At 40.2% G+C, this 72,089-nt stretch overlaps 5 protein-coding genes, 1 long non-coding RNA gene and 1 pseudogene across 6 annotated transcripts; 6 read left to right on the top strand and 1 right to left on the bottom strand.

Moving 5' to 3' along the window:
* Positions 1-17,183: 17,183 nt before the first annotated feature.
* LOC102710335 (3-ketoacyl-CoA synthase 1-like) lies at positions 17,184-19,154 on the top strand. The gene has a single exon (XM_040528314.1). The coding sequence runs from the start codon at positions 17,223-17,225 to the stop codon at positions 18,906-18,908; it is 1,686 nt and encodes a 561-aa protein (XP_040384248.1). The 5' UTR covers positions 17,184-17,222; the 3' UTR covers positions 18,909-19,154.
* Positions 19,155-38,603: 19,449 nt separating this feature from the next.
* On the top strand, positions 38,604-39,863 carry LOC102710056 (annotated as a pseudogene).
* Positions 39,864-44,202: 4,339 nt separating this feature from the next.
* Positions 44,203-45,051, top strand: LOC121055565. Its single transcript, XR_005812638.1, has 2 exons — positions 44,203-44,389; positions 44,475-45,051. It is a non-coding gene; the product is annotated as an uncharacterized LOC121055565 (long non-coding RNA).
* A 9,353-nt stretch (positions 45,052-54,404) lies between these two features.
* On the top strand, positions 54,405-54,959 carry LOC121055538 (putative cyclin-dependent kinase F-2). Its single transcript, XM_040528225.1, has one exon. It carries the CDS (start codon positions 54,405-54,407, stop codon positions 54,957-54,959), a length of 555 nt encoding a protein of 184 aa, XP_040384159.1.
* Positions 54,960-56,576: 1,617 nt separating this feature from the next.
* LOC121055481 (putative cyclin-dependent kinase F-2) lies at positions 56,577-57,286 on the top strand. The gene has a single exon (XM_040527971.1). The coding sequence runs from the start codon at positions 56,577-56,579 to the stop codon at positions 57,129-57,131; it is 555 nt and encodes a 184-aa protein (XP_040383905.1). The 3' UTR covers positions 57,132-57,286.
* A 1,452-nt stretch (positions 57,287-58,738) lies between these two features.
* LOC121055537 (putative cyclin-dependent kinase F-2) lies at positions 58,739-60,503 on the top strand. The gene is made up of 3 exons (XM_040528224.1): positions 58,739-59,750; positions 60,065-60,120; positions 60,225-60,503. Exons 1-3 carry the CDS (start codon positions 58,739-58,741, stop codon positions 60,501-60,503), a joined length of 1,347 nt encoding a protein of 448 aa, XP_040384158.1.
* A 6,079-nt stretch (positions 60,504-66,582) lies between these two features.
* On the bottom strand, positions 66,583-71,056 carry LOC102709774 (leucine-rich repeat receptor-like protein kinase PEPR2). Its single transcript, XM_006662130.3, has 3 exons — positions 71,030-71,056; positions 67,399-70,414; positions 66,583-67,311 (listed from the first exon to the last, which is right to left on the bottom strand). The coding sequence occupies exons 1-3, from the start codon at positions 71,054-71,056 to the stop codon at positions 66,980-66,982; spliced, it is 3,375 nt and encodes a 1,124-aa protein (XP_006662193.2). The 3' UTR covers positions 66,583-66,979.
* Positions 71,057-72,089: the final 1,033 nt, after the last annotated feature.

The raw sequence follows: 72,089 nt of genomic DNA, 5'->3' as shown, positions 1-72,089 counted from the left end.
CAAAAAAATAGTACGCGTGAACAAATAGATACTACTATAGAACCTAGCAAAGGAGATGGGGACGTCCATGACCAGTCCCAGTAGCCCTTCCTACCAGAACGTACAAACCCTCAGCATAATTCATAATCGATGGCTGACAACTAAAACTCTGGCAAGATAAACTACAGAAAAACAATGAGGCTAGTCATTTGGAGAACTTCGGAATGTGTGAAACTCACTAGATCCAGATGATGATCAAGTCTCCACAATCAAGGCCATAGCCATCGCACAAGTTTGGTATATTACCTTCAAATTCCTAATATCTCCTAGTCCCATCTATGTACATAAGCGATGAGATTATTCTGTCAACTTCATATCCATATCCCATCTAGCTACTATGGATATAGAACACAATATACGGAATTAGTAAGACTATGTCCAGCTATATCACCCGTTCATACAAGTATATATTTATATCAATAACACTGATCTCTTGCATGCATTCATGAGTTGCAATATTTTGCTTCTGTTCAGTTTTCATTTTATTTATGGTGTTTGGACTGTATAACTATCATAGTAAGAAACTTTAGTGCTATTCCATTTTATGACATGCCAATAGTACTGCTAATATACACTTATCATAGTGTGTACCGTAAATATACAAGATTAATGTGTGTGGTTGCTTGTGCACTCAAAGTGATTATGGGGGCATCCTTTCTATGGATATCGAGTCAGATGTCATCCATCCATTTCGCTACGATGTGATTATGGTATGTCATTGAGCCAGCAATCTTCTGAGTTTATCTCTGGTCTCCACAATTGGTCAAGCCTTCTACTTGTAAATGAAACATTTGAAAGGAAATGGATAAATCGGCCGATATATAAAGATTGATCAACATATACATATAGAGAAAACTTCGAATTCCCAATGTTTCACATTCCTATATATATGAACACTAAGATTCCCGTGGTATTAATGATATTGCCAGCTGCAAATTTACTATCTTTCTCTACTAAATGGAGGGCATGGACCATATGAAGTGAAACTAGGTAGAAGTGCAGCTAATTTATATAAGTGGAAAAGTCATTATCTAGTGATAATTTATATGGAGGGATGGCTCGCCGTGGGATGGCACGGTAATCATGCGTGGTGGAGTGCATTGTCGAAATCAGGTAGCCACTGCATCTGTAATATCTCCTTTTAAGTATATGCAATGGACAAAGAGAAATGCCGTGAAGTTTGGCGGCACCAAAATCTGCTCTGTCCTTGCAAGTTCATCAAAGTGTTCGTGTGTGTTAGTTCAGGACCAGCGCTGACAGAAGTGCAGCTAATTTAGATATGGGGAAAAGTTATTTTGTACTTCTAGTGAGAGTAATCTCGAGGAAGTACCATTGGCTGGTTAATTCTATCAAAACTAAACATGCAAAGTGCTGACTACAGTGATTCTTCCTAGTTTACTTGGCTAGATGAGGTATATGCTATAGTAGTTATGCATATCTTGAAGCTAGGTAGAAATATAGGGATTTTTAACTATTTGTTACTATAAGATTTTGTAACTCTGGAAATACCACCTTTCGTTTTGGCTTTACAAATATGCCAATGATGAGAGGTCATATGTACTAATATTTTGTCACATTCACACACATGGAACACCAACTCAGCCTGCTAACATGGATCAACCTTGCAAAATTACCAAACTACACATGTATGCCAAGAAAAAACTAAACTCGTCATCTCTATCCAATTCCCCATCCAGCTACTCCCAATCTATTGCTTCTTCGTGGGAAAACCTAGCCTGATCCACGCCGCCGCAGAGTCCCTTCTCGTCCCCACCACCGGCTTAGCCTGGTCCATGGCCGCTCCAACCCAGCACCACCTCATGCATAGTGCTCATAAAGAATGATGAGTGTGTGCTGGTAGATAATTCAAAAATGCTATGTTTTTGAGAATATATTGGTTAAATATCCTTTGCAGGTGGTTGTTGGCCTAAAACCGGAAGATGCTGGTCCAATCGGGAGGAAGTTTTTCTGTACCCCAAAAGCTAGCCTAGGAAATGAGGGACTCCTCCCATTTTAAGTTGGTGCTATTCCCCTAAACTTCTAACGTGAAACTATTGTCAATAGTGGTTTACAAGCCAGTATGTCTGTGAATTCTCATAAAGAAGGAAAAGCGCATGGCGTTAGATAATCGGAAAAAGCTATCTTCTGACCCCTGAAGCAATTGAAGCCAGTATAAAACTTCCCTGCCTCTGCACACACAAAACGACCATCCTAGTGTGTCATTTGTTTCGGTTTTGATGTTTTTTTTTTTTGATAATTCACTACAAGGAAGAGGTTCCCCACCTGGACTCGATTGGAATTAGAATAAGAGTTTACAAAGTTCGAGCAACCAAGCAAAACCAGTACATGATAGAGGGGCCATACAAGTCTCGAGCTCTCAAGATCTGGTGCAAGCTATCCGGGGTGATGGAGTCAAAAAGCCTTTACGAAGTCTAGCTTTATGGGTGCGTTTAGATTAGGAAAACTTTTGGAACAAATGTCACGTCAGATATTTGATCAAATGTCGAAAAGGATTTTTGGACACAAATAAAAAAAATTACAGATTCCGCCAAGAAACTGCAAGATGAATCTTTTGAGCCTAATTAATCCATCATTAGCACATGTTGGTTACTGTAGCACTTATGGCTAATTATGGCCTAATTATGCTCAAAAGATTCGTCTCACGATTTCTCCCATAACTGTGCAATTAGTTTTTTGTTCCACCTATATTTAATGCTCTGTTTATATGTCCAAATATTCGATGTGATGTTTTTGGAAAAAAAAATTAGGAACTAAACAGGGCCTAAAAATCAAGATGGTGCATTTTCTCTTGAAACAAGTTTGGATAAGCTCCGTAGCATAGATGAAGTTTTCTGTGATGCTTTGAGGAACCCTGTTTGGTCCAAGTGAATTACACACTGCATATACCCCTGCAGCCGATCTTTTAAATATTTTTTACTGAGCAGGTTTGGAGAGAAATTGGCCTAAAACCATCCAAAGTTTGGGTTTTGATGTAACATGTCCTGCTTTTGTGATAACAGGGAGCTGGTGATCCCAGCATGCTTTGTCCTATGTCTGATGTCTTGTACACATCTCGATCTTGTGTTCCTGATGTCTGTGGTGACCCCTGGTTGCTGTGCATTTGCATGTTTCTTATGTTTTGGGTTCTGAAGTTCTGTAAATTTTTGGGCTTAGTTTACAAGCTGCGCGATATCTACCGTGCAACAAGCACCGATGCAAGTGTCCCATAACGAACTGATAATATCGAAGAATACTTGTCCATCTAATGCAATAACCTACCACATATATTTATTTCTTCCATACGTACAATGAATGCTTTGAAACCATGTCTGAATTTCAGTACTTTTTGCTTCTTGCATACATCACCAATTAATAAACAGTGGGACGTGTTTTCCATCAAAGTTGTTGCTACAATGTTTTCAAATAATTAACAATTACCGCGTTTCAACTGGGATTTTATTGGCTGACAGCAATCTAGTACTAAAATTAAGAAGGTTTTTGCTGTCAAAAAAAATTGTAGCGCAATTAAAAGGCACTGGCAGGTAATTTTGATGTCATATAAATGCTATACAATTGAGAAAAGAATTGTGGGGTATAGTTCAAATGATTGTGCTACAATTGAAAGCACAAAGTTTCAGAATTTTTCACATATAGGTTTGCAATACAATATTTAGTTGTTGGTTTGTATTTCAGTTGCTATGTATCGATGGAAGCCCTTCCAATAGTAATTTTACATAAGGTCCATCCAATCATATCCAAGGCCAAATTAACATCATGAAAAAGGTCCTTGGATGAAGAGAAAAACATATGTAAAATGTTATGCTTTCAATTAAAAAAAAAGTACCAAAGGCTCGATATATTCTTGGACAGTTGTAGACAGAGGAATATGGTTGGAGCACAGGTAGGAATATGGTTTCTTTACATTCAACAGGTACTGGAAATAAACAGTCTCGGGCAGATATTTGTTGAATATTTTCAGAATTAAGGTTTAGGGTTTTTTTTCTTATAAGCATAAACAAATACGGTAAGGCTAATATGTGGCACAAACCGGATTCGGTCGTCCACTATTCAGATATTTATCCACATGGTTATTTAGATACTTTCTGAAAAAAAAAAATCATTCCAAGTTAACTTATACTTTATGCCTCTAGCTCTACCCCAATTTATTTGATATTTTTTAACTACAAAACTCCATGTACTGCAGTAGCAGTTTCTTCTTATTTTGTTACAGAATTAAATTATAGAATAATTGTTTGGGAGTTTAAGATGCAGACAATTTCATATGTGTTAATTCTAAATTAAAGATTGTTCATTTTTGGAAAAAATAATCTACAGTCCCTGCTCGTAAAACCTAAAGAGTCATATGATTTGTGATGAACTATTTGCTTTCATATAAATTCTTAAATATGATAATATTTTACAACAATATACAATACTTATAGTAATTATATATCTTTTGTATGAAGTCAAGTAATTCTATTAGTTTTAACTTGTTCATATGTATAACCGGTTACTAAAACTTAAACAACTTAATATATTCTTTGATATACACAATGTTTATAACTCTTTGTCGTTTGAGTAGTCTGTTATATATGGGCTTTTATATTTTTTAAAAAACATATAGTCACCATATTCATACCAATTATTATTAACCCTATATTTGTATTTAACAATATTTGATTCCATTGTCATATGTGGGGTCTTTCCATTTCAGTTCTGGTTTTGAGAAAAAATATATATGAAAATGAATATGTTAGAGGCTAGTTTGAACAGTCCATTATAGTGGGATTTTATATTTCGATAAAAAGATCATCACCATATTTGTACCGATTATTATTCACTCTGTATGTGTATTTGATAATATTTGATTCCGTAGTCATATCCGGGGTTTCTGATTATGAAATGAATAGGGTTGAGACTAGTTGTTGTTCGGTTTCTATCCATTTTCATCCCTTGTGCTGGAGCAATTTCAATGTCTCTACAAAAAGCATTGTCTCTAGCTGGCATTTGGAGATTTCAGTTTTACATATCTATGGGCCAGCCCCACAATAATGACTGGCCTCTCACAGGCTTACATGTCCGGCAGAAATTCTTAGCACACCACAAAAGCAAACTAAAAGGTTATAGTCTTACTTATTTTTTAAGTTGGTGTAACTCTTCCTTAATTTTAAGTGTGAGACTATTGCAACCTGGATTAGCATTAGTCCCATCTAGAAGAACTGTATGTTGCCGAATGTGGACTACGTGTGGACCCATCCATCAATTTTTTCATGGAAAAGCTTAAATCTGACCTACAATATATATGCTACAGTAGACCTGTGGCAATTTTACTGCTTGAACAGCAAGTTTGAAGTCTGAACACTCATTTTCCTCTCGGACAACCAAAGCAGCCACAATTAGGACTGCCCTAGAGAAAGATCCATAGCCAACTTGATGGTACTCTACACGTCTCTTTCCCACTTAACTGAAACCAACAATTAGAAGCATTAAGTACATATGAAAGTATTAGTACTTGCTACTGTACATGTATGAGGTCGAAAAACATAGAAATATGTAGATAGAGACATACCATGTAGTTCCCATTGCTTCCCAAGCCTATCTGTACACATGGATCAAGATTAGATATATAGTACAGTAACTATTGTCATGCATTATGGCAGGCTTTGTGAGAAAAATTACTGTTTAATTGTGAACATACTGACTACCACATAGATAGAAATGGTGAGAACTATAGAATTTTATTTAAGCCATGGATTGAAAGAAGTAAAAAACATAGATCAAGTATACTATAGTATTAGTACAGTAAAGGTCTGAGGTTCTCCAATACCCAAGTAATGTATGACATACCCTTACCCATGTTGATATGTAGACATGCTGCACACTAAAGAAGGATATGTTTCATCCTGGACCATGGCATTCTGCAGGGGTCCTTACATAAGGAGGGTATACTACTTATACATGTGTATTTCAATAGGTGAGAATTGATATCTGCAGTGGGGTATACAATGTTGTATAAATTATAAAGTGTGCCCTGGAGGTTGGCATGTGTCAATAATAATTCCTGCTACATGGATGTGAATTATTTAGACTAGTATTAAGCCATGTGGTACAACCTCCAACCATAGTATCTTAAAAGTTAACTCTTTGTCTTTTACATGGCAGAAGGCGAAATTATAAGTAGGATGTGATGTGTACTGGGCCAGTTCCTCACAAGATCGAGGTTACGAAGTTCCAGTACAACCATGTATTATACCATGTTTATTTGTGTCATGCTATTTGTATTACATCGTATCTCCATCTTTGATTAACCATGTACTCACTCCATTCCAAAATAAATTTATTCTTCATTCATCACACACATAACAATACGAAGCTAAACATACTATATATAATACCCTTCGCTTTATCAAATCCCAATACAATTATCTCACTACAAATGTCATGGGGCTTTGCCGCGTGATAATTTTAGATGAACCAGTTGTTTTAGTGATTATAACCATAAATGCATATATACTAAATATTGATATGAATTATTTTAAATAAAGAAAAAAATGTGGTCTTGTTGCACGCTTGCACTCAAAAATTGGATCATGAATGCTAATGAAGCTGGAGCAAAGCTAGAGTATTTCGTCGAGGTTAGACGACCCTAATGATCTCCAACGAAATACTTGTTTAAATGATTTAAGCAATGAAGATTACACTATAAATTAAGTAAGATTAGTGTATTTTGACCTCGATGATATATGTTAGATATTTTCTAGCTCCGTCCCTAGATGAACCTCTCTCCTTTTATGTAGCACGTGGATATTACTTAGATAGTTTGATGAGTTTTTAGTTTTATATTGTAGAAGGAGATGACAACGTTTAAATATTAATATGCTATATACGTTTCACTACATGGATTAGGGGTGAGAATGGGCCGAGGCCCACGGGTTCTTTCATAACCCTATTTAATTTTTAAAAATTTTTTAGCTCAAAACTCTATACAATTTTTTTCAATCCGTTTTGAACCTGATCCTTAAATTAGACAAAATGATTGGACTTATTACCACCCCTACATAGATCAGGGCACTAGGCCGTCACTGACACATTTGATATATATATATATATATATATTGCAAAACTAATATATGCACCCCTTACAATAAGTTATTCTATGTCCCCCCTCCCCTCACAAGGCTCAAACCCTCTCCCACTCCTTTCTAAAGGCCCAAAACTCCTCTTCTAGCCTAGTCAAAGCTCTCTCCTGCCGGTCAAACTCGTCCTTTGACCTTTCTCCACACCCTAACTTTGTCAACTCCCGTCCATCTGAAAAGTGCAGTAGCACGAAGGCAAAAATACAGTAACCACGTCAAAATATAGTCATGACAGATCTAGTTTTTTAAATCATATTTTTTTAACCAATATGGTAAAAACGGTTTTGAACAGATATTGCTCTCTAAAGATTGGGAATACAATATTTTCGCTCTCTCACATGCATTAGTTGCACTGTAGCAACAATATACAGTCATGATATGTTATTTTACATCCATAACGTTACTGCAATTGTGCAACACACATGTTACTGCACGTATGTCGCGATGTTACTACACTTCTATCACAATGTTACTGTAATTGTACAGTAACAATACACATATTTTATAGCAATATAGCGTTATTACTAGATAGAAGATGAATCGTCACTGCACTTATAGATATTTTTTAAGATTTCAAACTTTAAACAAATTTATCTCTCAAATCATATATTATCTTTTAATAACTTTTGTACCATATTGTTTGAAAAAATATTTTAAAAAAGTAGATCGCTCGTGGGTATGTTTCGACGTTGTTGCTGTAAATTAGTCGTCGTATTTATGTATTTTTGTCGTCGTGTTACTGCACAATTTCTGTGAGGAGAGATGTGAGCTTAGATAGACATAAGGGCAAGCCCGTAAAGTGGTTGACCACGGAATTAGCCCTTTGAGCAGTCTTTAAATAAGGTAGGGTGGTTTTTGGTCCTTAGGAGGATGGTGGGATGTGGAATGGGCCTTGGGAGGCCTTGGAAAGTGAGGGGGTGTAGAATATATATATATATATATATAAATAAAGTCTCTATCCTATTATCAGGTGTAACTACTCTCTTTAAATCTAAGGTGTAAAAACAGCTCTATACATATTTCTTCTCTCTTTTAACAGAAAGTATAAATTCTATACATGTAGTTGTATCATTCACATGAGATTTAATAGTGTCTATACTTTCTGTTGGGTGGGAGCAGAAACAGTTATAAAAATATTTTTCATTATGGACGTATAGGGAGTAGCTATACCTGATACTAGGATCTAATTTTCATATATATATATATATATATATATATATATATATATATATATATATATATATATATATATAAGGGCACTATGCCGGCGTCGGGGGCCCCGCATGACCAGGAGGCAGAGACGGCCAGCAGTCCAGCACATTTGCGAGGATGGGACGGCAAAACAACTTGGTCATCAACCCCGGCAGCAAGGTGTGGACGGCATCGGCAGCGGGCTAGCCAGATTCCGTTCCCGAGCACTGGGCTGTGCAACGTGGCACGTCCCTGGCCAATGAATGTGGCCCAATTTTATGTTATAGAGATACTTTATTTACTTCTTGTTTTTATAAACTCCAATACAATGGTAACTCTTAAATTTGGGGACAAGCTAGAATGGGTAAAATTGATCGTATTTTCGAATAGTATTATATAACTTTCATTTGAAGGATTCAATGTCATGTTCATTTACAGCTATGAAATTGCACTAGTATATGTCCATATATTGACCAACACAAAGTAATAGTGACAGGTACCCGTATGTGGTAAGCTTTGTAAATAAACACATGGATTCAAATATATGTCTTCTAAATCATTTGTAATATGATGCTTCTATCCTTATGCTGGTAAAAAACTGTTTCAATCTATTTGTTCCACGGTGTTTCCTGCCAGTAGTTGTACGCTACCCACAGGATGGAATTAGGCATGGGGTAACTTAGGACCTAGCGCTACTCTTAAAAAAAATTAGTGAACCCGTAACTATATATTTTCTAAAAAAAAATGTAACTCTTATGATCCAGCCCCACCCGTTTGGGGCTGCCACATACAAGGCCTTCTGAACTCTAGGTTTCCATATAGTCCGAAATCCCAATGGGTGGCCCATGAGACCAATAACAGATAGCCCATCAATCCATCACAGATTTCCGATCCATAGATTACTAACAACAGCCATAGAAGATAGGATCAAATCGATACAGTTCAAGATTACGTTAGCAATGTCAGAATAGATACTAAATAGATCTAAATTGCGTCAAGCCGATGGGCTAATGACTGACAGCTTATCGGTTGGTACTCCGATAAAACAATAAGCAAAATACATTGATTTGATATAAACCATATGATAAACGCAGTCTACTAGGTTGGATCAAACCGAAACAGTATTAGATTGAATATGTCAAATAGTAAATATCAAACCAACGTAGATCACTCAAAGTGGTCGACCAGATCAACTCAAGATACCGAAGTAACTCAAGCAAAAACTGATACGATAACTATAGTCGCACCACCAGATTAGAATATCAGACTGAACTAAGACAGTTCTAATCTAGCCGATTTAATTACCTTGGCCGACGGAACGTAGGACCTACCCATCCGCTGGAGATCGAGATGATGCAGCCTCGCGTTAGGTGTCAAGTTTCACCGGTGTTGAAACCTCAGTGAAGAGGATAGCAATGCGCCAAGAGTAATTGATCTAATTATGATGTAGATGATTTACAATGACCACGGGCATATATATTTATACCGTCAGGTGGATGCTAGTCCAAGTCAGACACAACACACGACTCCTAGAAGATTAAAATAAATCACAAACAAATTATATTTGGACTAACTCTAATTCCTATTGGATACGACACGGTTTGTAACAGATAAAAGGAAACAAACAAGTCCAGATCGAACTCTAACTCTTTTAGAGATAAAACAAAAATCCTAACTAACTCTAATTAATAGATAAATTTATGTCGCCATATCTTGGTCTTCACGATTCTCCATTGAATTCAAACTCTTCCGAATAAAATTTGTATCGGTGATTGCACCTTTCCTTATCCGAATCTAATAAGCAAATTTACCAAATTTCGATATTAACCGATTGATTAATAAAGTAGTATAAAAGTATATGGGTGGGGAATAAAGTAGTACAAAAGTGTTGCATTTGGGATCATAATATACCTTATATTTTGGCACAAAGTTTAAAGCCAAAACACCTTATATTATGGAACAGAAAGAGCAGTGTTTCTTAGCTATTTTAAATATTCATTGTTTGTTTTTCATAATCTCTAGCTAGCTCCTTAAACAAGGCTTTAGAAAAATCTGAGTTCATATTTTTTAGACAAGTAGGAAAAGAACTGTGTGATATTTGGTTAATTCCTCTGAGATGTGATATAAGGATAATCTATTTTGCCCCTAAATTAGTCTGAAGGGCATTTTATGGGCTGCAGCTCATAAGTAGAACAAACTTAACTGAAGAAACAGAAATTAAATTTGAGTGTAGGACTGTTACACTTGTGCGGTTATCGATCAAAGTTGAGTGACGACGATGGGAAGAAAGAAAATTCCCTAAACTAATTCTTAAACTAAATTATAAAGGTTAAAACTGGCTATATATGACTTATAAACCAAGCTGAAACAAACAAATCCTCAATCTGAAATGGCTGGTTTGGACATGGTTGCAGAGCCCCAAGTATTCCGATCGTGCAAATCAAACTAAAACGTGTCAATCTGAATTTAGTTAATTGTATCTGTATATCTCAAAGTATGTGTATCTTTTGTGTTTGCAAATGGAAACACAATTAAAGTAGCATACATGCTTGGACTCATACTAACTTGAACTGATCGTTCAAGCCTTGAAAGTAACTGAATGATTAGGATCAGAAACTTGCAGACACACGAAAGAACTAACCTGATCTCTCATCATCTACCATAATTAATAATGCATAGTGCTCGCAATCGCCATTGCAAATGTGTGAACATTCGATGGGCTGCATACAAATTTGGTCAAGATCTGCCCAACGATTATGTGGACTGCAGTGACACAAGGATCGAACAGTTGACTACCAACTTAACGTGTGCGCTGTGAGCTGCTGGGACGAAACCCAGCAGCATTTTCTCAATAATTAATAGGACTTAGGTTCAGGAGGAGAGGTTTTGGCAGTGAAAACGAGTAAACTTAGTAGTGTATGATACATTAAGTATTAATTAGAAATTAAAAATTAATATGTTTTTTAAGTTTTTTTTCTATAGAAGATATGCATAGTTTAGTAATTTGTAAGGTGAGCACACCAAAACAAGGAAGTTGGGAAGATGGATTATTGAACACAGCCTTAATCAAGTGTCCATATTAAAACATGTGCACCCTGCCATTAGAAAAGCAGCATTAGATAACTAATTATCGCAATGTTCTTTTCATTTTGTTTGTCTCTTCTACTACTTTAAATATCTCTAATGGTGGCTGCAGTGAATCTGTCACCCCACTACTTTTTATACTTCTTTAGCAAAATAGCCCATAATATTTTATGATATTCTAAATAGTTAATATTTAGTTTAAACAAGTGATATTAGTATAGTTGATAAAAAATCCCTGTGACACTTTGTAATATAATTCCATACAAAACATGAGTATTTTGCTGGTATTATCATACAATTGCACCTCACCAATTTTGCATTTGTTATGTTTATAAGACAAAATTTGAATGTTGATTTTGGTGTTTTCATCGTTATTTATTTTTCAGCATCAGCTTTTAGATCACTAAAGACACGTATATAAAAATTTTATTCAAAATTTATTTTTTATTTATAGATGTGACATTTGGTCTTTTCACTAAAAAAGCCAAAATCACCCCCTGATTGCTTCATGGTTCAAGACAAAATTCTGAACTCCTTTTACTGTATTATGCAGACCACCAGTTTTAAGGTACTTATTTATTTCTTTTTTCAAAATATTTGACTTATATTTAAAATAAGTTGATAATTCAGGCTAATAATCCGGTCACTAATCAAAATCGACCAAAAGTGAAGATAATATTAGTATTTCGGATGTTTACACATTAATACACTTGAGATATCACGATCACGTCTGCACGGTTTGGCAGAAAGCCTAACGGATGACCACCATTAATTTTCAATAAAGTAACGCATGACCATAAGTGAAACTGAGGGAATAGTTTATTGTGAACTACTCTATCATGTATTTTTATATGATATCCTTGACTTTTATATTTAGGTTTAACCATTCATCTTATTTAAAAATTATATAATTATTAATTATTTTATTATAATTTGATTTATTATTATATGAATTATAATTTTGTATATTTAGATAAAAATTTTAAATAAGATGAATGGTTAAATATACCCATAAAAGTTAATTGCGTAATATAAAAAACATGTAGGGAGTACTGCAGAGCGAGCATAGTTATTTTAGGAGTAATTAAGGGAATAGTAGCGTGTAATTAAGGGATACATGACGATCGATGCATCATATTATATGACAGACAAGTCAACACGTTCGATCCAATCTATTCCTTTTTGTCTTTTTGATATGATTTTGATACATCATGCTTGACAAAAAGGGTCAAACCGTTATGAGATGTTAGGTTTGGGCAATTAACAACCAAGTCAACTTCATCGATCTTACTTAATTTAACCACATTAATTCTGTGCAACTTATCACAATCTTGTTTGTAGCTGTGCCTGTCTCGATTGAGATTTGCATGCATGTAAATTAACTTTGGATGTAATAGTACGTATGCGTACATGTCATCGCTGTCAAGTATGCTCTGTGCATCTAAGCAGAAATGTTGACACGATTAATTATAAGAAAATTTTGATTATTGAAACAAAAACACTATCAATGGGAGGCGAGAAGGGTAATTAATTATTTGGCCAGCAGCAGATCGCATTTCTTGACTCCAATAATTCAGTGATAGGTCTCTGTTATGAGTTTTTTTATCATGTTTAAAAAATACCTTAACATACCTTATTTTATTATTATAAAAATCTAGTATATTGAGGTACCAAAATTTTAACTCAAGATACTTTTCAAGGATTATCAGAAGGCCGTATGGTTGATTATTGATTATTCCAATTCGTAGAACGGTGAAGGGTGAAATTAACGACTTCGATCAGGATGAACAATTAATTACTTATATATACTTCTACATGTGGTTAATGGCGTATCCTTCAATTTAAATATTTTTTCAAAATATTGGAAACTTTACATGTCCATATTCAGTGCATGTATATTGTCTAGGATTAATTAAAAGTGTAATAAGTGAGTTATTTTTTCCTCTTTACATAAGTTTTTTTTCCTTTAAATGGGCCTTAGGCTATAGCAGCCTCATCTTTCCGCTTTTGCTTATGCTTATAAGCCAAAATTTAAAACAGTAGGTTTAGAGTTTTCTCATAATTTATTTTCTAATCTTTCCTTTTAAATCGCTAATATCACATATATAAAAATTTTATACATAAAATATTTTTTATTTACAAATATGTCGTTTGCTTTTTCTTAAAAAAAACCAAACAACACCTTTGGATTCGTTTGGTGCTCTCTAGAAGAACCGCATGCATGTGGGTAAATATAAATAAAGGTTGTTTTGGGTATGTGTAGGGGTCAAGATATTATTTGGGCTTGTTTGACTCGACTCGGCTCGAAAATTAGTTGTGCTAGCCCCAGCACGTCCTAGCTTGTTTATGAGATTAGCTGAGCCATGGCAGTTCACGAGCCCCTTATTTATTTGGCATCAGTGTATCATGTTAGTACTTATGTTTAAACATTCAGTATCTAGTGGAACTATCATTTGTTAATTAACCTGCAATTTACTATGTCAATTATATATTTTTAGACAAAACGCTTGTAATTGAGCCCCGCTTTTACTGAAAGCATAAAAGATTTTGCTAGAGTTAATTACCAACTTACAGTCATTGAATTTAACACTTGTGAAAGGTGTATAAACTTTAGAGGGCAACTCAAGCGTGGAGAACGTCATCGGTGAGACTATTGCGTGTTGATCAAAGGCCACAACCCGGGCAAACAATTACAGATAGGGGTGTAAGTGGATCTGTCCGCGAACTCGCTTATAAGTCAATTAAGTGGGTAAACTGGTGGACAACCTACTTAATTGGCCTATAAGTGGATTAGTGGGTCGGCCCACTTACACCCTTAATTACAGGGATATATATATTGCAAGTTCAGGTGTAGTTGGTTCCTACACTTTACAGGGATATAACAAACTATGATTCTATCTAGTCCAACAACCTGATATAGCAGTATATGTTACAATATATTTCACATTCTAACAAGGTGACTTAACACACAAAAGCCATCAACCATAGTTTCCTATTTTTCTTCATGCATACATTTATTATCTAAAATCGTGTATCTTGATGAAGGCTCACCACTTAACCAGCTCAAGCTGGCATGAGGTAAGAGAGACGAGCTTATTTATTAAGAAATTCGTCTTTTGTAATAATAAATAAACTAGGTGTAGTATCAAATTAAAAGAAAAATAAAAGGCATGGTTTGAATTAATTTCAGGCAGCTACGGGATGAATTGAACTTATATGCAACTACAATTGGACTAGTAGTTTAGTGGGCCTATGTCTGATTTGCTGTGTTTTGTTTCAGAATATCAGAAAAATGGGCACCCTTTCCTCGCTAAATTTTGGCCCAATACATATAATACGCATAGCAGCACTGGATGCCAATTCATACACGCATACAGGGCCCACACATCAAAAGTCTCATATGTATTAGTTATTATTACTTCCTCCGATTTTAAAATAGGGAATACATTTTGTATAAATGTTAAAACAAGAGTTTTAACAATACTTTAATCACTATATTAGAATATAATTTTACTATGAAACGATGTTTGTTGCTAAATAAGTTTTTCTTTGTGGAAACATTGCATTGAAGTTTATGAAAATAAGAAACAAATCTGTTGGAAATAAATAAAGTAGAAGATAATTGCCACTTAGATTAGATAGTTGAGTGTATTAGTCTTTTTTTGCTTTTGTATTAATGTGCGGGGTGAGTGAAAAATAAAATTATTTTAGAAGGCAGTCAGTACTTACGAGCTATGTGTATTACATAAATAATATAACAATAAAGTAATTGCTATTTAAAGACTTATCATTATGAAAGAAAATACGTCATATATTTTCAAAAAGGGGTACTTATTATTTTTCAGTTTTTAGATACAATGCTTTGACTCTTCGTCTTATTTAAATTTTTTTTACGATTAACATTATTATTGTTATTAGATGATAAAACATGAATAGTAATTTATATGTGACTAATTTTTTTAAGTTTTTATATAATTTTTTTAAATAAGACGAATGGTCAAACGTTGGACAAAGAAATTGAAAAATAAAGTTATTATGAGACGGATGTAGTATAATATAATTTACCATCCAAACACCAACCTAGGGTGGAAGATAAGTACTATCCCGAGAATGCCTATAAAACATCTATTAGTTTGTTTATGATTACACAACATTTAAATTTTAAAATATAAATTGGGAGTTGATTTTGGAATTTCTATCGTAGCTTTGTTTTACTATTTACTTCTGGATCTCTACAAATATGTATATAAAAAAAATGAACTTTACACGCATATGCTTAATTTCAGTGCAAAAGTGAGCTTTACGCAAGAATAAAAATATTAACGAGATAGGACACATTAATGTTGTCTTAAATTCCAAGTTAGTTGAGGAGGCGCTGAGCTACCTAGCTAGCTATCCAGCGTCAAGAAATCCCCTAGCTCGAGTCCATTCATGGTCACAAGCGGCATTAATTAATTAATTTGTCAAATAGTTTATGTGAAGTTTTTGGTTTGGGACGAAATTACTCGATCAGCAGCCAGCTTCATCGATTAGTTTGACTCAATATACGTGTCCCTCAATGCTACATTTGTCTACTTAATTCATTTCTGTTGTTGATGTTTATATTTGTGATAATTAAGATATCTTGATTTGCATGCCACACATGTGATATGTATGGTCATATGCAGGAACATTATGTGATGGTAGAACGAATTAACTGTTATGGATCACCAACCAACTTTATTATTATTCCTATATATACAGAGATTTTGATGGTTTACCATGTTTATATTGCAATTTGGCTGTTCATCCTGAATATAGAACTGTAGAAATTGAACAGACCTGTACTGTTAATTCCAACATTGTACATTCGCATATTCCTTATGCACCTTCTTTCTGCAGTTCTTACCATGTGTTTTGTCTCCTCAAATTCGGTGTTCACTAATCCTGCAAGGTCTGCTCTGACATGGACGGGAACTTCCATGAAAAAAACTCAAATGATATATTTAAAAAATTAATTTCCAAATAAATTTTTTATATGTATTCTTAGTGATCTAAAAGCTAAGGTTGAAAAATAAACTTCGATAAAAAAACCTTTAAATCAAATTTAAATTAAAGATTAAAAATTCAAATTTTGGTTTATAAATAAATAGAGGCGAAAAGATGGAGGTGTATTTCTTCAAAAAATCCAATGAGATTCTTGTATCCTAAAGCCCCCTTTGAAAATATACGGAGTGTAGCAACAAATGAACATGAAAAACAAAACAAAGAAGTTGATAGAAATGATGGTATAAAACGGGGAGGATTGTAAAACACTTAAACAAATGATAGTTTGATTGGCTCTCAGAAAAAATGTGCAAGTTAGATGAAAGATAATGACTCAAGAAAAGTTCGCAAGAGGTTGGACCACATGCCAAATTTCCTCCAAAATCTCTCCCTCTTGAACCATTTTATATGAATTTTATAGATTTCTCCGCTTATAAAAAATTTTAAACCTATTAAATAAATATATTTTTTATGTTTATAAGCTAACGATATTTCACGTTTTGCGTGCGGCTTGTAAACCCAATACCTCCTTGGATGGAATCCCATAGGGATATTCATCCCTAATTACCAAACAAGGGATATGTTCCTCTGAACTCGACTACACCGTGCAATCGACTGCAGAGATCTCGATGCCAAACCAGGCCTCGGCGGGCTCAACCGCCTATAAAAACGGCTCCAACCGATCGCAACCACAACCCAGAGCTCCGAGCTGAGTCGAGCCATCCAAGCAAGCAAGCGAGGCTACCAATGGAGGCTGCGGCGTCGGCGTCGGCGACGTCCACGGCGGCGGTCATGGAGCGCGAGCGCCTGACTGCAGAGATGGCCTTCCCGCCGCCCGTCGCGAAGCGGGGCCGCGCCAGCAAGCCCGGGGAGGAGCCGCCCAGCGTCGTGATCAAGATCCGCCGCCGGCTGCCGGACTTCGCCCGCTCGGTCAACCTCAAGTACGTCAAGCTCGGCCTCCTCTCCGGTGGCTTCCCGGCGCCGCCGGCGCTGTTGTTGTGGGGAGTGTTCGCGGTCGTCGTCGCGGCCGCGGCTTGCGGCAGGTGGGGACGCGTCGACGTCGCCGCGCTCTACGCCGTCGACCTCGTCAGCTCCGCCGCGTGGCTCTGCTCGGCGGCGCTGCTCCTCGTTGTCGTCGTCTGCCTCAACCGTCCCCGGCCGGTGTACCTCGTCGAGTTCGCGTGCTATAAGCCCGGCGACGAGCACCAGATCAGCAAGGATGGCTTCCTCGACATGACGGCGAGCACGGGGTTCTTCAATGACGAGGCGCTCGAGTTCCAGACCAAGATCACCGGACGCTCGGGACTCGGCGACCGGACCTACCTGCCTCCGGGGATCCAGGCGCGGCCGCCGCGGCTGTCCATGGCGGAGGCGCGCGCGGAGGCGGAGGCCGTCATGTTCGGCTGCCTCGACAAGCTGTTCGCCGCCACGGGCGTCGTGCCGAGCCGCGACGTGGGCATCCTCATCGTCAACTGCAGCCTCTTCAACCCGACGCCGTCGCTGGCGTCCATGGTGGTGAACCGGTACCGGATGCGCGAGGACATCAAGTCGTTCAACCTCGGCGGCATGGGGTGCAGCGCCGGGCTCATCGCCGTCGACCTCGCCCGCGACCTCCTCCAGGCCAACGCCGACAGCTACGCCGTCGTGGTGAGCACCGAGAACATCACGCTCAACTGGTACTTCGGCAACGACCGCTCGATGCTGCTGTCCAACTGCATCTTCCGCATGGGCGGCGCGGCGGCGCTGCTGTCCAACCGCCGCGCCGACGCCCGGCGGGCCAAGTACCGGCTGCTCCACACGGTGCGCACCCACAAGGGCGCCACCGACGGGTGCTTCGGCTGCGTGTACCAGCGCGAGGACGACGGCGGGAAGGTCGGCGTGTCGCTGGCGCGGGAGCTGATGGCCGTCGCCGGCGACGCGCTGAAGACGAACATCACCACCCTCGGCCCGCTCGTCCTCCCGCTCTCCGAGCAGCTCAAGTTCCTCCGGTCGCTGCTGCTCCGGCGCGTCCTCCGCGCCCGCGGCGCGCGGCCCTACATCCCGGACTTCCGGCGCGCGTTCGAGCACTTCTGCGTGCACGCCGGCGGCCGGGCCGTGCTGGAGGAGGTGCAGCGCAGCCTCAGCCTCGGCGACGGCGACATGGAGCCGAGCAAGTGCACGCTCCACCGGTTTGGCAACACCAGCAGCAGCTCGCTCTGGTACGAGCTCGCCTACGCCGAGGCCAAGGGCCGCGTCCGCCGCGGCCACCGCATCTGGCAGATCGGCTTCGGCTCCGGCTTCAAGTGCAACAGCGCCGTCTGGCGCGCGCTCCGCGACGTGCCGCCCGCGTCCGCCGCCGCCGCCGGCGACGACGACGACGACGAGCGCCGCCGCGCGAGCTGCAACCCGTGGGTGGACAGCGTGGAGATCTACCCGCCAAAAGCATACATTTGATGATCTTTTGTGTGGGACGCGAGTTAACTCCACGAGATTTGCATGATGCCGTTACCCAACAAAACACTATACATATATCATGCAGTTTTATTATAGTTCGTTGTCTTGTTATTTAGAGGTAATGTGATGCTAATTATTTGCTAATAATTAATTAGGATGAGGACCAGTTCTTAATTTGTTCTTGTAAATGAAAATTGTACCTGGAATTTTGAGATTTTGGTCCTTTAAAAAAACTTATTTTATAAATAGATTCTTAAAAAACTTATGGCACAAATAGACATTTTTATCCGTGCCAACATTATAAATTAAAACTTGGGTAATTTTTATCATTTGGAGAACGGCGCCAATGTTATAAATTAAAACTTGGGTAATTTTTATTTATATTTAATGTGATGTTCAATATTTGTTAATAATTAATTAATTATGATGAGGAACTGTTCTTAATTTGTTGTTGTAAATGAAAATTGTACAACATAGTTTAAAATTTGCATAATTTTATCGTATGTAAGGTACTGAGAGATACCATATTTTATACAGCAAGGTGCAGCTGGGAGTTACTAACATTTTAGTGCAAAATTTTGATATCTTATAAGAACCGTAATTTTTTCTCTCGAAATTTGATTGTCTTAGCAATTTGTTTTTCCCCGTTGTGTAACTCTAAGTTTTTTAAATATGCGAAATTTTGTGACCGAGAGAAATTTGTACAGGTTGCTATACACTACAAATCTAGAATTCACCTTTCTCAAATGTTGGCATGTGAGTGATTAAAAAAATTAATCATTTGTCTACAAGATTATTCATCTTGACATTAACCAAATTTGGTTGGTGAAGTAGGCTTGACCTGCCAGCTTCCATCTCAATTGTTTTCAACATCAGTCTATTTAGGTGTATCGACAGTATGAAATGCTGATGCAAATACCGTGAAAGATTGTAGTTAATTTCAGGTACTTGTTGCTGTCTCTTGTTTATGACTATTTCGAAACGGTTCGTTGACTCTTGCAACTTGTATTTTGCTAGGATATATGAAACCCTATTTAATTAATTCTAAAATTGTATATATGTTCATTTTTTTTCTAGAGTTCTATTATAAAACTTATATTAATATTAGAGAGCTTCTCTGTTTATTTTTATTGTATTTGATAGTGAGAGAGGCAGCTGGGTATATAAGTAAGTTCTGATTAATCTGTTAGGATGCGTAGTTATTAGATTAATCATTTGATTTGCAAGAGGTTACTCACCTTATAAAATATATGGAGAAGGTGAGGTAGGCTTGACTTCGCCGACAAATCCTGTTTAACTGGCAGATGATTCTTTAGTTTTGTCAAGAAAGAAATGGTTCCATTATCAATTTATATGGGTAGGTGATTAGGGCCGCGTTCGGCTATGCCATAAGTTAACTAAGCCTCTCTCGTTTTTCGCGTGCACGATTCCCAAACTGTTAAACGGTATATTTTTATAAAAAATTGTATAGAAAAGTTGTTTTAAAAAATCATATTAATCTATTTTATATTTTTTAATAATTAATTAATTATGTACTAATCTATTGCTATATTTTCCGTGCCAAGGCACCCCCGCCGAACAGGGCCTAGGTGTATCGAAGTATGCACTTTTTATTTGTTGCAATCTCTTGTACCTGTATGCAGGTAATTCTCTCTTTTAAATGTAATGCTTATAGCATAGGCATAGTCACCCATATAAGTATCCATACGCTTACCCTAGCTCTATAAATATCTCCGAAGACTGTTTAGTTACGATTCAAATTTATTTGTGCTAGTATAAAGTCTGACTTCGACAGCGAAGTAGAGGCCCAACGTCGGGAGGCTTGGGCTTAAGCGAAGTGGAGGCGAAGTGGCCCATTTGCCGGTGTGCTCGGGGACACGCGGGGATGCGGTGGCGGAGACCCCGCGGTACGGATTCAAGGATTTCACCTTATATATATGCTTCTTGTAAGCCGCCGTACAGCGTTATAATCTTATCACGATATAGTGAAGATATTTGCTGGTTGGCGCCCGTTGTTTTCTCTCCTGCTTTAGGACAGTTTTCCATATTAAATGTTGTGTCTTTTGTGATTGATCTATTGTATTCATTGTTTATTTGCCGATTGTTTTTTAACAAAGATTAGGTGGATATATCTTTGATATTGACAAAGTAATTGTTGGCATACCGTGCTACGGACCGGCCATAATAATTACCCATAAAGATAAGTATCCATGCTAAATCTAGGATTTAAACACAGAACAAGAGAACAGTTAACACTCTTGAATTTAAGAAATAAAGTAAAATTTATAAATCTAAAGATATTTTGACCAAATAATCACAACATTACGTGTTTGAGGTTGTGTATCACAAACTATAGAGTTTGCATCGGATTTCTCAAAAAACTATTTCTTTCACAAAACTACGTATTTAGTTACGAAGCTATAAGAAAACTACTAGGTTTTAGAATTTTGCTATTGTTTTATTTAATCTACAAAGTAGTGGTATTACAAAAAATGATTTTCAATCTATATTTTTACGATAAAATGCTTTAAATACGTAGATTTATCTAAAAAAATCCCATGTAAAATCTATAGTTTTATTATATACATCCTTAAATTTGTATCATGTTCTATTTTTTTTCAAACTACGTGTAGTTCGTGAAATTTACTTAAAAAATAAGTAAGTAGCCAGTCAATATACACAAAATCACTGCAAATAGTAAGAATGGCACATATAGGTGCGATGGGTTCTTTAATCCGTAATTTTCACAACATATTAGTTTGGAGGATGTCGTAGTATACAAATAACGACAATGCTATAGAACATATACCTGCATTTGGAGGATGTCAGCGAGAGTAAGGAATTATAGGGGCTAGATGTACTGTGTTGATTAGGGACGAGGTGCCCATAAATCAAAGCCCAAAGATATAGACTTCGGCTAATAAAACTCATTTGATGTGTCTAAGTCCATCGATGTTGCTGAAAAGTGGTCATTACCCTACGTCATTATAACAACATATCTAATGAAATTGGATACTTCTAGATATTTTATATTTGTCTAGATTCATCTATGTATCGATATATATTTTATATATGTGTTTAGATTCATTAGTACATATAAATGGCTAAAAAATTTTATTTTATAATGTGAAATAGAAGGAATATCTAACAATTTCAACGGCGTACTCGTGTTTTTATCCTGTTGTACACATGAAATTATTATGTCGTGGAAATAACCATAATTATAATTATGCTTCCATCAAAATCACAGACCCTTATCCAGTTAAAGAAAACAGTTTGCATTAATCTCAGTGGGTATTCCTCTAAAATAAATTAAACAAATCCTCTGTGTGCAAATCTTGCCACCAATCACGCGGGGGTGACGAAAGAATAGTTGAAAGTATTGTCATCAAAGCAAGTGGGTACATTTGTCTGTTCCCAGTAGTCAATAAATAATACTGGCCATGGCAAATTGCAGGAAATTCGTTTTCGCCTTCAGCACGTCGACAAAAAAAATTTTAACACCGGAAGATAGTTAACCTGTGGTTCTCTAGATTATTATTATATGTGAATTGTTTGCACTATAGGTAATTGGGAAAATTACCAAAAAAAAGTTTATATGCTTGAGCTGGAGATAATCCCCTACATTGATAGGTGCAAATAACCTCACATCATAATCTACTTTAGTTTGAGATTCTCTGCTACTGGATAATAACCAGCAGCAACACTGTGTGATAATATAGTATATATGAATTCCAAAAAAAATTTCTTACCTTCTATGCAATTTTTTTCATGTGTTTATATATTTTGGTGTCTTTATTAATTATCTATAGGTTATAAATGGTTGAGTTTTATGGTGTGTCTTTTGAGGGAAAAGATGAAATTTACGCTTTTGATGAATTATCCAAAGACTAAAAATAATTGAGGTCATGTGAAGAGATATAATTTACACCCTTAATGTATCATTCTAAGGCTAAAAATAATTAAGATGATATGGCTTAATTTACATCATTGATGTATCATACAAAGGCTAAAAATAATTGAGATGATGTTACTTAATTTATACCCTTCATGTATCACCTTAAGGCTAAAAATAATTAAGATGATATGGCTTCATGAGAGATGAGAGAAAGGCTTTTAACTTTATAGAAAATACAGATTAGCATTGCACGCGCATTGTCAATTGTCAATTGTCATGGCCGTAAACCCCTGCACTTGCTCGTAAAAATTCAAATCGCCCAGGATGAGCTGTGGTCGCTGTTCAGGCTGGTTGTGCTTGATTAAGGTGGCTGGTTGTTCTATCTGTCTTGTCGCGGTTTTACAAATTGGTCCCTCGGTATATAAGGGAGTAGGGGTATCTAAAAGGGCATGACTTGGTAGATTGGTGAGTTTATTGTTGATCTATTCTTTAACGAAGTATAAAATCCAAACGGGAGTAAGGTATTATGATCCTGTTTGTTTTCCTCCAACTTTTTTTAGCATCTGTCGCATCGAATGTTTGGACGCTCATTAGAAGTATTAAATATAGACTATTAATAAAACCCACCCCATACTCTGGACTATTTCGCGAGACGAATCTATTGAGCCTAATTAGTTCATGATTAGCGAATGTGATGCTAGAGTAAACATTTGCTAATCATGAATTAATTAGGCTTAAAAAATGTCTAATAAAATAGCCTTTATTTTTATAATTAGTTTTGTTATCAGTCTATATTTAATACTCCTAATTAATGTCCAACATCTGATGTGACAAGGGAAAAAAATCTTTATATCCAAACAACCACTATATCATCCTGAGAGCTTGAACCTACTTAACCCCTTATGTGTTGATTAACCATTAATTTTTGTACGACGCTCGCTACCCCATAGTTTTACTATCGATCTAGATCGATAGAAAGTACGTAAGATGGGTTTTGTGTAACATTGTCGATGAAGAAGAAGATGTTTTTGAGGGACATAGGCGCAGATAGTGGGCATGACTTAATTAATTATTGCTTATGGTTCTACTGAGTGGAACTCAGACAGATGTGGTAGGTTTTGAAAATAAAATAGTTTCAGCAAGAGCAATATTGACATTGTCTTTGCATCAGAGGGTGATGTTCTTTTTCTCCTACGCTACAGAGTATAGTTACCGACTTAGCGTGGGCATGCTTTTTAAGCTCACTGGGGAGATAAATATTTATATGTTAGAATAGTATTATGAAACTAATTTTGAAGTTATTTGTAATAAATTTATCCATTTGCCACCTCGAAATATTATTATCACAGAACCCGACTCTGTTATCTACTCCCTGAACCCCAAGGTTCTGGTTTCCAACGGAACATATATCTCTTAAAACATTTCTCTGATCTCTAATGCAATGTCCAACTATAATTTTATTTGTTTTTCTATACTCTATGAAAATGGGACTCCAAACAAAAACTTGCATTTTTCAGAAGAAAACAGTATGTCATAGTCACGTCAATTGGTGATAAATAATGTGTCATAATCTGCAGGGAAAAGCTTAAATGCCGATTCCCTTTGTGATAGCTGATATAAAAGAGGTATATACACCCTACAATCACATCTTGACCATCCATGGATGGATGCTCAACTTACAAACTAATTAAGCCAGCTACACGTTTAACACTCAACAGTAAACTAGTCAACTGTGCTATACTTGTCATGTTGGGGCCATGTACCGAGTCACAGCAATTTTGCTATTGGTGATCATATATACTAGCCTACTAGCTACCATTTGGATCAATCAAACATAATTTTCCATGTTTTTTTATCCTATCCTTGATGGATCATACTTCATCCTACGTTCGTCGCCTTACCAGCCAGGTTCAAAATTAAAATTTGACACCAAGTTTTAAGTCTATTTAGGGTTTTTTATAGTAAGTATATTTTATAGCCTTTGTCTTCAAACCATGAAAAAAATGAATATAAAAGCTCCATGGCCTGTCAAGTGTGAGCTGTAGTAGCTCAACCAATCAAAACCGATAGCCCTAGGTTTGTCACACCCAAACCCCTTTTAAACCCATTCAATAACTTTTTTTTCGAAGATTTCACCAAGAGACATGCTAGGGAACGTCCTCCAGACTCCAGTTACTTGGACGGGGTTATCTAACAAGCGGAATAATTAATTTTTTTTATCACTCTTGCATTTGGTCATAACATATTTGTCACTGAATCCATATGTCATAGACACATTAGGGCTCACGTGTGAGTGGCAAATCTATTATCGTCCATATTTAAGAGTGGCAAAAAGTTAAATACCCCTAACAAGCTACTAATGAGCCCCACAAACCATTTCCCGGACTTTTTAGGCCCTCGCAAGGAAAAAAAAAAAGCACCGATGCCTTACACATGGAGCATCGATGCTTTTTTCCTTGCATATGTGTACTAGGGTACATTTTGAATTAGGAAAAGTAGAGTTAGTATATTTGTCTTAGTTTTGTGTTGTATTAGAGCTTCAACAATAATAGAGACAATATGATAATGTTTAGTAATTAATAATACAGGGTAAATTGGTCTGGGTACCATAGGTATTATCTTTGGTCGGTACCTAAATAAATATTAGACCATTTGATTCACATAGGTATCAAATTTGATACCTAGTTATTACACCTAGTACCCACATGTATCGGATCCAATACCTAGATATTAGATTCTATATCCACAACAAGTATCTCCCGGTACATATAGGTATCGGATTCGATACCTAGATATGAAACCTGATACTCATTAGTATCAGAGATGATACCCTGTATCAGAGATGGTAGGTATCATACCTGATCTATGAGCAACATGCTTATATTATATCCTATATACCGAACAATGATGTGTCATCGTGAGCTGATACATCCTAATAATACGTCTAAGTATCTTCTAAGTAGTAGCATGGTTTATTTAGTTTGTGTATATATCACAAAGGCATGGTACATAGACCAAGATAGTGGATGGGATATGATCATGTGAGTAACGTGTGGGCTCCATGTGCGACATGTAACGAGACCATGAAAATTGGAATTGTAAGTACGCCACATGCATGCAGGAGCAAGCTAGTGATACATGCACAAATATGATCCTGGCAGCACACAAGGTGTAATGTATCTGTTAGAGATGGAACGTGCGACGTACGGGGGAATGAGTTGCATACCATATATTCAACTCTATCCCATGGTATAGTCATTCTCTTTCACAAATTTCATTTGTTAAGACGTAGGACTCAGAAGTCCTTGGACAAGAGGAACATGTAATTAGAAAGTTTATCTCTTTATGTACTCCCACTGTTTTATATTATAAGATTTTCTGAGTTTGCCTAGATTCATCCATGTATACATATATATATATATTCATTAGTAGATATATGAATTTATTCAAGATCAGAAAGTTTTATAATATATAACAGAGGGAATATATGCCAAAGGGCTTGTTGGTTAATTCCCATAACAAAGGGATTGGACAAAACTTCTGTAGGATCGTAAAGCGCATTTCCCACCTAAGCTAGCCAATGAGGGGAGCCAGTAAGGTGAGGGGCTTCTCCATTTCTATCCTAGGTACTTTGCCCTTTCACAACTAATGTGGGACTATTCAACAATCTCTCAATTCACAATATTGGTGTACATCAATCTTTCACCGTTTACGGGCCCCACCGGTCCACGGTCCATTAGGTATACGGGTCCCACAGGCACCCACGATTCATCAGGCCTGCACATATTGTGTCCATCGGGCTAGAGATGTTAAACTAACCAACCTCTGATACCAATTGTAGGATCGTAAAAAGCCTTTCTCATCTCAAAAGCTAGCCAATGAGGTGAAGGGTTTCTCCACTTATATCCTAGATTCTTTGTCATTTCACAACTAATGTGGGACTATTTAACAATTTCGATCGAAAGATTAATTTGACAGCTAGGAAAATTATTTCCCTCTAAATCCCATTCAATCCTCTTAAGGAGGAACTATATATATATATATATATATATATATATATATATATATATATATATATATATATATATATATATATATATTGTGAGATACAATGCGTGCTTGGAGAGACTTGTTGATCATGAATATCCAGGTAGACGCCCTAGCTCTCTCTCCAAATATGACTATACAAAATGCATGCTGCGCCAGTTAAAGACGGTGCATACCCAGTACGTTAGTTGATTAATTCTACAGTTTAGATTATGACATGAAACGCCAAGGCGTGAGAAGCTAGCTTATTATTAAACCATGCATATGCATCTGGTAGACATATATGTCATGATCCGAGTCTGACAGTCGCGACGATGAATATATATATAGACGATACATGCAAAAAAAAAAAACGTCAGTTAGGACAGCTCCCAGGGTAAAGTACTTTCTAAGCTTTGAAGTTTCTAAATAGCCGTCAAGAAAAGATCATATGTATGCGTTCTTACCGTCGAGAAAAAGCTTAAAATGATTTTTTGATAAGCGCCAAATTAAAATTAAAAAAAATTAAGGATTCTCGTTCGTAGTGTGAATGGGATGATGCTGAGCGGCCTGCTGATTGCTTGATCAGATGCAATTAATGGCACGAGAAACAAACAAACAAACAGCTCTTCGTCATTAACATGATTGCTTGCTTGTGAGGTTCGGCAAGATATGCTTAGATAGCGTATGTGCATGCGATCCATAGAGTTTGGTTGTTAAGGTGTACTGAAATATTCATGCATGCAAACGGTGTGCTTGAATTGATTGATTTATATATCCTCGTGTTGCTCGGCTGTCGCGCTGTCACTGCTATGGAACCCTATATCCATAACGGGCCGCAATAGGTATCAGTCACGGGTATGTGGTCTGTGACTGACAAAGGGTTACTAAAACCCAAATGTTTCACTCACGGGTCAACAGACCGTTACGGATAAACAATTCCACTAACGTTTGGTCATTGCGAACCATGACCGATACTGATCTAGGGTATATTGGAGTTGCAGAGAATACCGGTGACCGATACTTAGTTGTAACGGGCGAGAATATAGAACCATGACTGATACTCTGTATACCTAGAAATTAGTGTACCGGCGGTAACCAGCTTTACTGCTAACAACGACCGTGGCAATATCACACTAATCATACCAAATTCAAATAAATTTAAAAATAATTGATAATTCTTATAATTTTATCCTTTCTACAGTTTGCCACGGTTGCTATGTTTATATCTGGGATACAGTTACCCTGCCCCTGACGGTAAGAGAAACATCCTGCCATCCATATGCTCATATACATACATATATCAGGCTACCAACTACTCTTGTTATAAAAACACAAAGAAACAAGGCGAACAACAGTGTTATATACTGAAATCCTTTTTAGCCAGATTATTTAGGTACTCATTCAGAAGTTCTGCTCGCTGACATATAAAACATACGTACTATTGGACTCATACGTCAGTGAGCAAACAGTACGGCAAAGATAGCATTTTCTAAGAGCTATTTTATTTCTTCATGCTTGTCGATCTGAGTGAACTGATACGCAAACTAAGTTCTAATTTATGTGTTTAGCCACGAAATTGCCTGATTCGAAGCTGATCAAGGCCGGCAGATGGTTGTACCAAGAATAGTTCGTTGAGGTTTCAACGATCTGACAGTGCACGATCGATGCATGCCCTACCTGCTAGGACGTTTTGGCAACAGATAGCCAGCAGGTTTGATGGATTGCCTGAAGCATATGGAGCTAGCTTTTGAATATTTGGATTGCCTGAAGCATATGGAGCTAGCTTTTGAAATTTTTTTGCCACCTTTTTGCATGTTAAAAATGTCTATGGTGGTTTATTTAATTAATGTGTCGTCGAATCCCTAAATTTCACAGTATTTTGCCGATTGTTCATCCAAATGAACAATTTTTTTCATCCAACCCCTTGGTTTTTTCTAATTTTTGCATTGTTTTTGTTAGGTGTGCATGGGCCAAAGCACGATTGATGTAGGGACGAGGTGAGGAGATTTTAAAGTAGTATAGATGGGTAGTGTAAATATATGGGATTTGCCATGTAAATTACAGGTTAAAATATTTGACTTATTTTGATCAGAAAAATATCGACATAGATATAGACGATTCCATCCGTCTGTTATTTGTATTGGAAAAACATTAGTGTAGTTCTTGAAAATGGGCATGCCTGTTTTGCGTGGAGGTTAATTTTTAGCCCGAATATTTTTTAGTGCTTCTCCTACTTTAGCCAGTAAATATTGTTAACTGTTAATCCCAGTTCAGGACATATAAATCAGCATTATTTTTAGGAGTTAGTTTAAATTATATAGTGAGTTGAAAGTACCAAGTATGAACCAAGAAATTGAGGGCCCTTTTGTTTTTGCAGGGAAACATATCAAAATTATAGAATTTTAATCATATCGGAATTTTTTTCTACAAAGTCCTTTGAGTTTGAAACAAAGAACTGAGACTTCAAAACCTATGAGATAACTCAAAACAATAATACTTCGGATGAAAGTCTGCATGAGATCGAACCTTATAGAAATTATTGTATGAATCTAACTCTCCATTTAATTCCTATGTTTTTTCTTGATCGATTTGAACAGTCTTTCATCTGTTTTTCCTATATTTTTCAATACTTTGTTTTACACATGCATTAATAATTTAATATTAATCTTTTTTTTCTATTCCAGTTTTCCCATCCTACATTTCAAAAGGGCCCTAAATCTGTGACGTAGGAATCTAAGTCTTGAGTTGACCAACATAATGGTGTATTTTGTTAATATTATTTATTTAGGGCAACATAAGCTAATTAAGACCATTCACATTTCTCAAGGGTGAAAATGCAAAATTGCTAAAATATTTGGTTGAAAAACCAAAAACTTATCTTATCAAAATATTTAATATTTTAAATAGTGTTTTGTTTTTGTTTGTTTATGACCAATATTCTTCTATGATACATATATTGCTAAAATGTTTGTATTTCTAAAAAGTTGTCCATGGTTTAGGCTTAGCGGCATTTTGGCATGGTAACACTACAAACAAGTCAGGTTTCTTCCCTTTATTTTTTCTAGATTTTTTTACTTGTGGATATTTTGGATTTATCTAGTAAGTTTGGTACGCTACATGGATGAAACCGGTCAGCTTGAGAAATATAAGATACTACCAACATATGTGTACAGGTGCAGTGACAAAATTTTCCATTTACAGTTACTAAAGGTGCGGGAGAAAACATTGTTGGCAAAGGCCACCGTATTACTCCAGAATTCTTGATATTAATACACTAATGAAAATTGCAAGTGTGAAGACGGCAGTAATACCTCAAGAGGCCCGACACATAGGGTGATTGTTTGGTTTGCAAACAAAATATTATTTTCTGAATCGAAAAGTTATATATATATATATATTCATTCTTAGCTATTTAAAAGCCAAGGCCGGAAAATAAACTTCGGTGCAAAATCAACTCTAAATTTAAAGTTGAAAATTTGAATTTTGGCTTATAAGTAAAAGCAAACCCGAAAAGATGGAGTGAAATACTCCCTCCAAAAATACATCCTCAACACAATTGATTTTGACCTAAACTTGATTATTTATCTCATTAAAAAATTTAACATAAATATATGTAAGTTATTATTAAAATATCTCTGGTAATGAAACAAGTCATAATATTTCCATAAGTTTTTCAAATAAATAAATGATCAATGCACAAAGTAGATGGCATCAAATATTTATAATCAAATAGAGTAAATTAAAAATTTATATTTAAAACTAGGGAGGAGTTATGTCGATCAATTTATACAACACTAGTAGTACATACAATTAATGGTTAGGATCTATGCTCTTTGCTGAGGACAATGGTGACCGTTTGCCAACCTAACTAGTTACTCATGCTGGCCCAATTAATATCGGAGATGATGCTACTGTTTAACTTTGAATGATCCAACTACCCCAATTTTGTCCTTACAACTTAGTTTTCAGACAACTGCATATATATTCCTGTCCAAACATTCTTGACTTCAATTATTTAAAATTGATGTATATTTATATTTTTTTAAGGAAAAATTCCTGTGTACTTTCTGATCCCAGTGACTTATACTGTATACCTTGCAAGCTGTCCTGAATTAGTATAATTAAATACGTCGAAAATGCACTGTAATCTATTTCAACGAAAGAGATTAATGCATGCATGACTGATGGAAGCTTCCAGAGCACAGTCCAGATCACAGCTAATGATTGTGAACAGTGAGCTTCCTATAGATCCTAGTACTGCTACATTAATAGTGGTCAAAAAAAAAGTACTGCTACATTAATTAACTATGTGGTTGGCCGTCCATTAACATAAAATCTTTTGGCTTTATGTAATTATTTATTCCTCTCTTTATGTTATTCTCAAAGTAAGTTTTATAGAAATGATTAACTACAGTGACATGCCGTATAAAAATGTTTGAAACTAGGATAAAATACCTCTCTCTCAATATATAGTTTTATCTATTGTTGTAGGGTTGAAAGTGATTTGGATAATTTCCGACCAACCGGATCGTTTTTCGGATTCGGATAGCTTCAGTCGGATAGTTCTGGAAATTTTTGGATTCGGAATCGAATTCGGATATTTTTTTTCGGATACGAAAACGAATACGGTACAGGTGATATTCATCGGATTCGGATATCCGTCGGATACTATCCGGATTTTTTTCGGATATCCGGACCTATGCATTAACCATTCAATCAAATCAGCTCGACCTAAAAAAGTCCATCCCAACGGCCAAACTAGTGTTAACCTTAGCTAGTTCTGACTAACTGGCTTCAAGTAGTTTAGGCGTCCATGACCACACAACCGCCACAGATATTTCTTTTTATGATATTAGTAATCACTTATATTTTAAAAATTTGATAAGTTATATACTTATATTAAAAATAACAAGTTATATTTCTTCAGTGATATAGGAAGGTTAGTTTAAGAGGTTTTTATGTTCCGATTAATATTCGTCACCGTATTCGTTTCGATCCGTATTCACTCCATATTTGTATTCGATAATATTCGATTCCGCTTTCATATCCGAGTTTCCGATTCCGATTTCGATTCCAAAAAAAATGTGAAAACGAATATGATAGAGCTAGTTTCCGACCATATTCGATCCGTTTTTATCCCTATATTGTTGTTTCCTAGGTTACATACAAAACACAAGCTATAACTGTACATACAGGGTTTTATCTCCATGAAACTCATTTTATCTCTCTTTATTAATATATTGTCACATCATCAAAAATATCTACATGGCATCATATTTATTGTCCATGAAACCCCACTAAGACTGGCCTTATAAAGATTTAACTTTTAGGATGAATTTTCAACAAATTTAAGGAATTTTCAATCGCCAATAGTTCCCAAATGTTAGCTTATATAGAAAAATGGTGTATCTATATATTTGTATCGAAAAGTAATATTACAATATCACAAACTATCAGAGTTCATAGTTATCATTGTTCTGTAATTGATATTTAACGTGTTTGCATGTTTGAGGCAAATCTTTATCACCAGATGGAGCATATAGTTGCAAAAAATTACTCCATCCATTCAAAATGTACATATGTACATGTATACAAAAATGTTCGAAAAATTTATTATTTCTTTACATATGCCCTCAACTCAACCCAACAAAACCCTTCCTTATCTAATTTTCTCGACCTACTTTCTCTTCTGGACCAACGATACCTTACTGCATTTAATTTCACCTCTTTTTAATTAATACATACAACAAATTTTAGAAATACTTGTATTTTAAATATAAATGTGAGCCCATGTATATATGCATGCATCTGGCTATGTAGCTAGGTTGTTATCTACGTACACTTTGTACTAATTGACAGCTGATTGGCCGGCGAACAGGGACTCGACAGGTCACCAGCTTTGCAACCAACATATATAGTTATGTAGATCTAAAATTATATAGCATACATAAAAAGAGAGGCAGAGATATATTTGATTCTGCACATTACTACTACTAGATTATTCAGTATATATCATGGAGAAGGTTATTTCCCTTTTAAAGAAAAGATGAGGGAATTGAGAAGGTTATGTTATACTCTATCTAATTATTTTATATATTTCACGATATTAACTTTTGGGTATATATGTTTAACAATTTCTCTTATATAAAATATTTACATAATTATTATTTATTAATTATTTTATTGTCATTAATTTATTACTAAAGATACTCCGGACATGACTTATTAATCTGCATATTAATTTATATAAAATTTTTAAATAAAATACACAGTTAAACGTAAATAAAAATAATGGTTTCAAATAAAGAAAGAGAGCATAGGGAAGGCACCGTGCATGAAACATATAGCGGCTTTCCACAGAAATTATTATGTATGCATGATGCAATGCGAGGCCGTCAACCTACGTTCGTTATAATTCAAGCCGGTCAGAGAGAATACAAGCAACAAAGATTGCCGGTCCCGGCCACTCTCGCAAGTGTTCATTTCTTCTGTAAAATAAAATAGGCTCGAAGTACTCCCACTATTACTAAAAATACTCTCTCCGTCCCTAAATATTTGATGTCATTGATTTTTATACACGTTTGAATATTCGTCTAATTAAAAAATTTACATAGTTATTAATTATTTTTATATCATTCCATTCATTGTTAAATATACTTTTATGCATATATATAGCTTTATATATTTTATAAAAAAATTGAATAAAACGAATGGTTAAACATGTATCAAAAAGTCAAATATTTAGGGACGGAAAGAGTATATTTCAGGCCGGCCAAAAAGGAATTTTCTTTTACTGGTGGAATTAATTTTTTCTAACCCCTCATTATGTAGAAGTAGAATTTTTTAAATCATGCGTTGTATGTGCCCTGTTTGGCGTATAGTTGCAGCCCATTATGTGCCTACCAAATTTTTTTTTCCATAGCCTCCCTTAACTATAGGACGATTTCGATTTTTGTGTCAACTATAATGTATCCTCGTCTCTTTAAAACCAGTGCAAATGAAGTCCTAAAAAAATATTACCTCCATCCCTAAATATTTGACACCATTGATTTTTTATACAGGTTTGATTATTTGTCTTATTCAAAAATTTACATAATTATTAATTATTTTCATATCATTTTATTTATTGTTAAATATACTTTTATACATATCTATAGCTTTACATATTTGATAAAAAAAATAAATAAGACGAAAAGTTAAACGTATATAAAAAAGTCAACGGTGTTAAATATTCAGTGACGGAGGGAGTATTAAGTTTGGTTTTTACCGATGGTGTGCTCACATGACTAGTTTGACTTCGTCATTATCCCATGTGAGCAGACGTGGCATTAGAATTAAAATTAAAAGATTTAAAATTAAAATAAAATATATAGATCTCATACGTCAGTCAAACAAATGACGAAATATTTTAGGACCTACATGTGCGTGGTCCCAACCCCTCTACCTCACCATTTCTCAAAAAATAAAAAGACGAAGGGAGAGATTAGGGAAATGGTGAGGCGGAGGGATATGACATATGTAGGTTTCATAATAATTTATATCTTTTTATTTAACTGGCGTATGGGTCTCGTATATTTTATTTAATTTTTGCATCTAATGTTGCGTCAGCGCCAACGATAAACAAGTCAAATTAGTTGCATCAGTGCCACGTCATTAAAACCAGAATCAATAAGCCTTAGTACTTTATTCGCACTTGTTTTGAGAGATGAGAAATACGTTACACCCAGATAAGGGATAGAAAATCCAACTTGCCCTCTGTACTTGAGGGTGACAAAATAACCTTTCCTTGACCAAACATTACTAATTTGTAGTTTGAACCGTTTAAGCCTGTCTCTTAGAGCAGGTTCATTAGCAGATTATAAGCTAGTTATAAGTATATTTTAAAGAGATAAAAAAGGAAAAAGAAGAGTAGCGGGCTATAGATTTGTAGCCAGCTGCAGTACAGACTCCAAGACACATGTGTGTATGACAGGTGGGACCGAATACTAATTCTGTAGTATATGTTTATAGATGACTATTGTGTGAATTGGCTATTAAGTTGGCTATAGAAGATTTAGAGCTAGCAGTTGGCTATATTATTGAACTTGCTCTTAGAGCAGGTATAATAGCAGGCTATAAACCAGCTATAAACATATTTTAAAGAGATAAGAGGAGAGAGAAAAAGGGATGTGGACTACTAATTTGTAGCCAGCTGCACACGGGCTCCAAGACAAAATGTGTATATAAAATGTGGGACCATATATTGATGTTTTGTAGATTACTATTGTATGAATTAGCTATTAAATTGACTATAGATAAATTGGAGCTAGTAGTTGACTGTACTACTGAACTTGCTCAAAAAATGTAAGCAACTTTTCCGGCCCATCAACCATGGCCCAACAGAAATGCATGCAGATGCAGGGCTCTTAAGATCCTGGCCCTATCTTTTTTGAATTCTTTTTATTTATTGGAACAATGCACGGAAGATCGCATGTACACGTGCACGCACCATTGGAAAGTGCACGAGTGCAAAGGACAGTGGCGGCAGAGCTCTCCCCGGATGGCGATTGCAGCTATGCTCTGAATCTTGCAGCCAACTGGTCCAATCTAGTGTCTACTTTAGAGCATCTAATAGATGACTAAAAATTTATCTCTAATAATTTTGGATTGAGGTCGTACCAAAAGAAATTGGTCTTAAAAATAACTCATAACTTCAAGAATTCCCCTAAAATTAAATTCTAAAAGTTTATTGGTTGGCCAATCGTTCTTCTCTGGTTTCCATGGCGTTGTGGCAATTGTTCTTCTCTAGTTCCAATGGGATTGTTTTAAGTAATTCTTCAAAGTCTCAAATAAATAAAATCACATATGTGAAGTATTCACATGCTAATAACTAGTAGCTTATAACCATCACAAAGAAATGTTTTTTCTCAAAGGTATTCATATCATCTCAATGACACGGTCGGTCATTGATTTTTGGTGAGAATACCAACATAGCTATTATGAGATTGGGAACCCACTGGAAGGCCAAAATTTGGTTTAAGAAATACCTGATTTTAGGAATGCTAAAAACTTGGGAGATTTTTTAGGCAATTGTTAGAGGTACCTTTTAGCCTTCAATGTCAATATTTAATTTTTGGGACTTATATTAGTCTATTGTTGGAGATGTTCAGTGTCTGCTTTTGGCTATGCGGCTATCACGGCTCTCTTAAAAATCACCTGAGAAAATAGTTTTTTATTATTGTAGGCTTACAAAATCCTGGAAAAATACTTCAAATCTAATTAGTCACAGGTCATGCACTTCTTGAATTATAAATCTCATTCTGCTTTGAAACTTATTGTTGTTGTTGTTATTGTTGTTGTTATTGTTGTTGTTGTTATTGTTGTTGTTGTTATTGTTATTGTTATTGTTATTATTATTATTATTATTATTACTATTATTATTACGTGTTTATATGAAAAGTTAATATATTAAGTGTCCCTAATTCAGTTTTCATAATATCTTGTAGTATTTACTAAAATTTAACTGACTATTTTATTTTGGAACATTTAAAGGGTATAAGTTTTTTTCTTACAAATTTAACAAGCAACTAACTTTCACTCTATGTCGATGGCTAAATAAAAATAAACCCTACCTGAATAGTTGTTAAAGATAGAATTACAGATTTTCAATGGCAGAAGACAGAATACAACTGCAACTAGTGGCAAAAAAAGAAAATTATTGGATGGTTCATTTATATTATGTAACTCGGCATTACTGCATAAGCATATTAAAACAAATTTGCTAAAAAATATTGACCTTGCCAAATTAATTAAAGAGAATATTATAGCTAGGGATCTGAAAGGACTCTGGATCACTTCAAGCGGTTTTAAAATATTTTTTGATAATTTTTTAATGTTTGGGCATTTTCTAATTAAAAGAGATATTTGGGTACCTAAACAATGTCAAATGAAATATACTTCGCCGTACAAAGTTATAAGTCTTGCCGAACTCTACGTTTTCTATATAACATATATCTCCATCCAAGGCATTAAAAACTTATAAATTCTTTTCTAAAAGTAGATCTATATTCGGACTCTGGAAGATCTTAAATGAAAAATATAGTCAACTATAATGTAGTTCTCATTTGAGCGTTGTAATTTTCATATAGGCGCTTATCTTTTGGCTTATTCATTGAATAAGTCAAACAACATATTTATGAATAAAAAATAAATTATAAGTAAACTATTATATATGTATTATTAGCGATCTAGATAGCTGAAAGATAAAGTATAAAAAACCATAAAATCAACTCCAAATATAATGTTAAAAATTTAAATTTTAGCTTAATTATAAGCATAACTGAAAAGGATGGGAGCAATAAAATTTACCATCATCCAACTTGGTACGAAGAAAGTTGTGATTTTTCAATTAAATAATAACCCAACTCAAGCAGCTTCCAGGCTAGCATAATATATAACCGTGTGTATCACGGTTGACCAGCCAGGGTGGGAATAACCCGGAATGGTAGATTCGTTGAGACAGTGACTGTATGTATGTGTCCGACAGAATTGACACCAACGGCACGAACTCTCGCTCGACGATGGGAGTTTTATTCTAATTAAATGATTGTGTCATATTAATAGTTTTTTATGCTGTGATCGGTAAAGAATTAATGAAGTATGGATGAAACTATATATGTACACGGTTTTCAGCACAGTTTGTAAGCAGCATGTGGCCATGTGTTACCTATGAAACAGTAAAAATGAAATAACTATTGTTAACTTTCTTGTTGCTTGTATGTACTTAAAAAACATAAAAATAAAAGTCCAACTAAAAATGGAATTATACTTACGAGCTTATCATTGATCTTCCATTTAATTTGAGATAATGTAAAAGAAAGTTAATTACCGAGTAGACGTACGTGCAGGAGAGCCGGCCATGTCTGAATTAATTAATCAATGATCAACGAGACAACTATCTTAATTACTACTCTCTGCAGAAAGTATATAAACCTTCTTCAGGATCACAAACTAATCAACTCCAAGTCGATCCATTAGCTCTTAATCTTCTCTTCACATCCCAAATTTATACTGTAGTATCTCTTAATTGTACCTACAAAATCTATGGCATCTACCGGCGCTGGAGCGCGTGCAATGGTGCTGCTGCTGCTCATGTTCGCCGCCGCTCTCTCGCCGGCGGCGCGCAGGGAGGTGGCGGCGGCGGAAGCGATGCACACGCGACGCCGCCGGAGCTCCGGCCGGCCGGACGGGAAGACGATCGACCAAGGCATTGGATACATCTTGATGGCCCTTGCACTTGTTCTGACCTATGTTCTTCACTGACAGCGACTTTTTTTTTTTTACTCTTGCCTTTCACTTTCTAATTAGTGGATTTATTATGCTCACTCCGGAGAGGATTACAAGGTGTTTTGTGGTTAACATGCTTGTGAAAACAACTTAAATATGAGATGATAATATATGGGTGTTCAATGAGAGAATTAATGTGTTCATGCATGTTGTTTTATACTCCATTTGTTCCATTTTATAAGATGTATTTTTTAATTTAAAAAGTCTTTAAGACTGATCTTAATCTGAAAATCAACTTGGGCAGCTGGGCTATAGTGGAGAGACCCAAAGTAGACTTTTTTATCTTCTCTACTCCTCTTGTAGCGGGCCAAAAACCAGCCCGGTTCTAGCTGTTACGGCCCAACCCAAGGCTCTGACCCTAATGCCGCCTATATATTGTCATATTGATTCGATTCGAGTATTCGACGCTCTCCTCCACTGCTTCGACTGACGCATCTCCGATCATGGCGGCGTCGGCGGCGGTCTCTAGCAAGCGCGCGGCGTCCGACCAAGAGTCGGCTTCCCGCGAGTCCTCTCCAGACTCCGGCGGCGGCAAGCGGCGGAGATACGTGCTCGACAGCGCCGACGCCGAGCAGCCAGCGAGGGTGTGAGGATCCTAACTCTAGGACTTGCGAACAACGAAAATGGTAACTCATCCCCGATTCAACCGAATCCGCCGCTGCCGCCGTCCGATTCAAATGATTCACAAGCCAAGTTCAATGTTGTATAAACTGCAATATTAATACTCCTCTCCCTCTCGACAGCTAATTGACAGTCTGTCCTATTACACGACTCATTATGACCCAACATACTTAGAGTTAACTCTGCGACTTCTCCTTTCCGTCTTCAGCTTATCTTCCACATTTCCATCCTCAGCTAGTTCACTATCAGGCTGGAGCAGAGGGCTCCTTCGGCGTCGTCATCAAGGCGCGGGACCGCCGCATCCGCGGGCGGCGGCAAGGTCGCGCTCAAGAGGCTCCACGGCGCCGGCCAGGGCTTCGACACCGTCAGGGTGGAGCACGCCTGCCGCGGCCACCCCTCCATCGTCGAGATCAAGAACGTCGTCGCCGACGCCAAGTCCGGGGAGGTCTTCCTCGTCATGGAGTTCGTCGGGAACAGCCTCCGGGACCAGATCCCGTGGTCGCGTCCGGAGGACCTGGTCCGCGAGATGATGCGGAAGCTCATCGACGCGGCCCAGAAGATGCACAGCTCCCGCGTCATCCACCGCGACATCAAGCCAGAGAACATCCTCGTCGGCGCCTTCGGCGCGCTCAAGATCTGCGATTTTAGTTCGGCGACGTTCATGAAGCCGGCCGGGAAGCCATACGACGAGTGCCGCGTCGGCACCTTGCCCTACACCTCGCCGGAGCAGCTCGCCGGCAACCGGTGCTACGGGCCAGCCGTGGACATGTGGGCGCTGGGATGCATCATGGGCGAGCTCCTGACCAGCCCGCCACTCTTCGGAGGCAACATGACAGGCGGAGCTGCTCGCCGACCTGTCCGCCAACCTGGGGGCCCTGCTCGACGAGCTGAGGTTGGAGGTCCTGCCGGAGCTGTCGCCGGCGGCGCACGAGGTCCTGTCCGGGCTGCTGGCCTTCGACCCTGAGAAGAGGATGACGGCGGCGGAGGCGCTGGAGCACCGGTGGTTCACCGAGACGGCCAAGAAAGCAGACTAATCTGTCTTGGTGTTAGGGCTGATGGATTGCATTATCGCATTGGCATTGCAATCCATGTAATATTGTTCATCAGACTATGGAGTTTTCAGTGTAAAAAGCCTTTTCCTGGTACCTTGAGACTATGTGATTATTCATTGTAAGCATATTTATGTAATGTAATCTGTCTTGTTTGTTAATGTTCAGGGAAAGGGACTAGTTTTGTAGTTTGTGGATTCTGTCCTTGATCCTCAGATTCAGCAGAGAAAGAATTAAAGAGAGTAGAAGTGGTACGACATTCATGTTTTCTGACATGTAAGAATCCAGAGAGAGTACGCGTTGTGCGATCTGTGCCAATGGCGTATTTAGGTTGTATCAGACAATTTTTCTGTACCTTAGTTTCTGATTGAAAAAATGTCAGATTTATGTTTAGCCCCACTTTCGTTAGTGACAAGTTGGGTTTCCTCAATTCTTAATACTTAAAGACTAATTTTATTGTACTCTGAACCGTATCAAATATGAAGTAGAACCTAACCGGCGATATCAGGAAAAAAAGATTTTTTTTTTGCCGGCAAATGTCAGCCTAAAAGGGAGATCTAAGTTAGTTCCGAGACCAACATTCTTGAAACTGAGAGACAATGTCTTGTACTAAACTGAATCATAAAACAAGCAGCTGTAAGACTGAACATCGCCAGCTTCTTCGGTGGTATTTTTTGGTTTGGGCAGTTGAAAGCAGCCGTTCTGAATTGCATTAAGATTTTGAGAGGGGGTTTTATAAGGGCTTTACATCGACAAGAGTGTTGTCGAAAAAAGAAAAGACTCGCCGGTTCATAAGTCGAACAGCGCGAGAAGAACAAAACCACATGCTGATTACTCGCGACATGAATTGAACAATCCGGCTACCTTCCAGATTGCCACTTCTTCCTTAATCATTTGGAATAGTTGCGGTGCCGTTGCTGTTTTTTGATTAAAGATTCTTCCGTTTCTTTTCTTCCACACCATCCAGCACACCAGCTGAACTAGACAGTCAAAGTTTTTCCTGTACCTCGCCCGGCAAAGGGCTCTTGCCTCGACCCACCACTCCCCAAGTTGCTTGGACATCTCCGCCGGCGTTGGGAACGCAATTCCAACCCACTGCCGTGTAAGTCTCCATATTCTCGAAGTGTAAGGGCAGGAAACAAACAAGTGCTGACAATTTTCCGGTGCCGATTGACATAGGACACAGTTTACAAGGTGAGGCCATCCTCTCTTATCTAGGTTATCCGCTGTCAGGCAACGATTCTGCTCAGCTAGCCACATGAAAAACTTCACCTTCGACGGCGCTTTAGATTGCCAAATAATCTTACCACATAATGCTACTGTCTTTGCCATGAAGAACATGTTATAGGTTTCATTGACTATGAACAGCCCTTTGGCTGATGTCTTCCACATTGTCTCGTCTGCTTCAGCCGAGTCCAGCTGGAACTGCTGAACTTCATCTCAGACACCGAAAAATTCCTCAATTGCTCCATCTGATGGCGCCCCTTTAATATCCTAACCCAGCGATTATTCTACAGTCCCTGTGCCATAGTTATCCCAGTCTTCTCCACAAAGCTTGCTAGCAGTTGCCGATTAACCATGATGCTGCCACCGGGCAGCCAGTCTGCCTTCCAAAAATCTGTTTGTTTTCCACTATGCACAATGTGTTTGGTTGATGCGAAAAAGAGGTCAGTCAGCTCCTGTTGTGGCTTAGCTAGATGAAGAGTCCAAGGGCGATTACTGTGTTGTTGTTTCATTGCCAACCATTTCAAGCGAAGTACTCTACCGAACAGATTGATGTCCCTAATTCCATGTCCTCTATTAGCTATTGGCATGTAGACTGAATGCCAAGCTACCAGATAGTGACCACCATTGATATCTTCTTGTCCCTTCCAGAGAAAGCCCCTGCATTTTCTGTTCATTTCTTTTACCGCCCATTGTGGTATCTGCAGGACCGACATCCAATGCAGCGGTAAAGCCATTAGGATTGCTTTCACCAACTTCAAGCGATCGCCCGTGGATAAAAACTTTGGTTTCCAGCCTGCTAATTTCCTTGCGAATTTGTCCAACAAAGGTTGATAGTCTATCTTTGTAAGCCTCTTCAGGGAAAGTGGTAAACCAAGATATGTAATGGGGAATTGGTCTATTCTGCATCCAATTATATTCTTTATTCTCACTGCAGTATCCTCCGGACATCTAATGGTAGTGACTGCACTTTTGGCCAAATTGCATTGCAAACCCGTCGATGCCCCGAAAAGGTCGAGGATTATCCTCATGCCATGAGCCTCCTGGTCGGTTGGTCTGAAGAAAACAATCGCATCGTCGGCGTACAGGGAGATCGTCGGTGATCGCCAGCTTCTTTCTAAGCCAGCAAGAAGTTGCGACGTTGTAGCTGTTGTGACTAGTGCTTGCAATGTGTCCATTACCAGAACAAAAAGGAGTGGTGAAAGAGGATCACCCTGTCTGAGTCCGCGCGCTGGTGTTATCGGATCACTTTCTTCACAATTGATTGTTATTGTGGTGGTCGAAGTCTGCAGTAGCGAACACACCCAAGCGCACCACTTTATCCCAAAACCTCTGGCTCTGAGAAGTTCAAGCAGGAATTGCCATATGACTGAGTCAAAAGCTCTAGAAATGTCTAGCTTCAACATGGCCATTGGCACTTTCTTTGTGTGACACTTTCTTGATAGACCACTTACGAACATGAAGTTTTCATGAAGCGATCTGCCCTTGATGAATGCCGACTGGGTGGGCGACACAAGATCCCCCATTCCGCGAGCTAATCTTGATGCCATGAGCTTAGTTACCAGCTTCGAGAAACTATGAATTAAGCTGATAGGTCTGTAGTCTTTCAGCGATACAGGTGCCTCCTTCTTAGGCAACAAAATGATTGTGGCTAAGTTGAGGATTCCGAAATTCTGACTATTGCCCGAGAAAAATTTGAGAATGGCTCTCATTATGTCCGGCTTAATGATATCCCAACAGCATTGATAAAACAGCCCTGTAAAACCATCTGGACCCGGCGCTTTATTCGTCGGCAGCTGTTTGATAGTTCTCCATACCTCATCCTCCGTGATCTCTGCCTCAAGTTCAGTTAAATCCTCCCTAAGAAAACCTAGTGCACTGAAGTTAAGCACTTTCCTTTCCTGATCAGGCTGGGATAACGCCTCTTGGAAAAAGGATCTGGCCATCTGCAACATTTCTTGCTGAGTCATTGCCCTTACATTGTTGTGCTGCAAGCAGTGAATCACTAGCTTCCGTTGCTGGATTTTCGCTTTTAGCTGGAAGAAAGCTGCACTTGCATCACCATCGTGTAGCTCTTTAATTTTCGCTCTTTGCCTTGCTCTCGTCCGTTCTAGTGCAGCAAGGCCCAAACATCTTCCTTTTACTGCTGCTCTGAGCCATCTTTCTCTTGGTTGTAGGACTCGACAATCTTGCGCCATGTCAAGATGATAAATGATTTCATGTGCCACTTGAAGTTGCAATTTAATTTCTCCCAGCCGACGCTGACCCCATTTCTTCAGTGTTCTTGCTAGTCTTGCCATCTTGATATATAGCGCAGTGAAAGCATCATCAATGGATACTTCTCTTGACCAGCACTCCTAGACTGCCTGACTAAATCCATCCAGCTTTACCCAAAAGTTCTCAAATTTGAATTTGCAGCGTCTCGGTGTTGCCGCTCCGCACGTTAGGAGCAAGGGGCAATGATCAGAGGCCGAAGAACTTAGAGCTTGCAAATGTGCCTCCGGGAAAGCTTCCTCCCAATCCATGGACACCAACACTTTGTCCAGTTTGACTTGAGTTGGCCTCTCTTGCTCATTGCTCCAGGTATAGCGCCTTCCAAACAAATACAACTCCTTGACCTCCAACTGGTTGATTCTGTTCCTGAACGTTGCCATCTGCCTCCTATTAATTCTGTTGTTATTTTTGTCTGCTGCTGATGCGATCATGTTGAAATCGCCTACAATAGCCCATCGGCCCTGACAGACCCCTCCCAACATTTGCAGCTCATCCAGAAATTCAGTTTTCTCTCTTTCTTCTTGTGGTCCATAAACCGTGGTGAGAAACCATTCCCTCTGCTGCTGAATCTCTGACAGTTTAACTGTGATTGTCCATCTACCCGAGTTGATTTGATCTCCCCTGAAATCATCACCTTTCCAAGCAACCAAAATACACCCTCTGGTTCCCTCCGCTGGCAGAGACACAAAATGGGAGAAAGCAGTCCCGCAAATTTGGCGAACGGCTGTTACATCTAAGACAGCAAGCTTTGTCTCTTGCAAACACACAATTGTGGCCTCGGTGCTAACAACAACCTCCCTAACCAGCGCTCTTTTTGCCACATTATTTAACCCACGAACATTCAAGACTAACACATTAAAGGACGATATAGGGATACATGGACACAACACAACACAAGCACTTGTTGGCCATCAGGCCGATGCCACCACCAGGTGCAAGTCTTGATGGGCGTCACCATCCTCCAGCGACGGTGGTGTTGGTGGGGCGAACTCGACCCCAAGGAGCTCCGCCAGCGCCCGCGTATGGCTGGCTGAGAGAGGCTTGTTGAAGACCTCCGACAGGTTGCGCTTCGCTTCCTCTGCGGTCTGACTCTGACTGGTGTTGATCCCAGGCTTCTTCATGTCTCCTTGCCCCATTGCCTTGCAGTCGTGGACTTCGCCTTGGCTTGAAGTCGTGGGGCAGTGTCGCTCGCGTGCGGCGAGCCGGCGGGGACGGGAGTGGCGGACGACTGATCAGAGGAGGTTGCATTTGAACCGTGACCTTGTCGACGAAGGAGGCGATCTGGAGTTTGGTGGCGGTGCAGTAAGGGATAAATGGGCCTCGTCGTCGGTCGGCCCATTAGGGGCCCCCAACGGCCTATTGTTGTAGGCCGTCGTGTTGCCGTTTTCTGGTGGCCTATCATCTTGGGCTGCCGAAGAGTTGTCCTCAATCGGCCGCACGGAATTGGCCGGTAGCCTGCAGCCCACCGCGTCGGCCCGTCTCCTGCGAAAGACAAGCAACCCACTAGCCGGAACGGTCGGCACGCTCCCGAGCGCGTCTACCGTTGAATTTCCCGCGCCATTGGTGTGCACCAGCACCGAGGTGAAGATTTGCTCGCGCAGAGCGATCTCCTGTTCAGGCCGCCTTAATGGCCCCTGCATGCCGTTTGGCCTGGTTGGAGGCATAGCAATGGAGATGGAGAACGCCGCTTCTCCACAACCGCCTCCTTCCCCCCCCCCCCCCCCCCCGAAGAAGAAAAGCTGCCTCGACTACAATCTTCTTGTTCATCTCCTAGAGGTTGTCGATCCCTCCCCGGGGTTGGAGGGGTATGATGCCTACTTCGACCTGGTCCGGCGAGACGGCGACGACGACGACAGCGGCGAGGATCGCTGGGCACGCCAACCTCGCCGCCACTTTCTCCAGTGTTTCCCTAGGAGAGTGGACGGGACAGGGCCGCCGCGGTCCAGCATGGGGGGCAGCCAGTCCTTCGGTGGGCACCCAACCGCGGGTGGTCTACAACGTCTGGTGCAACTTCGTTCATCGGCGGTGCAGGCGATCCGGGCACCAGCCCGCCCAGCCATTGTCGGCCCTGGCAATGACTCCGCGATCATCCCCGCCCGGCAACTGATCAACTCCCCAGCGTTCTCTCCTCACCAACACAAGAGCGGCCCTGAGCTGCTAACCATGGCCTCCCCGGAGCTGCTGGCCCAAGCACCGGGAGCTCAAGGCTGGTCTCAAGAAGAGGTGGTCTCAGCGTGTCTGGTGGCGGAGATCGTCACCACGCCACTGCTCGTCGTGGCTGACGGCACGGGGGAAGAGAGCTCCTCACCGGCGATAGCTACAGAAACGCCGGCGACCATCCAAGTGGACCCACACGCAGCTGAGGTCCCGAGGCTCCTGTACCGTGGGCCCAGTGCATTTACTATGCCTGCACCCGCTTCTGCGCCCGCTGACCTTAATCCGGCGGGCCACCCGAGGTTAGCTGTGCTCGCTCGAAAGCTGCACTTCGAGGCGCCCGACTCGGACACGACCACGCCAAACTTCTTCAGTGATATGGAATGATGCATTCTGAAAAGTGAAAAGTACAGGAAATTCCATCTTGAAACAAGTACAGTATTAACTTTTTGGTTTATCTGCTTGCTCCTTGTGTGCTTGTTTATTTGTGCATTTGTGTGCTTGCTCTTTCAGTCATAATAAATCTGTTAAATTGGTGAAGGTACTTGGAGAAAAACTTGTGAAGATTGTATAGAAAAACAAAAGAAAATAAGGTTAAAAATAGCCCACGGACGAGTCAAAATAACTGCACTGACAGCAATTTTTGCTTGATATGGCTTCAATGGTGGTTTAACTTCTTATGTTGACAAGGTATAAGTTTTTCTTGTTGGGACCCAAGGGCGTTTTTCCTCATATGTGCTTGATTTTTGTCTCCCTCATAACATGTAAATCAGTGTAATTTTTGGGTGTGCCTTCTGTCATCTAGTCTTACGGAAACATTAGAAGAAAAGGCCTGGTTTTATTCTTAGCAGTACAATGAATATTCCAAAGAGAGTGTTTTTTGTTCATGACTATATATATTATTGGGAGCCTTTCGAAACTATAGAAACCCTTTTTGCATCTGTGTTCTTAATAATATGCATGACTGTACAACAATCTGGAAATTAGCACAGGCTGAAACAACCTGAAACTGTACAGTTCACAACTGAAACCCAGGGCTTAGTTCATTCTTTGTCATCTTACTCTTTTGTTTAATATAATATAATATAAAAGCATTTGTGTATGATTAAATGGATACTTCGTAACCAGTTTTTCAATACCCGGAAGCCAGAACCATATCAAACATTAAATTATCAATGATTTTATAAAGGAAAAGGGGTATCTTTTGGAGAGGTATGCCTAGAAGGAAAGACCATCTAGTTTATTGGCCGGTATTATTTTTCCCTGAATATGACTCACAGTTAGAAGGGAATTCAATATTCTTGAAACTTGTAGTTTATTTTCTAAAGTCAAGTCTTTGGGAGATAACATGTTTTATTAAAATGAAGCATCAACCAAGCCACTTCAAGACTGAACATCATCAGTTTCTACAGGCCATCTTGGAGTGATGCATTAGGAAAAAGATTATGACCTTCAATTTTCAATATGTGTACTATCTCCGTTTAATTTTAGTTTTTTTTATTTTATTTTCGCACAAGATCATGTACATCACTAGTACATCATCCATTCAGCTCCAGATATCAGCCCCTCAGAAACAAAATGTTCTATGTAATCCAAAATGGGCAGGAAGAACTGGTCTTCACGAATTTCTTGCCTGTCATGATCTATTTTTCCAAGCTGAAACCTATTATAAAGATTTGTGTGATGAATGGGTTCTACATTGTTGCTGAAGGTTTAGATATCAGGGGAGTATCAGGATGCTGCAAACAGAAAGGAGTACTATCAGGATGATGTTATCAGAATGCAATATGATTTTGAGTATTTGGGTCGTTTAGGGCGAAAATGTTGTCCAAGAAATTAACACCTTCTGATGTATGTCATCATGTCCTTGTTCTATTCAGCTGATTCTTGTATTTTTGTTGCATTCTTTTGCATAATGTTAGGTCTAGTCAGCTTTGCAACAAATCTGTGCAGCGGTAATTTGTAAGCTACACTGTTTGCTAGAAAGAAGCAATACACTTTTGCCCTCCTGCTTACGTGAATGTATTTTCTTCACATAATTTTCAGGTCTACTTGTCACAAACTTAAAAATATCCCATTTTTATAAAAAAATATCTGCATAATATTGATGAAGAAAATCAGGGATAACACAAACATGTCTTTATCTAGAATAGAATAGCGGTACTAAATACATAACAAAACAACAAAGATTCTGATATGGTGGATGCCGTACAAGCTTATGCTAAGATAGATAATCCAGAAGTTTAAGAGAGCACAAGCAACAGCAATACAGATATATATCTTGGTGGATATTAGCAGCAAACTGAAAACCTGACTAAAATTTTGTCAGCAAAAAATTATCAAGACCAATATGCAATTTGTTGAAAGAAATAATACATTTTTTATTCATATAAGATCGCATTAGGAAAAATTGAGCCAATGGCCAATGCTAACTTAAAAATGGTTCATAATTTAGGTTAGGACTAAAGTGAAATCATGCAGATAATTCATATACCATTACATGATCAAACCAAAGCATGCCGTTCTTGTTTATAATAAATCGGAATCAGTATCTCGCCGTATTGGCTCAGACGGCGACTACTCACTAGTACATGCCCGATAGAGTTGACATGTTCTTCTCCAATCAGAAAAACGATCAAACATTCTTGTATCTAAAGAAATGCCCCGATTAGACGTGTGTGCAGGAGAGCTGGCCATGACTGAATTTGACTGATTAATGATAAACAACTAGTTCATTTCTGCATGATGTATATATGATTCCTCTCCAGGATCAGAAACAACAAACCACACCAAGTACCCAGCAAGCTACTCAACTTCAACTCCATTAGCTCTTAATCTTCTCTTCACATCATCATCAATTCACAGCAAGTTACTCAGCATCATCTGTTCTCTATTTATATTATACATATGGCATCTGCCGGCGGAGCGCAAGAGTTGGTGCTGTTCTTGTTCATGTTCGCCGCCGTCCTCTCGCCGGCGGCACGCAGGGAGGTGGCGGCGGAGGCAGCGCAAGAGGCAAACATCCGCCGCCGCCGGAGCTCCGGCCGGCCGGACGGGAAGACGATCGACCAAGGCATTGGATACATCTTGATGGCCCTTGCACTTGTTCTGACCTATGTTCTTCACTGACGTTGACCACTCAATTGTTTTATGCATGTTGGATTCTTGGTGCTATCGATCACTGCTAACCTGGGATTTAGTGTGCTCACTCTGGAAAGGATCACAAGGTGTTGTCTGGCCAAATTGTGAGAGAAGCCATCTTAAATATGAAGTGTTAATGTATAGATGATTAATGAGAAATTCTGTTGAAAATTTTCAGAGGCGGCTATTTCTAGCTCCATAAATTTGTGGATCTATATCCATAAAACAGTGTCGCAGAAACCGGCTGACTTCTCCGTCACGGTTACTGTGATTATCACGATAATATGATTATCATGACCAGAAACCCTTCAAAATTACGAAAAAACCGTGATATCGTGTTTGGCTGGACGGTGGTTTCGCTGCCCTCAATCATAACGCAAACCCTAAGGCAAAATGATTTTTCTATGTGTCACGCCATGTAGAGAAAAAAATGATACTTCCTAACAAGGACATCAACACCATCGATACAACCACGTCCGCACAAGTACAACTTCGTGGTCCTATTACTCGCGCTAGCTCGTACACGTCAACTCAACTATCATGTGAGTTCTTTCTTTGAATTCATGTTTCTCTTCTTAATTTATATCTTGGAGACGTGTGAACTATTGTTTTGCTCAGGAATGATGGAGAGGATCCAAAAAGGGAAGGATTCGCGTATGGTGGATTCGGACTGCAGGACAGCGCCAACTTCTGATGGCTGTCACAACTTCATGCGAACTCCGATTTGGGCGTGCAAATACTTCATGAAAATCTTATCAAGTCTATTTTCTAATAAATCCAACTACATGTGATTATCTGTTCTGGAGTGGCTGCTATTGTTGTTTTATTTTGGACTGTTTTCTGTCTATGGGTGTTGCATCACCTATTTTCGCCAATAGGCCGTGTATCAAGTTAGGCCCACTAGGGGCGCATCCTAGGGTTAGAGCACAACCCTATGGTCGTTCTTTCTCGTCTATTTATATCCCTAGCTACACCAAGAACAACGGGTTTTGATGAATAGAGTTAGCTACTAGCTACCTACTCGCAGCGTGCGTGTTGGCTAAACCGTCCGTCTGCTTGTATCGGAACCCTACCATTTGAGTTTTTAATAGTGAGACTATCATCTTCATCAAGCAATTCACTGCATGTTCTACTTGTTTTTGCTTGTTCTTTGATTGCTTGCAGGACGAGTGCCCTTGTGGCCAGGTTGTCGCGCACCACAAGTTTGCGACGATCATTGGAAACGGTGTATCGGTTATTAAGGCATAACGTCCATGGATGGTTGTAGTCGGGCTGTGAACGTCGTCTTCATCCAATCAAGTTATCCCGTTACCTCTCATCGAAAGATCGGGACATTAACCCTCGCGGGTTACCATCACTCCCTCCGTCCCTAAATGTTTAACACCGTTAACTTTTTTATACATATTTGATTATTCGTCTTAATTATTTTTATATTATTTTATTTATTGTTAAATATATTTTTATGCATTACGTATTTTAAGAACGTATAAAAAAATTAATGGCGTCAAATATTTAGGAAGAGAGAGAGAGTATAAAATTAGATATCCTCCTTTTCATGGAAAATAAAAAGACAGAACAATCCCCCGAGGAGCGAAGCCTGCGAGATGGTGGTAGTGTCAGTGTGGCCATCTAGGCAGCCAAACCGGGTTTAATCACGTAGAATAGAAATAGGGTGAACCGGTTTTTGTTTGAACCGGTCAACAACCGCTTTGACCCAATTCCCTCTCCAGGATAGAGTCGGAGAGCAAACCGTGGCCGTCCATCGAAGAGTCGGAGATCACGTGCTGACCGTCCGATGCCCACCGCCAACCAAATCACACCCGCGCCTCTTTCCCCATCCAATTCCGCTTCGTCTCCCCATCATGCATGTTCCGGCGACTCGCAAGCGCGCGGCGGCGGCGGCGGATCCACATCCCACCGGCGTCTCCCCAGGTTCCCAAGAGAGCAGAGTTCTCTGGCTTTGTACCTCTCTTTGGTTAACCTGGGAGAAGAAGACAGTCTAGTTTGTGAGTAACTTAGTAGTGTCTAACTTGTATGATTGCATTAGCACATCGGTGTTGCAATCAATGTAATCTTATTCATCTGTCTATTCTTTGTAAGTATTTATGTAATCCTATTCAAGGCCCTCTTTGTTCAATAAAATCATCAGGCTTGTTGAGTCCTGCTTCATGAGTGTCCATTTGCTTCAGACAAATGTAAGTGTTTCTGTGTGATCTATGCCAGTGGAGAATTAGGTTGCTTCAGACAACAGATCCATTTGTCAGAGTTTGAGTTTTTGTCTGAAGAAATAGAGTATTAGGCTTTATACTTTCATTTATCGTATCTGGAGGTTTTGTTTAACAAAATGGAGAGAAAAAATAGCTTCTTGTTTGAAATGACTCTCAGTGATAAGTTGGTTTTTCTCAACTCTCAGTTTCTATTGGAGTTAAGTGGTACTTCTAAATACTTCATGTTGTTACTATTTTGCAATACCCAGAATCATATCAAGAAAAATGGGAACTTTTTTTTGGGTAAATATCAACCAAGAAGGAAAGATGAACTAGAGTAATTGTAAGTTAGTCAGTGTTCTTTCTTTAACTGAAGCATCAAACAAGCGGCTATAAGATTGAATACCATCAGCTTCTTCAGATGACATGGTGTGATGCATTCTGAAACGCATAGGAACTTCCACCTTAAATGTAAGTGTAGTGCATCCAGTTCGTTCTTATTTGTTCGCCGAGGAGGCCAAGAAAACAGAGTGCCCTGGTTCCATTCTTCTCTTCAGTTAGCTTGGGAATAAGAATGCAGACTAGTCTGTAACTTAGCAGTACTTTGGTAGTCTTGTGTTCCTGATGATTGCATTAACACATCGGCATTACAATCAGTGCAATATTATTCCTCTGACTATTCATTGTAAGCATATTTATGGAATCCTATTCAATTGTTAGAAAGCAATTCAGACTGCTCTTTGTTCAATAAAATCATCAGCTCGTAGTCCTGCTTCATGACTGCCTGTTTGTTAATCTCTGGAAAAGGGACTGGTTTTATAGCTTGTGGATTCTGTCCATGATTCGAAGCATGTACCAGGAAAAAAAACCGAGCAATGTCAAAACAAAATAGGAAATGACAAAACAGAGGTCCTGGGTTTAAATCTTCGTAGAAGCATAAATTTCAGATTGGGTATTTGAGAGGCTAATTCCTCCCTACTTGGACTAAGTTCTCAAAGTTTCTAAAATAAAAAAATAGCTACATATATCCGAGTGGATTTAGAGGCTGGGTAAAAATACCCTTCTCTTAAAAGAAAAAAGAATAAAAGACAATTAAAGACATAGGATATCAATGTTTTCTGACATGGTAAATATTTAGGCTGTTTCAGATAATAGACTCACTGTCAGTATCTGAGCTTTTGTCTGAAAAAATAGAGAAAGGCTTTATACACTCTCGTTGATCGTATCTGGAGCTTTTGTTCAACAAAAAAGAGAATAAATGCTACTCTTAGTAAATCCCAACTTCATTTCAAAAATCATCATCTAATTGAGTCCTTCATGAGTTCCAAATTCTTATTCTTCAGGAACTAGTAAGTATTAGTTTGGTTGTCTGTGGATTGTGTAGCTGACCCTTCAATAATACATAATTTTATATCAGGAAAAGAGAAGCAGATTGACCAAAAAAAAAATACAGATAGAGGAAATTAATGTTGTCTTACATTCAGGAAAACTCATTGTGATATTCGGGTAGTTTCAGACAACAGGCTTCACTTGTCAGAACCTGAGTTTTTGGTTCAAGAAACAGAGATAGACGGTTTTAGAGTTTAGATACCTTATTTCTCGTATCTGGGGTTTTGTTTAGGATTTATTTAAGGTACACATGAATGATCGTGAGCCGTCATTGCATGAGATTCAACTGATCTAATTTTATTATACTCCACTAGTGGTGTGTGAAGTAAAAATTTAATAAGGATAAAAATTAAAACTAAAATATAAAACTTTACAATAAATTTGTGTGTCATATCAGGTTAAAATAGACGAATTGATAAATATATTTTATCAAAGTTTCAAATAAAATATTAAATATGCTTATAAAAATACACACATCTAAATTTTACTGTACTACTAAGTAAAATATACCGTAAAGGTTTTATGGTTTTGTAGAACGTACCAAAAGAAGGACCGAGTTTTTATGCTAGAAAATAGGGTGCTTTTCGGTACCATCTAAACAAACTCTTATATATATCTTGCTTCATTTGGTCCCACTGGTATGCCGTTGTTGGAATAAGTTTTGACCGAGCTAGCAGTATGATACTACGATCAATTGATCTTAGATAGATATGCAGATCACTCTATTCTCCGTATGATTTAAACTTCTGAGGAATCTAGGATTGTCCAATCGTAAGTCTTATAGCAGCTTGGTTTATGCTCAACTTTTGTGAGGAAAATTTACATGCTTCAAGAATATTGAACTAATTATGATTTTCACGGACATATAACGCCTGGCAATTAACTAGATGAAGTAAAAAAAAAATACTACTCTCCTAAAGCAAGAACGGAGAAAAATCAACTTATCACTAACTAAAAATGATCATCCCCTCCAAGCAAAGATCTTACCCGTATGTCCTCTTTCTCTGTTAAACAAAGGGCAATGTTAATATGTTATACCTTACGGTACCATCGGTAGCTTTGTAATAAATTTTAATCTAACTATGTATTTTTAATAAGTATATTTAATATTTTATTTAAAACTTTGGTAATATATTTATCAATTTATCTATTTTAACATAATACAGGATATATGACACAAAATTATCATAATGTTATATATTTTAATGTTATATATTTTAGTTCTAATTTTATCCTTAAAAATATTTATTTCAACTAAAACCGGTGTAGGATAATAAAATCGAAGAGCAACTCGTTCTATTTTTTCGTTTATGCTTATGCTATAAGCTAAAATTTAAAATTTTAACTAACTTTAGGATTTTTATTGTAGTATATTTTTTAGCTTTTACATATAAAAATAATTTATTTGTAAAATATTTTTTATTTACAGTTTCGCCGTTTCCCTCAGAAAACGAAACTACCATGGCCACCGTTTTCACTACTAAGTGTACTTACTCTACATTGAGCCGAATTTTTCATAACCATGTACATTATATTTGAAGGTTAAAAAAAATATAGAATCCATTTCCAGGCAGTCTTTTGTTTGATAAATCTCCAAATTCGAATCCCATCGACCCAGCTTCGAATTCGGAGTCCGACTCATTCTCAGCTTCGGACTCATCACATCACCCACCCACGATAGAAAGCCTGGATGCCATGCACGCCTCTCGCTCCCCTCGCATCTCCGCTTCCGTTCGCTCTCGCGAGCAACCCGACACCTGCCGTCGCCGCCGCTGCGATGGCCTTCGCGTCGCCAGCGATCGCTGACGCCGCCGCCCGCACCACTGCTTCGCGGCCGCTCACGAGCATCTACAGATACCAGAGACTGGGGGCGCTCGGGAGGGGCGCGTGCGCCGTCGTGTACGAGGCACGCGACCGCTGCACCGGCGAGGCGGTGGCCGTCAAGTGCTTCTGCCGCCCAGGTGGCGGCGGCGGCCGGCAGGAGGACGCCCTCGCGTTCGCCCGCGAACGCCACTGCCTCGAGGCGTGCCGCGGCCACCCCTCGGTCGTGCAGCTCAGGGACGTCGCCGTCGACCCTAACTGTAGCTGGGACAAGTACCTCGTCAAGGAGTTCGTCGGCAGCTGCACCCTCCGCGACCTCATCTTCTGCGGCCGTCCCTTTTCCGATGCCGAGACCCGCGCGCTGATGCGGCAGCTCCTCGCCGGCGCCAGGGCGATCCACTGCGCCGGCCTGATCCACCGCGACATCAAGCCGGCGAACGTCCTCGTCGGCCCGGACTGCACGCTCAAGTTCTGTGACTTCGGCGACGCCACGCCGGCCATCCCGCCGCACGACGAGTTCTTGGTCGGCACGCTCCGGTACACCTCGCCGGAGCAGCTCGTCGGCGACTGGTACTACGGCCAGGCCGTGGACATGTGGGCGCTGGGCTGCGTGATGGCCGAGCTCCTCACGGGCAGACTGCTCTTCACGCTGTCGGAGACGGCGGAGGAGCACTACCTCGATCTGCTGGACCTGCGGGACTGCGACGTCGCGTCCAAGGACTCGCCGGCGTTCGGTGGGCTGCCGGGGCTGTCGCCGGCGGGGCGCGAGGTGCTGGCTGGGCTGCTGAGCTTCGACCGGCAGAAGCGGCTGACGTCGGAGGCGGCGCTGGAGCACCGGTGGTTCACGGAGGAGGCGGACTCCCCTGCTGTCCTGAAGCGCCTCGCCAACGTAGCCGAGGCCGAGAAGAACAAATTGTAGTCAGCGTCATCCAGAACAGCATTGCAGTGAGGGATTTCTAGACATGATACTGTCGTCTGGCCGGTGAGGGGCCGCGGCGCATAGCGGCAGCCGATGACGGGGAGTGGCGGCAGAGTCCGGATGACGTCGACCGGCGGGCGGCGGCGGGGCTCAGCAAAGGCGGCGGCGGGCGTAAGACGGCGATGACACGCGGCGGGGCGACGGCCTACGGCGCTGGCGGTGTTGCGTCGGCGTCGGGAGGAGCGACCACGGCGGCGGGGACGCAGGGACGTGCGGCGGCGACAGTGAACCCGACGTCAAAACAAGATAGGAAACGGCAAAACAGAAGAGAAAAGGCCAATTAAAGACAGAGGATATCAATGTTTTTCTAACATGGTAAGTATTTGTCAGTATCTGAGTTTTTGTCGGAAAAAATAGAGAAGGCTTTATACACTCTCATTTATCATATCTGGAGCTTTTGTTTAACAAAAAAAAAGAGAGTAAATGTTACTCTCAGTAAATCCCTACTTCGTTTCAAAAATCATCAGCTAATTGAGTCCTTCATGAGTTGATGGAATAAGTTTTGACCGAGCTAGCAGTATGATACTATGATCAATTGATCTTAGATATGCAGACCGATTTACAGGTCAATCAAACATAAATTTTGGGAAGTTCTTATTCCTTTTCAAATGCATCATCTATTCTCCGAGGAATCTAGTATCGTTCAGTCTAAGTCTTATAGTAGCTTGGGTTATACTCAACTTTTGTAAAAAAAATTTACATGCTTCAAGAATATTGAACTAACTATGATTTTCACAGGCATATAACGCCTACCAATTAACTAGATGAAGTAAAAGAATACAACTCTCCTAAAGCAAGAACGAAAAAAAAAATCATCTTATCACCAACTAAAAATGATCATCCCCTCCAAGCAAAAATCTTACCCTTACACTACAAGCGGTAGCTGTGTAGTAAATTTTAATCTGTATATTAAACATTTTATTTGGAACTTTGGTAATATATATTCATATATATAACACAAAATTATCATAATGTTATATATTTTATTCCAATTTTACCCCTATAAAATTTTTAGGACACCTAGTACCGGTGTTGTATAAAAAATCAGATCATTTGAATTTAAAGCAATGTTTGTGTTTGGCTTTATTATATTTCAAAAAGAAACACTACTGTATTTAGAGATTCTCAATATTTCAATTAGTCATATTTTTTATATTTTATAAAAACTTATGTGTAGGTTCATGCTGGTTTGTATTTGAAATCAAAAATATTTATTACCTTTTGTCTAGTGTATTAGTTTTCATTTCTGATTTAAAAACAAATATGGTAGCTATTTTCCGTTCATATATATCCAAGAGCAGCTCGTTCTCATCTTTTTGTTTATGTTTATGCTTATAAGCTAAAATTAAGTTTTTAATTGATTTTACGATTTTTATCACAGTATATTTTTTAGCCTTTACATATATAAAAGTTTTATTTATATAAAACTTTTATATAAATACCTCGTCATAGAGTAGCTGGGACAAGTACCTCGTCATGGAGTTCGTCGGCGGATGCACCCTCCGCGACCTCATCTTCTGCGGCCGTCGCTTCTCCGATGCCGAGACCCGCGCGCTGATGCGGCAGCTCCTCGCCGGCGCCGGGGCGATCCACGGCGCCGGCCTGATCCACCGCGACATCAAGCCGGCGAACGTCCTCGTCGGCCCGGGCTGCACGCTCAAGTTCTGTGACTTCGGCGACGCCACGCCGGCCATCCCGCCGCACGACGAGTTCTTGGTCGGCACGCTCCGGTACACCTCGCCGGAGCAGCTCGTCGGCGACTGGTACTACGGCCAGGCCGTGGACATGTGGGCGCTGGGCTGCGTGATGGCCGAGCTCCTCACGGGCAGACTGCTCTTCACGCTGTCGGAGACGGCGGAGGAGCACCACCTCGATCTGTTGGACCTGCGGGACTGCGACGTCGCGTCCAAGGACTCGCCGGCGTTCGGTGGGCTGCCGGGGCTGTCGCCGGCGGGGCGCGAGGTGCTGGCTGGGCTGCTGAGCTTCGACCACCAGAAGCGGCTGACGGCGGAGGCGGCGCTGGAGCACCGGTGGTTCACGGAGGAGGCCGACTGCCCTGCCGTCCTCAAGCGCCTCGCCGACGTAGCCGAGACCGAGAAGAACAACTTATAATTAGTGTCATCAAGGACAGCACTGTAGTGTGTGGTGTCCTGAATGGACTCCTGTAATCTGTGCAGTAGAGTTATACATTGTTAGTTGCAAGAAGGAAGCAATGCATTGTTGCTCTTGCTCCTTTGTTTATGAGAAAATACATTCGTTACCACTGGCTTTAGACTAATTCTACGATTTACCGCTGACTTTTTTTTTAAGTTCTACGATATACCATTAAGTTTTTTTTAACTTTTACGATTTACCGTCCCAGTCTAGTTATCATCCGTCAGTACGGTTTGTATTTGTTATAATAACCGAAATACCCTTCTATTGAAAACTTCCAAAATTTGGAGAAATATTACAAATATCAAATTCTAATTTTTGGCCAAAGTTTAGATCTTTTATAGTACTAGCTAGCATATTACCCATGCGTTGCAACGGGATCTTATTAAAAAATATCATTACCATTTTATTAAAATATAGTTAATAAAATTGGTTTAACATATATGTCTCAACTTTTTTTCTTTTAAAAAATAGAAGAGAGTTGGTGATGAGGTAGGTAGCAGATTCACCACCACCACTACTCCCTTTTATAGTAGTAGTAGATAATGTTTACAATATGAAATTTATAATATTTGGAAAAATAATTGAAAGTTTTTGTACTATGGATATTTTAGTATAAAATTTGAAGAAAGACTGTGTTATATAATAGATTTTCTCTTCGTTTATCCAGAGTGTCTATATTTATACACTGACATTTTTTTTTATTTTCAGGTGACTTTAGCACTAATGATGATCAACACATTGCTAGACTGATATGAGAACATATACTGTGGGAAAGTGTTTTCGTCGTCCACTCATTTTATGTTACCTAAATAATTCTATAAATTTTAAAAAAATCGACAAGATGATGTAATATAACTTGAACAACATTCAAGTTCAATTTTGATTGAAGCAAACTGTAACAAAACTAACAAAGGTTTAACAAATATAATTGTGGGAGTAAATACCAAATGGAACAAATATATAGGGACAGTGTTTTCATCACCCGGTTAAATACATTTATTTCTTATAGATCATCTAAATAATCATTTAAAATTTAAAATTTAAGAAAATTGATAGGATAGATTAATATTGGATATATCACTCCACAAACAAAGTTCAAAATTCGATTTTTCATAAGTCGTAAAAAAATAACAAATTTAACTTTGAATGTGCCCGTACTAATGTTAGTTTAATTAATTAATTTATTTGTCAGAGCCCGTAGAAGACTATAAATCAAATTCAAATTTGCATGTTTATAAAATAACATATCTTATATTAATTCATCTTTTAATTTTTAAAAATTTTTAATAATTATTTAGATGATAGGCAGCAACAGAATTGGTATCAACCAAAGACGGAGATCATCTCGCAGCATATAACAAGAAACAAAAGTAAAGGAGAGAGCAAACCACTTCGGAGCCAGTTGCCGCGCTCACGCGGACTCCGACTCCGACTTGATCCCGGCCGCTCGCCGCCGGCGTCTACATAAAGAGGTTCCAGGACGCCATCCCTTCCATTGCCTTCCGTTCCGTCCCTTCCCCCTCTCTCCATTCCCGCCACTCGATCATATTCCGAACGAGGGCATGGCGGCCGCCGTCGCGATGGCATGCAAGCGCCCGGCGCCCGACGGCGACGCCTGCTCCGCTGCTGCGCCGTGCAAGAAGCCACGGTTGCTGTTCACGAGCATCTTCAACTACGAGAGGATGGAGACGCTCGGGGCGGGAACATACGGCGTCGTCTACAGGGCTCGCGACCGCCGCACCGGCGAGACGGTGGCGGTCAAGTGGGTGTGCCCACGGCGTGGCCGCGACCATGGCCAGCCGGCCGACCTCGACGCGTTCGTGCGCGAACGCGACTGCCTTGCCGCGTGCCGCGGCTACCCGTCCGTCGTGCAGCTCAGGGACGTCGCCGCCAACCCGTCCAACTGGGACATGTTCCTCGTCATGGAGTTCGTCGGCACCCGCAGCCTCCGCGACCTCATCGTCGGCCGTGCCCGTCGTCCCTTCTCCGAGGCCGAGACCCGCGCGCTGATGCGGCAGCTTCTCGCCGGCGTCAGGACAATGCACGCCGCCGGCATGGCCCACCGCGACATCAAGCCGGGCAACATCCTCGTCGGCCCGGGCTGCGCGCTCAAGATATGCGATTTCGGGATGGCCACCACGGCGGCGCCGCCCTACGAGAGATTCATGGTCGGCACGCTCCACTATAACGCGCCGGAGCAGCTCACCGGAAAGGGCCAGTACAACGCCCAGGCCGTGGACACGTGGGCGCTGGGCTGCGTGATGGCCGAGCTCCTCACCGGCGGACCAGCGTTCACGTCAAAGACGGTGGAGGAGCACCTGCTCGAGCTGTCGGAGCTGCGGGACTACGACGTCGGGTCCAAGGACTCGCTGGCGTTCGGTGGCCTGCCAGGGCTGTCGCCGGCAGGACGCGAGGTGCTCGCTGGACTGCTGGCCTTCTACGACGACAAGCGGATGACGGCGGAGGCGGCGCTGGAGCACCGGTGGTTCACGGGGGAGGACGATGTCAGGGACGAGCATGCCGGTGACGAGCTACAGGACAACACGATGACAAGCCAACGCCCGCGCAGGATTCGTAAGCCTAACGCTCGAGTAGTTGGGCCGGAATGGGCCGTGTAACGCTGGCCTGCACGCCACTGGTCGGCATGCGTATCACTTGTCTCGTTGTATAGCTGGTTCGGCTAGGCTGGCTTACGGTGAACAGTATAGGAACAGATAGAACCGGGAGAGAAGGCTGGCTTTTGGCTCGGTGGCGGTGGCTCACCCGGTTGGGTTGAGAAGTTGTAACAGTCACAATTATCTATCTACTTAGCCAGTTCTTCTTCTTCCTGAAAATTCTCGTGCTCGGTTGTTGTTGATTATGCGGTGACCTAACAAAATTTGTATCAGAGACACCAAAATTCACCACATACTCTCTTGATTGGGCTGTAGAATTACCAGGACGGGTGGGATTCGGTTGTTCCAGCTGCGATCCGCAAAAGTTTCGACTCCCCGAACTGGGTTGGCCTGATTTGGAGCACGGTGTTTGGGGTTCGCCAATCTGGAAAAGCCGCGCTATCTGACCAAGCAGACCATGAAGATCATGGAGCAAGGGGATAAACTTGATCTCCTGCTCAAGAGGGAGGATGAAGCGAAGCAGAAGCGATTGGATTCAGAGGCCCAGAATCGTGCTGAAATCCAGTCGATCGAGAGAGCGATCGAGTCCAGATTACCTGAGATCGAGAAACGGGTGGAAGGGCTGAATTACGCGGTGATCGGGCTACAAGCCAAGGTTGAAGGGTTGGAAAAACTTGCCACTGACTTCGCAAAGAATCCTCTAGAGTGGTAATCGACTCCACCAGGTGGTAAGCCTCAGTTCTTCCATTCGAGCGATTTCAGTTCACCCACTTTTGGTCGTGATCACTCTTCCTGTACACATGATATTAGTACTAATGTACCCCCCATGGCTTGCCCTTAATTTGATGGGGATAGTCCTCTGTTGTGGAAAGATAATTTGTGAGTCGTATTTTGATGTTTATGGAGTGCATCCGAGACATTGGGTCAAGGTCGCCACTCTGAATTTTGGTTGGCAGCCGCTTTTTGATTACAGTTAGTTCGTGCTAGTCTCATTGGCATGACATGGCTGGATTTCTGTGCAAAGGTTGAGGGTAGGTTTCTGAAGGATAAGAAATAGATGCTCGTCAGAGAGCTATTTCACATCTGCCAAACTAGTATTGTTTCTGAGTATGTGGAAAGATTCGATTCTCTCATGAATCAACTCACTTCTTTTGCTAATGCTGTCGAACCTAGATTGGATCTCGTCTTGAAACATCGCCGAGTTGTCTGGTCGGAAGCGGCACATCTTCTCCTTAGACCAGATGAATCTCAACACATATAGGAGAGCGCATCACCAGATCGGCGAGGAATCTGATTCCGCCGAATTTAAAGGTTTGCCCAGGACAAACTTTGTCTTCATGATCTTTGAGTTTGGGTCCATTGATCTCGTCGAAGACCTCAGAGTAGCTGTCCCTACCTAGCGTGCCAACTGTTAACGATTTGGATGTCGGTAATATATATGGGGTGGCTAGCGAGGCACAAAGATCAATGGTTAGGATGAAGACATAGGATTACCCAGGTTCAGGCTCTCGATATACGAGATAATACCCTACTCCTGCTTGGCGATTGTATTCGATTGTAGACAGATCAACTAGAAGATAGCCGATCTGAATATGCCATCCCCATGAGTTTAAAAAAAACTCAAGGTACCTAAAATTTTAGTATAAATTTGCAGTGAGCTTTTTACTATTCTTAAAAAAGTATCTCAAGTTATCATATTTTTTAGTATAAGAAGTGTGATACCTTAAGGTATCATGGGGTACCAAAAATTTGTATTAAAATTTTTGGTATCTTAAGATACTTTTCAAAGATGGTAAAAAAAGTTCACTTTTAGTATCTCAAGGTACCACCTTGAGGTATTTTTCCAAAGATGATAAAAAAGCTCTCGCTGGAAACAAGCAATGGCATTGTTGCTCAATTTCTTTGAAATATCAACGTAAGCTCGTCGACGTGGCTGCTCGTTTAGTTTCATCGTGCCATCGTTATTCCTTTTTTTTTTCAAATATCCATGTAAATAGCTCCTCTTCAGAGCTAGAAAGAAAAAAAAAACAGAGATGATGTACGTACTGTTAATTGCTCAAGATTATAACTTTACACACCACAGTCGAATTACTAGTGCAAAAACAAACAAAAATAGTTTAGTTCCTAACAAAATAAAACTATATAAATCCATCACCAGTACTGGCCGAAATTGTATGGTCCCAGAACAATCCACACCAGATGTACAGACAACATCGCACTCCTACACCATAGAAGTATGAACAAAAAGTATAATTGCTATGAATTCAATCGACAGTAAGATTTTCCAGTATGACACAAAGGCTTTGCCTTTTTAGGAACTACACATATTTACAAAGGGAAAAAATTATAAATAAAAATTTTATAGACAAAGGCTAAAAAATAAACTACTATTAAAAACTTTTTAAAATTAAGGTTAAAAATTTAAATTTTTTTACAGGCACAAGTGAATTCCTGCGTTCACTCCATCAAGTTCTGTCTGTTCCATCTATTTTATATATTAAATCACTTTACGGTTGTCCCAAATCAAATGTTTTTTTAGTTGATCAAGTTTTTGAAAAATAGAAATATCTCCAATATAAAATAAATATACTATAAAAATATAACGCCCGTGTTTTTATTTATTTATTAGGTTCCTAATTTTTTAAAAGCAGAGTTTTATTTTCGTTGTTTAATTAGGTGTTCCTAGTTTTATTCTCGTTCTCTGTCCAAATCATCCATCCAAGAAAAATCTCAAAAACGATCTCAGGACCCAAGTTACCCAAAATCATCGTTTTTACTCCTTGTTTTTTTTAACGCTTCTTTCATCCAATGTTCATCTCTTTTATTCCATTAATCGCCTAGCCTACAGCCTGCTGCCTCCAGTAGCCTATCTCTCCCGTATGCACAAGCACGCCATCAGTAGCAGCAGCAAGCTCCATGACCTTGGACTGCATCGCTGCAACCCGCGCTTGCCGGGGACGCAAAGTCACTGCCCTCGCTGCGTTCCGCGTTTCCCGTCGATGTACGCTCGCCGCAATCGCTACCCGTGCCATCCCTTCGTCTGAAAAGCTAGAAATCGAGCTGAGGAGGCAGCAAGCAGAGAGCAGCGGCGGCCGTGACGGGCCCCGGACAGCAATGCGACGCCTATAAATAACCTCGGGGACTCACCGTTGCCGTCACCACTTCGGCGGATGGCGTGGTTCCATCTTCTGAGAGACGACGTGGTCGCGAGGGGTAAGCCTCTCCTCGGCCCTAGTCTCCTCTCCTCCACGGCGCAACCGTCGCCGACGTCACTCCTGGCCGAAGCGTCGACGCCGCGAGCGCATGCTTGCAGCGGCATGGCGCAGCACCGAGCTGCATGGCGCCAGCCACCTCTAGCCCGGGGCAACACCCCTCCTCATGACCTCCCTCCCCGCCTCCCTTTTGCCTCCCTCCTTGGTCGGCCTCCTCTCCCACTGCCCCTCCCTCCCATGGCTGTGTGAGTGGGAGAGAAAAGAAAAGGAGATAGAGGAGGAAGAAGCTACGGGAGGGAGAAGAAGAAAGAGAGCAAGAAGAGAAGAAAGTGAGAGCACGCGGGAGGAGAGAAAAGAGGCAAGTAGTAAGGGAAGGGGGCCATGTGGATCCCACGTTGTTCCTCCTCCCTTCCCGTCAACAGCTTGATCCCACTCATCAGGAATATTCTCTGAAATATTCCGTTCTTATTTTTAATAAGTCTAGCGGCCATCTAAAATACTTTTAAACTTCAAAAGTTCATATCTCTAAAACATAACTCCAATCTACTCCGTTCCTGTTTCAAAATCTTTCTAAAATTCCCTTGAACCTATTTATTTCTCATTTTATAATTTATCTTCCTTCTAGCTGTAAGTTTATTTTTTTTATTTTGTTTTCCCGCGTGTAGAGTCCGAGACCGCCAGAGGGTTTGAGCCAGGGTTCTACGCTTTGACTGCCGCTCCTTCCGAACCAGGCAAACATCCTTCAATCATAATTGCTCCTATATCTTTGAATTAATTATTTCGTTTGTAAAGTTACATGCTTAGGTTACACTGTGTTTTTAATTGCTTGGCCACGGTTCGCGTCGAATCGTCGGAACTTCCTATTAGTTGCATTTATTTATATATTTAGGCCATTGTCCCTGAACCCCCATACAATTGTTTGGTGCTCGTATCACCACGTAGATAACCTATAGGTCACGATTATATTGTTTTATGATTAATTATTTATGATTTAAATATTTATTGTATTTATATTCAAACCAAGGAATATGCTGTGGTAGTTTAAAATAAAAAGAAGGTGTTGTTTATTTTTCTTTTAAATTGGTAATGCAGGAGTTAATGCCAGGGTGGCTAGACTACGCATTATCCTAAGGTCCGATTCCTTTGGGAAATTCATCCAAACATAAAACAGTGCGGTCACACGGGTAGTATGGGATGCTCCTGCTTGAGTAAGTAGCTAAAATATGGGTGTCTAGCAAGTTGGCAGTTGAGGCACGCTGGGATAGGGAGACTAAAGCATTCTCCTGAGATGGGAGTTTGGCCTAGGCCGTTGGGATACTATCGGTGCTATACGGCGTGGCCTGAGTAGATGAGGGCATGAGACTTGCCTGATACTTGGTTTCAGAGATTAGCCCAGCTGTGTGACCAGGGATGCTCATGGTTTGGTTATGGGAAGGCCTTGTAGTGGACGTTTCTTTTGGCCGCCGTGTCTGATCCACACGTCTAGATAAAGGGTGATGTTCACGGCGTGTGGGTAAAGTCTGCAGAGTGATAAACTGTTTAAACAGCCGTGCCCATGGTCATGGGCGGATGTAAGGTGTTTCTTATAGCGTAGTTTTCATAAAACTCCTTTTTTATTTATTTTAAGGAAAACCTTTGGTATAATTATTTTTGGGGATGATGTATGAGTCCGGATGACTCGAGGTGTTAGTATATATGGAGGTTTGGCTGAGATGGTCATGTGTGGATTTGTGGTGGATTAGAAGGTGGGGTGCCACTATGGCACGAGGGTTACACTTCATCTATATATATATTGATATGGGTTTATTACTTGGGTTTTCAAACGTACTACTATTTATTACCTGAACTGTTTCAACAACTCTTTGTGAAAATGACCATGTTCCTACCTTTATTCTTAGCCTACATGTCATAATTTGTTATTGGTTTACTGAGTACATTAGTACTCACCCTTGCTTATTTACCTATATAGAGTTAGATGATGAGTACCTCGACCCCTCAGTTATAGACTACTATCAGGAGCAGTTGGAGTCCGACATCACATGGTTTCAGGCCTAGTTCCTAAGCATGATCCGTGGGTTTAAGTCAGTTGTCCTGTCGTTTGTGCCATGTGCTTCTTGCTTGCCGCTGCTGTTATTTTGTTTCTGCTTTAGGCATATGTGTTCTGTGAAACTACCAGTCTAGGGCTTGTCCACGACGGTAGGATGTATTAGACCACCATCAGTGTTGCAATAAAGCTTTATATCATCTGTTTTCCACTATTATTTTGTGAGGTATCATTCCATGGTACTATGATCACGGGTAATGATGTGACCCGAAGTCTATGTGGGTTTTCTTTGTTAACTGACATAGCCTAGGGCGCCACAAAAAATATATTTAATAGTGGATTTAATTAATTTGATGTTTTGGTCCTTCTAGATGTTACTAAAATTAAATGTGAAACTTGATAATGTTTGACTTAAAATAAGCACATAGTTGAAATTTTAATATAATAAAGAGTAAATTTCACAAAGTTGAAATTTTCTTGGCAGAATTATCACTGTACTCCAACTTTAGTTAGATGATTCACAAAAATGCAATAATAATGAATCATTTTATCACAAAACAACAACTTTATTCCTTACTGGGTTTGACATGTTTGCCCAACTTGTAACAGGGCAGATATTACATGTGAGTCTGATGAGTGGGCCCAACTAATCAGACAAACAAATTTTGCAGTTTTGTGATAACACAATTCGGTATATACAGCGTGTTGAAATTCATGGCTAAAATTGCAACAAAGCAATAGTTTTGACAAGAAAGTTGCAGTTTCGTAAAATTTACTTTATAACAAAACAGAGGGAGACTATATAATAAATCAATAAATACAATATGAAATTCAAACGACACAAACCATTTTTTTTATGCTTGTGCTTATAAGCCAAAATGTGAAACGTTAAACTTAAATTTAGAGTCGATTTTTTATTTCTTTTCCTCATAGTATATTTTTTACCTTTTGCACTTAGATCACTAATAAAATAATATATATATATATATATATATATAAGTTTTACCTATAAATTATAAATTATTTTAACCATTAATAAGTGGTTTCGCTAACATGTTTGTAGTAAGCAAAATAACTGAACCGACGGAGGAAGCGGCCGTCGCGGCGGTGCGAGTACGTGCAGTGCAGATGAGCCACCGGCGCGCGGAGTAGGGAGATGGGCTCCGGCGGGAGGCGCAGGAGGATCTGTAGGCGGCAAGCTCATCCTCATCCATGGGCCATGGCGGCGGTGAGTGACGGAGGCCTCCAATTTGTTCCTCCCTTTTGAAGAACCGATTCCCTGCCTTCGTTCATGAAATGTGTCGATTCCTTCCCTTTCCTGCCTTTGTTTTTACAGACGAACCTGCAGCAGTCACCACTGAACAAGGTACCTTCCCAGAATTTATTTCATCCACGTTCAGATGATGCTGGCTTGGAAGCTGTCATTTTTTCACTTAAAAAATCAATTATTGTACCTCTAAATTATTTAGAGAGATAATTAAAGCTTGAGTTGAGGACCGAATTATAGGATACAATCATTTCATAGCATAACACTGTAAAAATTCTTTCTTGACAGATAGCTCAACTTTAGTTCCCAACAGTTCGCAATATAGGATACATCATCCATGTTCAGAGAGAGGATACACCAACCATGTTCGGAGGATGCAGGTTAGGAAACAGTTGTTTTACCTTTTGAAAGTTATTTACAGATAACTTTTACAGGTTAACTTGAAACCTGAGTTGTATGGTACAACACCATCATATTCTAGTATAATACTGTAACTCTTTTCCCTGATAGGTATCTGAAAATTTTTGACTGTCAGACAAAATTGTAAACAAGTATTCGTATCAACTGTACAATTGCATTTTTGCATGTTCAAATCTTCATCAGATAACTATTTATAAGATAACAGTTGGCCTAACAGTGCTGTTCAAATCTTCATCAGATAACCATTACCTGTCAATCCTCATTAGATTGTTCACTACATCCCTCATGGAAGGCCTTGACTGGCAAGCCAACTGCGCGCAGGACATGGCCAGGTCCAGCAAGTCCAGTGCCTTTGACTGCTCATCTTCAGGCCAGTACATGATCTCCTCATCAAGGCAGTTCATGATACTGCGGCCATCAGCTGCCTGCCCCAGGTTAGATCTCATCCATGTCACAATGTCCACACCGTCTCCGAATGCAGGATCCACAGCCATCTTCCTACACAGGAGCTCAAGTAGCACTACTCCGTAGCTGTAGACGTCGCTCTTCTCAGTTAATCTTGTGGAGTATCCATGCTCTGAAAAGAAGAGATAGCGCTTGCTAAATCCTCAAGTTTAAGACGAGTGTGAATTTAGGAACATGAAAGTGAAAGAAGGGAAACTACCTGGAGCAATGTAGCCAAGTGTGCCAACAATAACAGACACCGTGGCATCTGCATCCTCATCGGCAACAATCTTCCCCATGCCAAAGTCTGTGAGCTTGGGTACTAGATCGGTGTCCATCAGTATGTTGCTCGACTTGACATCTCTGTGAACAATCATGGGAACACAATCATGATGCAGATATGAGAGGCCTTGTGCGACACCAAAGGCAATCTGATGCCGGACCATCCAGTCAAGGGCAACATAAGGCTGCCGTCTGTGCAATAGTTCAAACAGCGTCCCCTCGGGCATGTACTCGTAGAGGATTATGCCGACGCTGCCACGGATACAGTACCCAGCCATCCTGACGATGTTCCGATGCTTCACCGTGTTCAGAATCTTCATCTCAATGGGGAGCTTGCATTGTGACAGATCAACTGTCTTCACTGCCCACTGCTTTCCCAGTTTGCACTCAGTCCTGTAGACTGTACCGTGGCGACCTCTTCCAATGACATACTTCTCGCTCCAGTTGTCAGTGCCACGAAGGATGTCTTCATAGGTCAATTCTTCTGGTAATTCCTCAGTTGATTCCATACTACGAACCGAGACACGATTCGTCGACAGGTGCTGAGACCTCTTCAGAATGTAACGAATAGCAAACAAACTAGCAACCATAGCAGAGAGAGATGACAGTAGAAACCCCACAACAATCCGTATTTTCCAGGTTCCATTTTTCGCAGATTGACTCTTGAAGCATGGTATGTCGCTGGAGTTTACACACAATTGAGGATTCCCCATAAAGCCTTCAGGAGACCGCGCCACAAGCTTAGCCCATCCAGCAGGGAGCTGACCAGATAGGTTATTAAAAGACACATTTACAATAGAGAGTGAGATCATGTTGCTGAGCTGTGATGGAATTGTACCAGACAATGAGTTGTTCGACAAGTCAAGTACTTCCAGATCCTGAAGGTTGCCGAGGCTGCTTGGGATTTGGTTGCTCAGTCTGTTATTGCTAATGTTAAGACCTTTAGAGATGTACTGAAGACTACCTAAGCTGCGTGGTATAGCTCCTTCTAAAGAATTATCACCAAGCTGTAACTCAAGGAGGGCCTGCGTTGCAGTGAAGGAGTCTGGTACTGTTCCACTCAGGTTGTTTCCTCCAAGTAGTAGATTCTGTAGGCTACCAAGTGCTGTGATCTCTGCTGGTATACTTCCACTGAGAAGGTTATTTCCAAGATCCAAAATTGCAAGCTCCTTGCAATTTCCCAATTCATGTGGTATTGGTCCAGTCAACCTGTTTGATGACATGCGCAGAGTTGCAAGATTGCTCAGATTGCTGAGCTCACGAGGTATTGGACCCGAGAATCTGTTACTGGAGAGGTCAAGCATTGTGAGGTTGCTCCATGAACCGAGCGCACTAGGTATTGTCCCTTCAAGCAGATTTCTGCTCATATCTATGTATGACAACCCTATATTGGTGGCCAATTCTGCAGGCAAGCTCCCATTGAGCAGGTTATCGTTCAGATTAACTCTGTTCAGAGACTGACATTTAGCAATCTCACTGGGAAAGCCTCCATCAAAGTGGTTATATCCAAGATCAAGAACCGCAAGCTGGCCTCCCGTGCACAAACCAGGTGGAATTGCGCCACAGAGGTGGTTTCGAGTAAGGTCAATATGAAGAAGCCCTGGTGTTGTGTTCAACCCCAATGCCTGTGGTAGCACACCAGTGAAGTTGTTGTCATACAAGGTGATATTTCTTAGATTCTTCATTTGAGTGATATCTGAATGTATCTCACCACTGAGACTGTTGTTGTTGAGTAGCAGCTCCACCATGTCAGATAATTGCCACAATGCTGGAGGAACCAGGCCATGGAGTATGTTATTAAACAGATACAACTTCTGTAGTTGCCTGAGCTCACCGATCTCTGGCGGTATCATCCCAGAAAGGCTGTTGTTCTGGAGTTGAAGTTCCACCAATCCGCGGCATTTCCCAATTTCCGGCAGAATTTCACCGGTAAAGCCATTGTCTGCAATAGATAATACCTGCAATTGACTCAAGTTACCAATGAACTTTGGAATTGGACCAGTAAACATGTTGCCATTCAAGTAGAGCACTGTCAGAGATTGACACTGCCCAATTGCCGCAGGGACAGAGCCCGTGAACGCATTTGTGGACACCGCCAATTCTTCCAATTTGACAAGCTGACCAATGCTTGCCGGCAACTCCCCGGTGAAGGAATTATCATCAAGGTAGAGCTTTTGCAGGTTAGGCATGGAGGCAAAGAAATCGGGCACCTTGCCGCTGATTTTGTTGTAGGGTAGATACAAGACGGTGAGGCTGCCGCAGTTGGCGAGGCTGCGGGGGAGCTCACCGGTGAGCTGGTTGGAGTAGAGGCTGAGGTACACGAGCCCGCACCGCGCCGGGAACTCCAGCATTGGCCCGGACAGGTTGTTGCTGTTCAAGTCCAAGTAGGTGAGCTCCGGGAGCGCGGCGGCGAGCTCCGGCGGGATGGTCCCGGAGAGGGAGTTGACGCTGAGGTCGAGGTACTCAAGAACTGAGGAGTCGATGAGACCGGCTGGGATCTCGCCGGTGAGCGCGTTGCTGTTGAGGTCGACCTTCCGGAGCCGGCGCGAGGAGAGGAGCTCCGGGGGCACGGCGCCGGCGAGCATGTTGAAGCTGAGGACGAGCGTGGCGAGGCGGGAGCACGCCGCGAGAGCGGCGGGGACCGCGCCGGTGAAGCCGTTCCGGCTGAGGTCGAGCGCGGCGAGCGCCGGGAGCGCGCAGAGGCGCGGCGCGGACGCCGCCAGCTCGCCGGACAGCCCCGCCCCGGAGAGGTTGAGCGCGGCGACCGCGCCGGCCGCGTCGCACGTGACGCCAAGAAACGCGCAGTGCGTGGCGGGGGCGTCGCGCCACGACGGGCGGAGCACGCGGCGTGACGCCGGCGGCAGGGACGCAAGGAAGGACCGCAGAACCGCGCCCGAGCCGGCTCTGTCGTCCGGCGACCGCGCCACCGCGAGGGAGGCGACGGCGAGGTGGAGCTGGACGAGGAGGAGGAGGAGGGCATGCGACATGAGAGGGAGCTGCGTGGGGACTGTGGAGTGGAGCGGGGAGCGGTGAGTGGTGGAGGTGAACATGGAGAGAGACGGGACATGGATGGAGCTTTCAAGGGAGGGAGGGAGGAGAGATCACCGGGCGAAGGTGGCGGCGGCATCGCGAGGTGGTGGTGGGCGGGAGATGCCGCCGGATCGAGTGCGGCGGGCGTCGTGAGTGCGTGCGTCCGCCCGCATGGATGGATGGAAGAGAAAGACCGTGGACTGCTTTTGAATTTCATCATTAGGGGGAAAAAAGAGAAATAATTCCAAGACGAAAAAACAATAAAAGTTCAAATTTTTAGGAAAAAGAACTATTCGATTAAAATTTTTATTCTAAAAATAGGTAAATGGATTTTTTTTAAAAAAGCAAACCAGCAGGATGATTGCGAATTGTATTAAGGTAAAGTCTATTTTTCATGCTGGTCTATAATGTTTTTTCACTATGAACTTTTAGAACAAGACAAATTTCACACGTGATTGTTTTTAGTGGTGGTTTTAGTATATTAAGAATCACATTGCTAATTTTATGTTTTATTTGTTAGTAGGTTGACACTGCCTCACTATCGTTGTTGTATCTCCCATTCGCATCGCTGTGATTTGTTAGAATGGTCATATTACCAGAAAGAATACAATAAAATCCATTAAAATTCCTTGATCATTTTTTTTCTACTATGATGAATCAAATATATTTATATTTATCCTATCATCGGTGTTAGGACACATTTTCTATTAATAGTACAACTCTAAATCAACTGTGGAAATTCTTCTATCCATGATAATACCGATGGTAGATTACTAACAGTAGAGAGAACACTATAGCAAAGCCTAAAATTAGACCTGGGGTGAAGCTTTCTCAACTTGAAAGTTTTGAAGTGAAAAATAACATTTTTTATAGGTGAGGGTGAAAATTGGACTTGGTGAAAATCCAAAGGCTAAAATTAAACTTTACCCTGGTATTAATAAGAAACATGAGAAAACATTAAAAAAACAAACTACTGCGAAAATAGGGGAACGGCAAATTTGTAGCAACTGGCATGAAATCTGAAAAGTATTGTGAAACAGAGAGCAAACAGCCCTCTGTTCTTACTGTCATACACCATACTACAACATCATTATAACAACAGATGGTTCCAACTAACTAGTTATTCAATGGGAATAAAAAGATTCATACAACTTAGTTTTTTTTTAGAATTTGTGTTTTGAGAGGTTTCACCATAGACCATGGAAGGACCATACCACGTTGCTTCCATTTCAATATAGGACACTAAGCTTTTTTTTTTTCACATCTACATCTCATGGTAGCTTTGGAAATAACAAAATATTTTTAGGATTTGGCACGTCACAAACTGAATCATACAGTGCATCTATATACAAAATCTAGGAAATGTAAAAAATAACTAAAAAACATTCCTGAAAGTTCAGAAATCTTCAAGGAAATTACAAAAGCAACCCAAAAATGAAGACAATTCAGGGAGTATAGGTCATAAATTTCCAAAGCAATTCAAAAATTCAGGAAATATATGACAGCACATTATTTTAACTAGATGAACATGTTAATAGACTGCTCAAATCAAGCCAGTAAAATAGTTTATATCTAAGAACAGTAGAGCAACAACTAGTT

This window comes from Oryza brachyantha, chromosome 10 (genome assembly GCF_000231095.2).
Source record: "Oryza brachyantha chromosome 10, ObraRS2, whole genome shotgun sequence".
NCBI classification, from domain to species: domain Eukaryota; kingdom Viridiplantae; phylum Streptophyta; class Magnoliopsida; order Poales; family Poaceae; genus Oryza; species Oryza brachyantha.
The sequence above is the reverse complement of the archived record's forward strand: the minus strand, read 5'-3'. Positions and strand labels throughout refer to the sequence as shown.

Bases quoted from the DNA above. Each gene is read 5' to 3' on its own strand.
- LOC102710335 (XM_040528314.1), top strand. From the start codon at position 17,223: ATGGAGGCTGCGGCGTCGGCGTCGGCGACGTCCACGGCGGCGGTCATG.
- LOC121055538 (XM_040528225.1), top strand. From the start codon at position 54,405: ATGCGGCAGCTCCTCGCCGGCGCCAGGGCGATCCACTGCGCCGGCCTG.
- LOC121055481 (XM_040527971.1), top strand. From the start codon at position 56,577: ATGCGGCAGCTCCTCGCCGGCGCCGGGGCGATCCACGGCGCCGGCCTG.
- LOC121055537 (XM_040528224.1), top strand. From the start codon at position 58,739: ATGGCGGCCGCCGTCGCGATGGCATGCAAGCGCCCGGCGCCCGACGGC. The intron at 59,751-60,064 runs GTAAGCCTAACG...AATTTGTATCAG, and splicing joins CCAACGCCCGCGCAGGATTC to AGACACCAAAATTCACCACA. The intron at 60,121-60,224 runs GTGGGATTCGGT...AATCTGGAAAAG, and splicing joins CTGTAGAATTACCAGGACGG to CCGCGCTATCTGACCAAGCA.
- LOC102709774 (XM_006662130.3), bottom strand. From the start codon at position 71,056: ATGCGAATGGGAGATACAACAACGATA. The intron at 70,415-71,029 runs GTGAGGCAGTGT...CTCCTCGTCCAG, and splicing joins TGGGAGATACAACAACGATA to CTCCACCTCGCCGTCGCCTC. The intron at 67,312-67,398 runs GTAGTTTCCCTT...TCTTCTTTTCAG, and splicing joins ACTTGGCTACATTGCTCCAG to AGCATGGATACTCCACAAGA.